Source organism: Hemitrygon akajei, unplaced genomic scaffold, assembly GCF_048418815.1.
Source record: "Hemitrygon akajei unplaced genomic scaffold, sHemAka1.3 Scf000039, whole genome shotgun sequence".
In the NCBI taxonomy this organism is placed as follows: Eukaryota; Metazoa; Chordata; class Chondrichthyes; order Myliobatiformes; family Dasyatidae; genus Hemitrygon; species Hemitrygon akajei.
The window spans coordinates 7,156,555-7,228,643 of record NW_027331925.1 but is presented as its reverse complement, the minus strand read 5'-3'; the positions used below and the strand labels follow the sequence as shown (position 1 = coordinate 7,228,643).

General features: G+C 44.0%; 1 protein-coding gene across 1 annotated transcript; it reads left to right on the top strand.

Annotated features, from left to right (window-relative positions):
• The first annotated feature begins 52,115 nt into the window (after positions 1–52,115).
• LOC140720281 (E3 ubiquitin-protein ligase TRIM39-like) lies at positions 52,116–70,467 on the top strand. The gene is made up of 4 exons (XM_073035150.1): positions 52,116–52,161; positions 53,871–53,893; positions 53,981–54,099; positions 69,752–70,467. Exons 1-4 carry the CDS (start codon positions 52,129–52,131, stop codon positions 70,330–70,332), a joined length of 756 nt encoding a protein of 251 aa, XP_072891251.1. The 5' UTR covers positions 52,116–52,128; the 3' UTR covers positions 70,333–70,467.
• Positions 70,468–72,089: the final 1,622 nt, after the last annotated feature.

The following is a 72,089-nucleotide window of genomic DNA, read 5'->3' as shown; positions in this document are numbered from 1 at the left end:
GTGAAAACTGCAGAAAGGTATCTTGGTGTAACTAGTGTTATGTGGGAAGCTGTGAATGAAGATCTGATTTGTGGGAGTTTCTGCATCCCAGTCTACTTGTGAATATATGTAATGGGATTGAAATATTGAAGTGAAATGCAAGAAGCCTGATTTTACATGGTCAACACTTTAAGCAGTTTATGTCTGATTTGTCAGATCTTTCCAATGTTATATCCGTTCAGGAAACCTGCACATTTTAATATTTTATTCCTATGCAGGATTATATTGTCGTTTGGCTTGACAGGTTAGTTGGTAGGGGGGTGGTGTTGTCAGTTTTATAAGGAAAGGGGCAGAGTATAGTGTTGTGAATGGGAATAAAATGTTTCATGAACTTGTAGAAATTCTTGATTCAACAGGGATGTGTGTAATTTTCTTTTGTGAAAATATTAATTTTCTGAATCGTATTTGGAGGTTTGGTCATCTACTTTTCTCATGGAAAATGGTTGTACTAGTTCCCATTGTAAAACCTGGATCTCCCCGTCTGATCCTCCTTCTTGTAGACCAATATCATTAAAGTCTCATTTATGTAAACTTGTGGAATGTATGGTAATCGAGTGTTTGAATTATATTTTCGATAAAAGAGGTAATTTCACATTTTATCAGAGGGGAATTTGGAACGGTAGAATAAGACCATAAGACAAAGGAGCAGAAGTCGGTCATTCGGCCCATCGAGTCTGCTCCGCCATTTTATCATGAGCTGATCCATTCTCCCATTTAGTCCCACTCCCCCACCTTCTCCCCATGACCTTTGATACCCTGGCTACTCAGATACCTAGCAATCTCTGCCTTACACGCTGTACATGCCTGTACACGCTGGAATTAAGGAGATTGAGAGGGGATCTGATTGAAACATATAAGATTATTAAGGGATTGGAAAAGATAGAGGCAGGAAATATGTTCCAGATGCTGGGAGAGTCCAGTACCAGAGGGCATGGTTTGAGAATAAGGGGTAGGTCATTTAGGACAGAGTTAAGGAAAAACTTCTTCTCCCAGAGAGTTGTGGGGGTCTGGAATGCACTGCCTCGGAAGGTAGTGGAGGCCAATTCTCTGGATGCTTTCAAGAAGGAGCTAGATAGGTGTCTTATGGATAGGGGAATCAAGGGATATGGGGACAAGGCAGGAACCGGTTATTGATAGGAATTGATCAGCCATGATCTCAAAATGGCCGTGCAGGCTCGAAGGGCCGAATGGTCTACTTCTGCACCTATTGTTTATTGTCTATTGTCTATTAAATAACATTGGAATCAGTCTGGGTTTGGAAGATCATATTAGGAAAGTACAGTTAAATAAAGATGTTGTAATAGCAATATTTTTATTATTGAAAAGGCAAATAATATTTATTGAAGGATGGACTTTTGATTAATATTTGGAAATGCAATTGAGAGGGCTATTGTACAATTTTTTCTGATTGTTTCTATTTGTACGTCTTGTAAAGGTATGGATGGGCAAGTATGACATTGAATTCATTTTTATATTTGGAAGATGATATTAGGAAAGCACAGTTAAATATAGATGTTGTGTTATGCCATCGGCCCCCTCCTTTGTGAGAATCTCAAGAACCCTAGTCAAGGGGGGGGGGTCAACTGACCCAAAAGAGGAAGAGACGTGCTGAATGGACGCAGAAAAATGGGAGAGAGAGAGAGAGACCACGTTCTCCCAAGAAGCAGAATAAAGGTGACATTGACTATTGTCTCATGGAGACCACGTGAAAAGCCCTCGGGCAAAGTGGGCTGGTTGAGAGAGAGATCGCATTACCTGCAACTTGATTGACACCTGCGATCCCGTGAAGAAGTATAAAAGAGTGTCTGGGGGGGGGGGGGGGGGAACCCTCAGACGCACCCAGGAGATGAAGGAAGCACGGTACCGATTCCCGTGGGAGCGGGAAGCCATTCTGAAGGAAGCCACGTGCGTTAGATTCCAACTTTTGAATCTGTGGCTAGAACCAACGAAAGACTGCTTTTAGCTAACAACGGGGAAGTCTGCTCCCCTGATTCCAAGGATTTTGCTCTGCCAAGACGACGGGCAAGTGTTTATCTTTTCCAAATCATCTCTTTCTCTCTACAACGTGAAAACCCCAGCGGTTCCCAAAAGGGAAAAGCCTGCAAACTTCTGAGTGACTCTTTATATTTCAATTCGACTCAGTATTACCCCTAGACAACTATAGAGCTTATTTCTGATTGATTATGATTACACCGGTGTTTTAGATTGAGTTTTGACGATGTATATGATCTGAATGTTTTGTATTAACCATACGCTTGTGCCCCTTTTTGAATAAAACGTTTGGAAATAGTAGCATCCGACTCAGCTGATCCCGCTATCTTTGCTGGTAAGTTACCTGGTTACGGGGTTACGTAACAGTTGTAACAGCAGTGTTTTCATTATTCAAAAGGCAGATGGTATTTATGGAAGGAAAGGATTTTTATGAAATTGTGGAAATGAGGATGGAGGGGCTATTATCTAACTTTGAGTTGTTTTAATTGAATGTTTTGTATCAAGTATGGGTGGGAAAGTTATATTCAGGTTGTTATGAGATAGAGACTGGGATCCCACAGGCAGTATTTATTATTTTATATTGTTATTAATAATATTTTTCTCTGAGATAGGTTTTTCATTCTGTAAATCCCTATATGCAAATGATGGAGGTTTATGGATTAGAGGTAGAAATTTCACTTTTATTGTATATAGGATGTTTTAACAATTAGTAAGGTCGAACAGTCGGCGAATAGATGGGATTTAAGCTTTCAGTAGCAAAAACACAAATTATGTGCTTTACAAACAGGATTAGCAGACCTGCACTTGATTGGAAATAATATGGTCAAACTCTTTAAAAGGTGTCAGTGGTAAGATTTCCAGGCATGTGGACGGATAATAAAAGCTGACATGGAAGCACCGGATCAGAAAATAATTGATAAATGTAAAGAAACTTTAAATACTCTTCATTATCTCTGTGAGTATTCTGGGGTGTTACATGAAAATATGTGTTGACCAATCTCGTTTGTTTAATTGGATCTGTTCTGGATTATGTTTGTGGTTTATAGATCACCTTCTTCTTCAACTTTATGATGTTTGGGTGTGATACATTTTGTGCTTTAAGATTGTGTTGTGGTTAAGTCAGGTGGTCCCCTGTTTCGGCTTTACTGGTTGAAATGGGACAATTGCCCTTGCAGGGACAGAGGTGGAAGTTGATGTTAACAAATTGGATTGAATATCCTGTGCTAAAGGGTGGTTGGGAACATCACAAGAAGAATGCTTTTAGTTTTGGGTGGCTGGGTTCTTATCTCGCTGGGAATATGGGTGTATTGGATGATACAGTATGTTCCACTGTAGCTTTCTCGGTAACCCCACTTTGATGTTTTTTCCAATGACTGTAGTTAATTTTAGGTTACACAACTGGATTCTGTTCTGCCTGAGAGTCTGTTGGTTCACGAGTATATTAATGAAAGTTATTATTATACGGTCAGCATTTTTACAGATGGATTAAAACATAATTTAACTGTGAATGTTGGTGTGTCTGTTTTCATTTTTTGTGTGCACCTGAGTTGCAGGTAATGATAAAGAAATCACTTACCAGCCATTGGTGGGTCTATGGAGCAGAATTCTTTGCCTTGATTTTAGGGTTACAGTGTGTGGAGGAAATTGGTCCTTGCAAACTTGTAATTTGTTCAGATTCTCTTTCGGTTTCGATGAGCCTTAAAACAGGACATTCTGGCAGTAGGTCAGATTGACTGTTGGAAACTCATCAAGCATTATTTCATATACAGAGTTCGATTCATATGTCTGCACCTTATGGGCCCTGCACATCGCACTGTTGAGGGAAATGATGAGGTTGACTGTTTAGCAACAAAACCTGTTAGAAGTTCAACTGTGGATATAGACATTCCACTTCGCAAATGAGAAGCTAAGGGTAGGGTTAAGAATTCAGGACTTATGGCAAGATCTGTAGGAAAATTGACATAAGGACTGACGCCTTTACAGAATACATAAACAAGTTGGGTTTATGGAAGAAGGGCTTAAAACAGGAAGGGAAGGAATGATATTGACACGACTTAGAATTGCCAACACTATGCTGAATTATGCCTTGTATCTAATTAGAAAACTTCATTCTGTGTCATAGGACCATAGAACCATAGAACATTACAGCACAGAACAGGCCCTTCAGCCCTCCATGTTGTGCCGACCCATATAATCCTTAAAAAATGTACTAAACCCTCACTACCCCATAATCCTCTAATTTTCTTTCATCCATGTGCCTGTCCAAGAGGTTCTTAAATACCCCTAATGTTTTAGCCTCCACCACCAACCCTGGCAAGTCATTCCAGGCGCTCAGAACCCTCTGTGTAAAAAAACTTACCCCTGAAGTCTCCCCTAAACTTCCATCCCTTAATTTTGTACCTATGCCCTCTGGTGTTTGCTATTGGTGCCCTGGGAAATAGGTACTGACTATCCACCCTATCTATGCCTCTCATACTCTTGTAGACCTCTATCAAGTCCCCTCTCATTCTTATACGCTCCAAAGAGAAAAGTCCCAGCTCTGCTAACCTTGCTTCATATAACTGTCGTGTACATTTTGTCATTATGAAACTTTTAAACACATACTATTTCAGTGTGAAGCAGATATGGGTGAAAAGAATTAAATGCGGTCTTCAGTACAATCTTTGAGGGGTTGGTAGTTTTCAGATAAAAACTTTATTAAGTTATAGGACTGACTTTAAATTAATTCACAGTATTGAACAGGCAAAGGCATATAATAATGGTAACATCCCAATTGTATAGGGATGTTACTCTAGGTATGATGGCTTAACAGAGGTGGCTGACAGATGTGGGAATAGCAGGAGAGACATGTCCCACCGAAGAAGTTCTCAAATGGCAGGGGTAGGAATCCGTCGCTGACAAGGGAAGTTAAGGACTGTGTTAAGCCTAAGGAAATGGCATATAAGGTAGCAAAGGTGAGTGGGATGTTGGATTATTGGAATGCTCTTAAAATCCAACAAAAGGCAATGAAAAAAGCCATAAGAATGGTCAAGACGAAATATGAGGGCAAACTGGCCAATAATATAAATTAGGATACTAAAAGCTTAGTTTTCAGTTACATGAAGAGTGAAAGGGAGATGAGAGTTGATACTGGACCACTGGAAAATGATGCTGGTGAAGTAGTAATGGGGGACAAAGAAATGGCAGATGAACTTAATGAACAATCTTCACTGTCTTTTCCAGTCAGCACCACCCCCATTTGTCCCATTTAACCTGTCTCAGTTCGGGTGGACTGTAGGACCCGGGGGAGTTCAGGACCCTATTCTATTCTGTTGTTGGACGAGATGAACGAGTTAAAATTAATGGATCGATAATTCTCATCTCATGATTATTTCACTCTCCGCATATTTACATTTACAGTGATCTTACTCCTGACGCCAGACCCAGGACCCAACCCGTTTACAGACCCGGAGCAGATTCTCAGCCACTGGTTTCCATCCCAGGTCACAAAGTAAGGATAAAGTTTCCCCGTGAAGCTGTGGAGATGGGACTTGGTCTCCGCATTGTAAAATGAAACTGTCCCGGACTCGTAACTGAGATAAACTCCCACCCTGCTGGGGATGGGACCGGCAGCGAGACGGGACTCAGGGGAGGTACGAACTTTCATCATGTCATAATTCTGAAGTAACACGTCATAATACCGCCCAATGATCCAGAATCCGGTCCCCGGACTCAGTCCGACCCCTCTCTTCCTCTCCACAGACCCTGCAGCGACTCCCAGACCCCAGTCCCGAATCCCCGTCACCTCCACCTCCCAGTAATGTCTCCCCGATGTGAATCCCTCCGATCCCAGCACACAAGCCCGATTTGTGAATCTCTTCCCGGTGTCAGGGAGCTCTCTCCGGGTCCGGGTACATCTCACACTCTTCCGATCCTCAGACACCTCGATCCACGGATTCGCCATTTCCACATCCAGGGTGACAGAGACTGCGGGGAGAAGCAGAGAATTAGTGAGTCCCCGGGGATTGGGGGGAGACTCAGGCAGCGCTTCCCCAGAGATTGGGGGAACACTCAGGCAAAGCGTCCCCAGGACCAGTGGAAAGCCCGTGGGCCTTCAGCGCAGTCGTGTTGCCGACAGGCAACCTTTCCCAGGGAAGTGGGTGGGCCACGAATATCTCTCCAATATCTTTCCGCTGGACGGAGAGCAGAGATTTCCCGATCAAACAGACACAAAATACTGGAGGAACCGAGCGGGTCAGGCAGCATGTGTGGAGAGAGATGGACAGTCTACGTTTCAGATCGACATCTTCCCACAAAAACAAAAATGAATAGGGGAGAGAGAGACAGCAGAAACAAGTGCAGGAAAGGGGTGGATTAAGATGTGAAGGGGTTGAGTGAATGGATTTAATCATGAGGTCACAGAGGCTCTTTGGCCCAACTTTGAGCTGGTCCCATTTGCCCATTATTCCTTTCCCCCTTTGTTATCCACGTCCCTGGCATGATGTATTTTAAAACATTGTCACTGTATCCAACTCTACAGTTGATCAAGAGCCCGGTGTACTATACCATGAATTTTAGTGTCACCCACAAACCTACTAACTGTGTCATCTACATTCTCATACAAATCATTAATATGAATGACAAACAACCCGGCCCCAGCACCGACCTCTGCAGGTCACAGGCCTCCAGTCCTCTGTGTTTAAGAGACACTTGGACAGACACTTCAACAGGCAAGACACAGAGGGAGACTGACCTAATGCCGGCCAATGGGATGAATGTAGATGGGTAAATAGATCAGCACAGAGGCGATGGGTCAAAGGGAACATTTCTATGCTGTACGCACCCCCGTGCTGATAATTCCAAACGGACAGTGACCCCTGACCTTTGACTCCTCAGTCAGGGGAAACATCCTCCCTGTATCCTGCCTGTTGACCCCTGAAAGAATTTTGTGTTTCCCTGAGATCTACTCCCATTCTTCGAAACTGGGAACAGAGAACATAGAACAGTACAGCACAGGAACAGGCCCTTCATTCAATGTTCACATTCATTTGTGAGTGTGAAGTGGGAAGTTGAAGGAAGTTGAAGTGGGAAGTAAAGGAGGTGATCATGGGAACCAGTGTGGGAGAGATGACTGGGTGATTGAACCAGAACCAGGTGGGGGAGGGTGAACTGTGTGTGTAGTGTTACGTATTCAGGCAACAATAAATATATGTGAGTTAGGCAAGGGTTTTTATAACAAATAACACGTTTATTAAACACTGAAAACAAACCCCCCAAAAGTAAACAAACACTAACGTAACTGGAAAACAGCTGCTGTGCGGCAGCTTAAACAGTTCTTAAAGCGATGCAGCTCAAACAGTTCTTAAAGCGATGTTGCAATAACAGTTCTTTAAAAGTGGTATGCCAAAAGTTCAAAATGCTCAGTCCATTTAAAAGGAGAGACTTTTTAAGGCGATTTAAATTCTCTTCCACGTCGTTTTTCTTCAATCTCCAAAGTCAATCTCTTCCCACGTAGAATTTTATGAAACGTAACGGTTTAAAGGCACTGACCTTTTCTTCCACACTGTCCTCAATCTTCTGCTATCCCGCAGAGATTAACACGAGAACAGTCAATGAAATCCTTCCGAATGAGGATCACACAAGGTCAAACCCATTCCACTGTCGAAATTCGATTCTCCTCGATCTTTAACTCCCGAACTTTTATCTTCACTCTCCACAGTAAAGAAACTGCTGGCAATGACCTTCTAAACTTTAGGCATTAGATAAAACTTCATTTTTCAACTAAACTGCATCATCACATTAAATCACGCAGTGGCATGAAGTCAACATGGCAAATCCAGCCACGAACTGCCCCACCTCAGAGGGAGGGGTCCTCCTCTTATACCCTGTAAAAAAAACCTGTCACATGATCTCTACTGGCGGGAAAATGACATCACTCCACCATCACAAGACCATTACCTCAAGTCCAGTATAGCTTCAACCCCAGTCACGTGACAAGGGTACCACTGTCACGTGTCACGGGTACGTAACAGTAGACATAACAAGAAGTTGGAGGGGAACAAAGATGGGGGATGGGTATTCCTTTGTCCCCTTTCCCACAACCCCTCATTAGGACACGGGATGGAAATGCACAGATCCTTAAGCAACACAGGTCCAGATGAAGGGTTTCAGCCCAATCCGTTGACTGTCTGCTCTTTTCCATAGATGCTTCCTGGCCTGCTGAGTTCCTCCAGCATTTTGTGTGTGTTAATCTAGTTTAAGTATACACAATTATTTGTCCTCCGCAGCTGCCTGCTGCAGATTCACTATTCTCTGGTGAAAGGAATTCCTCCTCATCTCTGTTCTAAATGAGCATCCTCCAGTCGGAGGCTGTGCCATCTGGTCCTCGACCCACCCACAGCCTCCAGACATCAACTCTCTCCAGACAGGAGACCAGGCAAGACCTTCATCAGGACCTGTGTAGCTTGGATTACCAGCATCTGCAGATTTTCATCCTCCAGTCGGAGGCTGTGCCATCTGGTCCTCGACCCACCCACATCCTCCAGACATCAACTCTCTCCAGACAGGAGACCAGGCAAGACCTTCATCAGGACTGTGTAGCTTGGATTACCAGCATCCGCAGATTTTCTCATGTGTGATCTTTAAAGCACAAGTTAATAGGTAAACTTCTTGATTAGTCAGAGTCTCAAAAGTTATGGGGAGGAGGCGGGAGAATAGGGTTGAGGGGGATAATAAATCAGCCATTCTTCTAAACTCCAGTGAGTACAGGCCCAGAACCAACAAATATGTCTCATATGTTAACTCTTTCATTCCCAGGATCATTCTTGTGAACCTCCTGGACCCTTTCCAATGCCAGCACATTTTTTCCGATATAAGGGACCCAAAACTGCTGACAATACTCTAAGTGTGGTCTGAACAATGCCTTATAAAACCTCAGCATTACATCCTTGCTCTTGTATTCTAATCCTCTCGAAATGAAAGCAAACATTGAGTTTGCCGATCTTACCACTGACACAAATTGCAAGTTAACCTTCAGGGAATCCCGCACAACGACACCCAAGTCCCTTTGCACTTCTGATTTTTGAATTTTCTCCCTGTTTACAAAATTGTCTATGCCTTTATTGCTTCTACCAAAGTGCATGCACGATTTCCCTACTCGATAATCCATCTATCACTTATTTGCCCATTTCCTGATCTGTCTCTGTCCTTCCCCAGATTCCGAGCTTCTGCAGCACTACTTGCCCCTTCACCTATCTTCATATCGTCTGCAAGCTTGGCCACAAATGTTAACATGCAAGGCCCAAACAAACTTGTTACGGAATATTACGACAGCATTTGTGCCTTTCAAATTAAATTAAGCCTGTGGGAGATGCAACTGTCCCGAAGCAACCCAGCTCATTTCCCCTCTTTGCAGTCTGTGTGTGTCGCTCATGGTAATAATGACAACACGGACAGCTATAAGGACAAAATATCACGGCTGGAAAGTAAGTTTCAGAATCATTTTCAAGTCTTCAGTCAGCTCGAGAAGGAATTCTCACTATTTTGCTCGGCGTTTGCCGTCACCGCAGCATCGGATGTGCCGGAGGAACTCCAAATGGAACTGATTGAAATTCAGTGTAACTCGGCTTTGAAATATAAATTTGAGACTGTGAGTCTGGACTCATTCTATCAATACCTCGGACCAATGTACCCCAAGATGACAGACATTGCCTCAAAGATCCTTTGCATGGTCGGGACAAGATATCTCTGTGAGCAGGCGTTCTCCATAATGAACATTAACAAATCCAAACTGCGCTCGCAGCTGACACACAAACATCTAAATGACATTATGAAAATCCGTACTGCCCAGAAACTGGTCCCTGATGTTGACAGGCTGGTTAAGACTAAGAGATGTCAGGTGTCTGGAAGCAGCAAGTGAAAAATGAGTGACACTGTTTGATGCTCTGCGACATGTAAGCAAAATGCATTATGAAATATTGAGTGTCACAATCTCAGGCAACGTAGCATCGTTTCTTCTCTCCCTCAGCACAACAATCATAAAAATAATGCTTGCTCGGCAATCTTCTTCATAAGAAACGGAACGTTTAAAGCAAAACACTTTGTAGTTATAGCAGAGACTGAGACACATGAGAGCAGGCTGAGAAAACGGAGGCAACGAAAGCTGCGTTCTCACGCGCCCAACTGATCCGGCCCGCATGAAGCTGCATTTTGCCCAATCTGGCCCGTGACCTAAAATGAGTTTGACACCCCTGATCTACTACATCCCCTTTATACTACTTGTAACTCCTCAAGGAATTCCAACAGGTTTGTCAGGCAAGATTTTCCCTTGAGAAAACCATACTGACTTTGTCCTATCTTGTCCTGTATCACGAAGTATTCCATATGGGCATACTTAACAATTGACTCCAACATCTTCGAAACCACAGAGGTGAAGCTAACTGGTCTATAATTTCCTTTCTGCTGCCTTCCTCCTTACTAAAAGAGTGCAGCGACAGTTGAAATTTTCAGGTCCTCTGACACGATGCCAGAGTCAAATGATTTTTGAAAGATCATTTCAAATGCCTCCAGAATGCCTATTGCTACCTCTTTCAGAACACTAGGGTGCAGTTCATCTGGTCCGGGTGACTTATGTACATTTAGGTCTTTCAGATTTTTGAGCACCTCCCTTGTAACAGTAACTGCACTCACTTCTCTTCCCTCGAACCCTTCAACACCGGGCACAGTGCTAGTGTTTTGCACGGTGAAGACTGGTGCAAAGTACTCATTTAGCTCATCTGCCATCTCTTTGTCCCCCGTTAATGTATATCCAGCCTCATTTTCTAGTGATCCTATTACCACTCTCATCTCTTTTATTTTATTTACCTACTTGGGAAAAATACTTCTACTATCCACTTTGATATTGTTTGCTAGCTTGGTTTCAAATTTCATTCTTCCCCTCCCACTGATTATTTTAGTTCCTCTCTGTAGGTATTTAAAGCTTCTGAATCCTCTGTCTTCCTACTAAATTTTGATTAGTTGTAGCCCCTCTCGTTTGCCTTTACAATAGCTTGTCTTCCCTTGTCTGCCACAGTTGTACTATTTTGCCATTTGATTATTTATTCATTTTTGGAATACATCGATCCTGCACCTTCCTCATTTTCCCAGAAACTGACACCATTTCTGCTCTGTTGTCATCATTGCCAGCATCTTCTTCCAGTTTGCTTTGGCCAGCTCCTCTTTCAGACCACTGTAATTTCCTTTACAACATCAGACTTTACTTTCTCCTTATCAGATTTCAAGTTGAACTCAGTCAGGTTGTGAGCACTGTCTCCTAAGGGTTATTTTACCTAATCACCTCTGGTTCAATACATAACAGCAGCAGGAGACAGGTAGGAGACAGGTGTAGCACTTGTCCCACTTGCAGGTGTCAGTGCCAGGAGTGAGAGGAGCGAGTGGATAAAGGAGTTACGTAGACTGCGATTCTGAGTGGGCTGGGTGTAGGGAGAGATGTGTTTGGTGGTAGAATCCGGCTGGAGATGGTGAAAGATGTCAGGGTAAGTTGGATATAGAGGCTCGTGTTGCGGTAGGTCGGACTTTGGAGATAAACTTGACGATGGGATCAGTATCGAATTCAGGTTGATTTTACCTTGTAGATTTTAACAGCTTCTTTAATCGGCATGAAGTGGTGCTCTCTGTGTTCCTGCGCATCTCTACAGATCACACAGACCAGTTTCTTGTCCATTTCACAAAACAGCTTCAGTTCTTCCTCATGTTCCTCGCAGTGACGTTTCCTTTCCTTCCCTTTCGGATTCAGGTTTATATTTCGAGCTTTTTCAGCCAGATTTGCTAAGGCCCGATTCACCCTGAGGGTGCAGTCAGCAAACACCACTCTACATTCCGGGCAGGAGTTTCTCTCCTCCCTTTCCCAACACCGTGTGATACAAGAGTGACAGAAGTTGTGTCCACACTCCAGTGACACCGGATCGGTGAAGAAATACAGACAGACGGAACAAATTTCCTCCTCGTTCCAACACTCAACCTGTCCTTTCGAAGCCATGTTAATTCCAGCACTTTCCTAATTCAGAATGCTTTCACTGTCGGGGAGCTGCTGATCCCCTGCACGCTGCAGTGTCGGGCACTGACCGTGGTTTTGCTGGATGTGTTCATTGGGGAAAAATGTGGCTATTTCCATATCAGGGTGGGATCAGAAAAATGTTAAACAGGTGGGAACAGTAAAGAAAACGTGGCCCTGGACTGCCTAAGCCCGGCTGTGAAAGGAGGAGGGTTGGGCTTGTGAAAAAAAAACAGTGCGACAGAAACGTCAACTGAATCTCCAAAGGCCTCACCCCTGGGATCAGAAGGACCACCCCGGGATCAGAAGGACCATCCCCTGGGATCAGAATGACCATCCCCTGGATGACGATTGAGGTCGTCTGGTGAAAAAAGAAGCCACAGGGCCCACCAACCCAGGCCCTGGATTGGGGTCTCTGGCAAGCTGCTGTTGGCGACCCGTAGGCGTGATGGGCTGAAGAGGAAGCAGAACAGAAATGAAGCCGGAGAGAAGAGCCTGGTTCAGTCTGAGGCAGGACTGAAAGGGACAAGTTCTGAAAAGAGAGGCCCAAGAGACTGCACATGCTGGAACCTGCAGTAAGAAACATGATCCTGGAAGAATTGTGGTGAGAAATGTACAGTCGCCCTTCCTGGTCAAGATCCTTCATCTGGAATGTCTCAACCCAAAGTGTCGATAGTCCACTTCCCCCCACAGATCGCTGCAGTTGCTGCCTGACCCGTTGGGTTCCTCCAGCGGTTTGTTTGTTTTTCATTTTTCTCGGGAAATAAACAACGAGAACATGAAATAACTGCAGCGGCTGCTGATGGATCTGAGGTGCTCTCACCGCAAAGGCAAACTTGTGCTTTAGAAAATAAGAAACAGGAGGATGCATCACCATTCGGAACATGCCTGACCTTTCACCTCAGCGCCACTTTCATGCAAAGTTCCCAACATCGCTGAGACACCAAATTTGCCTTTTCAATTCAGAAACCTTCTCTTCATTCCCTTCATTCCACAGACTGACTCTCTGTGAGAGAGACCAGACCTGTGCACAGTGTCCATTGTATGCTCTCACCAGGACTCCATATACCTTCAGAGGAGATCTTTATTCTTCTATTCAAACCTTCCTTCCCATTCAATGCTCTTCATTTAATATCGAACTCAAACAGTGAACAGACACAACACAGCCTCAGACATGAATTTAAAGGGCAGGTGTTGCAACAGTTTGAGCTTCATACCGGGGGCCACGGAGCAAGCAGGGTGTCACAAAGGGAGGAATGTGGGACTGTTGTATGTCTGAGCCCAGCTGTGTGTGTTTGTGTATCAGAATCAGGTTTAATATCACAAGCATATGTGTGAAATTTATTGTTTTGTGACAGCAGTACATTGCAATACATAGTAATAAAAAGTATAAATTGCAAGAAGTATGTACAACATTATATTTTAAAAGTAGTGCAAAAGAGAGGGAAAATACTGAGATAGTGTTCATGGGCTCATTGTCCATTCAGAAATCTTACAGCAGAGGGAAAAAAGCTGTACCTGAAACAATGAGTGGCTCTTTTGGACCCTGTATGTCCTCCTTGATGGTAGCAATTAGAGGAAGGCATGTCCTGGGTGATGGGGGTCCTTAATGATAGATGCCACCTTTTTGTGGCATCATCTTTTGAATGTGTCCTGGATGCTGTGGAGTCCAGTGCCCATGAAGGAGCTGGCTGAGTTTACAACTTTCTGCAGCATTTTCCAATCCTGTGCAGTGGCCTCTCCATACCGATATATCACCTTTCTCACTTTTCATTGTTTAAGGATGAGGTTGACAATCGGTGCGGTTGACGGAAATATATATACCACTGGAATAGACATGCCCAGGCATCATCCCCGATGAAGATGGCAGAGTTTGTAATGGAAACATCGGTTAAAGTTGACACCTGTACCCGGCTGGAAGCAGGAGAAGAATTTATTATACTGTTAATTATTTCATCATCATCGAAGTGAGTTCCTTTATCTTATTACAGAAGTGATAGATTTTTCGGAAGCGCTGACTTTTTTGCCTTACACTTCTTGCCATCGTTCTCAGCTCTTTGTTTAGTTTGCTGAGGATTTGTATGTTTGTTTGTACTCTAAGATAACCCGAAATTTTGAAATTAATGTCACTCGTTATTTTTAACTCCCGGGAGAACTCTAAGGATCAGAAATTAAACAGAGTTTCCACAGGAGAAGAAATCAGTCATGATGGGATGGCAGGCAGACTGGAAGAGCTGAATGTTCTAATTTTGCTCCTTTATCTCATGGCCCTTCGGTCTATCAACACGTGCAGCCGCATTTGAGGCTCCACGACGATGGGAGACCATAAGGTGCAGGAGCAGGATTCGGCCATTCGGCTTGTGACGGGCAGCGCTCGATCAACACACTCCTTACACACGCAAATATTGTCTTGTCGTTCTGTTGTCATTTGGCAGAATCTGTATGTTGTTTGTATACTGGATAATTATATTTATTTTGTAACATTATTGTAACTAAATTGTGGGGTGCCTCATAGTCTAATTTAGGTGCAGTCTAGAATAAACTTTCTAGGTCAGGGGTTTCAAACTCATTTTAGGTCACGGGCCGGATTGAGAAAAATGCAACTTCATGCGGGCCGGATCAGTTGTGCACGCGCGTGCTCCCACAGCTTTCGTTGCCTTCATTTTTTCAACCTGCTCTCATGTGTCTCAGTCTCTGCTATATCTAAAATTGTTTCACTTTACGAATTTCGTTTTTTGTGAAGCAGATTGCCTAGCAAGCATTCTTTTTATGATTGGTATTAACTTACAGTCGTAGATTACAAGAAAGTAGGCAACGAGAAAGAAAAGATGCTATTTCGGCTAAGATTGTTTTGGGAGCCATACCTTTTCCATTAATAAACCGTTTGAAATCAAGCATTAGCAAACACAAATGTAGACCTGACGTTGTCCCGTGCATCGATTTAATGTTCAATATTTCCTCGGTAACGCACAAATTGGAGTCCACTCCTCGGATGAAGATAGCCAGCTGTGCAGTGTCCGTCATATCAGCACTTTCATCCACAGCAAGCGAGTATGCAATAAAGTCTTTGCTTCTTTCAATCAACTGTGTTCTTAAATCAGTGGCTATCTCACAAACGCGATCAGCAACCGTATTTCTACTCAGGCTTACATTAGCCAACATCTGCTTTTTGTCTGGACACACAACGTCACACACCTTCATCATGCAGCTCCTCAGAAACTCTCCCTCGGTAAAGGGCCGGGCTGATTTAGCCATCTCTGCTGCCACAATAAACCTAGCCTTTTCAGCAGCCTCACTTTGTGTTTTGGCTTTTGTGAACATAGCCTGCTGTGACGCCAGACTTCTTTTCAACTCTTCTACCTTCTGGAGCTTCTGTTTCTTGTCCAGATGCTTGTATTTGTTGTAGTGTTTCATTTCATAGTGTCGTAAACCTGGTACCTGAATAAACTTAGCATTAGCCATATAATACGCCATAGGCGCTTCGATTACTGGGGCGAGCTTTAATAGTAATTAGATATTATCTCGCGGGCCAAAGATAATTCCATCCGGCCCGCGGGCCTTGAGTTTGACATATATGTTCTAGGTAATCAAAGATGGTCTGTCCTGCTGCCAAATAAATGGGGCTGGTCGCTCTTGCAAAAATGTGAGAGGCTATTTCAGATGTTTTTCCATTGAAGTGCCGAAGGGGAAGGTGAGGTGGGGAACATTCACTCAGGGGGTGGGAGTGTGGAACGGGCTGCCAGCGCAAGTGGTGGATGCGGCTTCGGTTTCCACATTTAAGAGTGATCTGCACAGGTAATGAGGGCTGGGATTTGGGGAGCGACGCATCCGGTCGATGGGTCGAGGCAGCACGGTAGTTTGGCGTCTGATAGGTGGGATGAATGGCCTGTTTTTGGTTCTATAATTCTATGTTCACGGTCAGTAGCGACTCTTTAACGGTGTGTCCCACATTTCTCTCCCTCACGCTGCTTTGGCCAGGGTAAAGCGGGTAGGAATCAGTGACCAACGATTCGGTGTGTTACGGCTATTTTTATTTGTTTGTATAAAATTTGTGTTTTTTTCATTTAAATATGGCTCGTGGCTCCTACATCACGATGGGAGGGTGTCTGCTGATGATCAGTCCTCCCCCCTAAGTGTGGCCAGTCTCACAGGTAACAACAATCGAGCTCATCATTCCAGAAGCTTCTGTCCACTGCGTCAACATATGGACACGGGCCCGGAAGAACCCTGAGGATCAGAAATCAAACAGAATGTGCACAGAAGAAGAAATCAGTCATGGTGGGATGGCAGGCAGACTCGATGGGCCTAATGTTCCCATTGTGATCCTTTCTATCATGGCCTTTCGCTCTATCAACCAGTGCAGCTGCTTTGAGGGAATCCTCCAACGTCCTCACATTCAGAAGTGTAGGAATCTGCCGAGGGAGATGGAGGGTTAATGTAGAACTGGCTCGTCTACGGTGAGGGATGTTTACAGCCTTTCCCCAACCGTTTCAGGTTCAAGTTCCAGTTTGCCGTGATTCAGCCGTACACCCGCATACTGGCTGAAACAAAACAATGCCCTGGGTAAATTTCCTACTCTCCCTCTCTAAAACCTCCACAACTTTCCTATCAGGAGGAGACTAGAACTGACACAAAACTCTCAGTGTTGTCTAACTAGATAGATAGATAGATAGATAGATAGAAGTCAGTAAAAATATGATATGCATCTAAAATCACCCTCTCAAAAAGCATTAATAATAGCTTTTAAAAAGTTCTTAAGTAGTTTACTTAAATACATTGAGTCCTAACCCCGGCACTTTAACCTATCTTACTCCTGGCGGTTGAATTGTAAAGCCAAATGGAATTGGGGAGTATTGATCTCTTCATCCTGTCTGAGGAGCATTGCATCGATAGCAACCTGTCGCTGAAACTGCTTCTCTGTCTCTGGATGGTGCTATGTAGAGGATGTTCAGGGTTTTCCATAATTGACCGTAGCCTACTCAGTGCCCTTCGCTCTGCTACCGATGTTATACTCTCCAGTACTTTGCCCACGACAGAGCCCGCCTTCCTTACCAGCTTATTAAGACGTGAGGCGTCCCTCTTCTTAATGCTGCCTCCCCAACACGCCACCACAAAGAAGAGGGCGCTCTCCACAACTGACCTATAGAACATCTTCAGCATCTCACTACAAACATTGAATGACGCCAACCTTCTAAGGAAGTACAGTCACATGGCCCTTGAGATTAATGTCCCGACTAATGAAGTCCAAAACTCCATACACATTCTTAAACACCCGACCAGCTACATTGTAAGGATGTGATGATGTGGGCAGCGGGGAGAATATCCCTCTAGGTTTGTCAACCTCCTCGTGGATACACGTCTTCATTATCCAGGTCCCCCAAGAGTCTTGATTGGGATCTTTCTCCTCATTAACCTCATTTTAATGTTTGAAGTTACCCGTATGTTCAGCTGGTGGGGTTATTACTGATGGACTGGGAGAGACAACACAGTGCCGCCCTGTCCTGAGGCTTTCTGAAGGGAATCTGCTGTTTGATCCTCAGACGGGCTCTGTTCAATGTTGGGATTCTGTGCCTCCCCCTCCCGGAGTGTTCTGCCCAACCCCCAACAGTGCTCGGCATTGTTTGACCAAACCTGTTTGTCTGCTTCGGCTGCAAGTCCTGACTGTTGCTAGGATACCGGCCTGTGTGTTTGCTTAGTCTGCTCGAGGTATGTAACATAGAAACACAGAAAACCTACAGCTCAATGCAAGCGCTTCGGCCCACAAAGCTGTTCCGAACATGTCCCTACCTTAGAACAAACTGGGCTTACCCATAGCCCTCTATTTTTCTAAGCTACATATACCCATCCAGGAGTCTCTTAAAATACCCTATTGTTTCCGCCTCCACCACTGCCGCCGGCAGCCCATTCCAAGCACTCACCACAATCTGCGTAAACAAATTTACCCCTGACATCTCCTCTGTACCTACTTCCAAGCATCTTAAAACTATGCCCTCTCGTGCTAGCCATTTCAGCCCTGGGGAAAAAAGCCTCTGACTCTCCACACGATAAATGACTCTCATTATCTTGTTACCTGCCCCGTAACTGGGTGTCTAACCAGCAGAGAAAGAAGAATTGGTTGGAGTCTGGTGGTAACAAACTAAAGGAGTTTATTAATAAAAATAAGCAAAGACCATATCAATAATGCAAATATACATATATAACAAGTTAGCAGTAACAAACCTAAAAGTGTAGGAATAATAATAATCAATAATAAACAAGCTCTGTCGATGTCTAGGGGTAAATAAATTGTCATAGAAATGTATAAAGTTCAGTTCATGAGTGCTGATGTAATTATGGTTGTTGTAGTGTAATCGTTGGAGAGAGAGAGAGAGCGAGCGAGATGTAACAGCTACAGTCAGGCAAACCTTCCTTTGCTTTCTTAATCCGCCGTATCGATGTGGTCATTCAGTTATGACCTCTCGGTCCTTCTGCTAGACCGTTCTTCTGTGGTGGACTCGTCACTCTGGCATGAGTGGACACACACACACAAGTCCCCACCGGCCCTGTTTTAACATTGTGAGCTTTACTGACCGACCTCCTGGTTCGGTCTCCGAAGCCCCCACCTTTCTTGTGGGTTCCAACACACAATCAGTGTCCACTGGCATGTCTGGAGGGTGTCTCTCCAGACCTGTCTTTTATCCCTACTCACGGGGACTCAGCTATCCATCACTCCTGAATGACTGTGTCCATCAAATAAGGGCACTCCTTCAGTCCGCTGAGGAATGTTTATGAGCAAACTATTGTCCTTGCAGCGAAACAGTAAATAATTCAAAAAGGAGTCACAATACGGTTAATCAGCAATTTCCCCCTCTCTCTTACCTGTCGCCGATGTTCTTGCTTGTTTTTCCATCTCTCTTTCTCATGGTCAGCATAGCAACAGTAATAGTTCATGTTTCTCGGGGGGGGGATGGTTAACTCTTCACCCCATTGTCCATCAGGTCTGTTCATCACCCATAACAATCTTGTACACCTCCATCAGGTCACCTCTCATCCTCTGTCGCTCCAAGGAGGAAAGGCCGTGTTCACTCAACCCTATTCTCATATGCAAAGCTCCCTTTTCATAAGGCATGCTCCCTTTTTAAAGGAGAACGAGAGAATCTGCAGATGCTGGAAGTCCAAGCGACACACACAAAATGCTGGGGGTACTCATCAGGCCAGGCAGCATCTATGGAAAAGAGTGCAGTCGACGTTTTGGGACTTCATTGGTGGATCAACTCCAGTAACACATTCAGTAACAGAAAGAGAAACAAGGAATGACACAACATTGTGGGAAGTCTATGAAATCACCATGCGAGAATGGCCAGCTCATAGGCAGCCCTATGTTTCCAGCGCTCTCAGTGAGATGAGACCAACTGTTGGTAAGTCAAAGAACGCTGATGTGCCTCGTGCCGTGTTTCCCTCTAAACTGTGCACCAGGGTGTTAGAAACTCTGCACGAAAGACAGCTGGATACAGTGAAGATGAAGAGTCTCGTCCGGAGTTACGTGTGTTGGCCAGGAATAGGAGATAGATTGCAGACTTGGACAAAAGCTGTTTGGGATGCCACGAAGTTCAAAATGCACCCTTACAGGCACCGTTACGCCTGTGGGAATGGCCGTCTTCATTGTGGATGGATGTGCATATTGACTTTGCTGGGCTTTTCATGGATTCCGTGTTTCTGGCTGCTGTGGATGCTCATTCGAAGTGGCAGAAGGTCATACCAATGAACTCGATCACTCTGCTCTGACAACTGCCTTCTCCACAAGTTGCTGATGGTGAACAAATTATGTGTGACAATGGACCAGAAGAGATGTCAGAAGAGTTTAGACTATTCATGCAGGAAAATGGCATCAGATATTTCAAATCAGCTCACCACCACACAGAAATGAATGGGTTTGTTGAAAGTTTTATCCAAACCTCCAAGCATTCGAACAAAACTATGGACAAGGAGGACATTTGTCTGAAGCACAAGGTGAACAGCTCTTTTCTTTTTAGTGCATTGGAACTCAGTCCATGCGATGGCAAATCAAACACCTGCAATGATGTTCATGAACAGGAGTCTGAGATCTTGCTGAGACATCCTGAAACCGGATCTACGGAGGAAGTGCAGTTGAGCCAGTTTCCAGCAGATTGGCACGGAACTTCGAGATTGGAGAAAAGGTCCTAGCAGGTGATTACCGAGAGGACCAGTGGATGCTGGAGACCCTGTATGGAGACGGCATGTGGACCAGATATTGGATACTCAGCTGAAAAACAAATCTGGGTCAACTGCATCCAACAAGACGGACACACTACAGACACTAGACTTACCTCACAATGATGATCATGTCACTAACAGCAATTTGACACCGGCAACCGAGAATGTTGGTGGTTACAGAAAGACTTAACGAAGTAACAGACTAGGTCCTGTTGGCTGAATAAAATGCTGATGCACAGGTCTAACAGCAAAGCCAGTTCTCTATGACAACAAGTGATACACACTATCATATCATCAGTGAAGTTCCTGAAACTTGGGTGTCGCCACTGCTCCAATCCATGTCTCTAATTCTAGACCTTGCCAGCAGTTTCCCTTCACATTAGCATCTTTTTTTTAAACACTGCAACACAGAACAGGCCATTTAGCCGGTCTGGACCTTGCCGAGCTATTACTCTGCCTGCTCCCACCGATCTGTACTGAACTCTCCCACACATGTAGTCATCCAAAACTCTCGTCAATGTTGAACTTCTGCTGGCAGCTCATTCCACACACCCACCACACTCTCAGTGAGGATGTTCCCTTAAAATTTTCACCTTTCGCCCTTAACCGATCATCTCCACATGTAGTTCACCCAAGCTAACTGGAAAATTTTAGCCACCCTATCTATACCCTTGTAAAATATACACACCTATCAAATCACCTCTCCTTCGAACTGAAATTAACCCATTCAATTTTTCCCTATAACCAAGAGCTTCTGGTGTCAGTAACATCTTCGTAAACATCGTATTGAATTCCTTGAGGGTGTGATAAAGTGTATTGATGAAGTTAGAGCAGTGGATGTGGTGTATATGGATATTAACAAGGCATCAGTTCCTCATGGTAAGCTCATTCAGAGTCAGGAGGCACGGGATGTGTGGATACGGAATTGTCTTCTCCATAGAAGGTAGAGGGTGGTTCAGATAGAGGGGATTCTGCCTGGAGGTCAGTGACATGCGGTGTTCTGCAAGGATCTGCACTGGGATGTATGGATACGGAATTGTCTTCTCCATAGAAGGTAGAGGGTGGTTCAGATAGAGGGTATTCTGCCTGCAGGTCAGTGACATGTGGTGTTCTGCAGGGATCCGCGCTGGGAAGTGTGGATACCGAATTGTCTTCTCCATGGAAGGTAGAGGGTGGTTCAGTTAGAGGGTATTCTGCCTGGAGGTCAGTGATATGTGGTGCTCTGCAGGGATCCGCTCTAGGATGTGCGGATACGGAATTGTCTTCTCCATGGAAGGTAGAGGGTGGTTCAGTTAGAGGGGATTCTGCCTGGAGGTCAGTGACATGTGGTGTTCTGCAGGAATCCGCACTGGGATGTGTGGATACGGAATTGTCTTCTTCATGGAAGGTAGAGGGTGGTTCAGATAGAGAGTATTCTGCCTGCAGGTCAGTGACATGTGGTGTTCTGCAGGGATATGAGCTTGACCTTTACTCTTTCCTATTTATATAACAGTGTAATACACAAAAAATGCTAGAGGAACTCATCAGATCAGGTAGCATCTCTGGAGATGAATAATGAGTTACTGGTTCAGGTCGGGACCCTTCTTGCAGAGTAGAAAGGAAAGGGGCAGAAGGGAGAATAAGGGCGGTGTGGGAGTGGAAGGAGTTCAAGGGGGCAGGTGATAGATGAGGGGAAAGGTGAGTGGTTGGGGGAAAGGATGTGAAGTTGGAAACTGGGAGGTGATAGGGAGAAGAGATAAACAGCTGAAGAAGGAACCTGATGGAAGAGGAGTGTGGACCGTGGGAAAATGATAAGGAGGAGAGGTACCAGATAAAGTTGCCGGAGATGTGGTGAGATGAGAGGGGAGCCAACATGGAGAATGGGGGGGGGGGGGGTGAGAAATTCTTGGAAGTTGGGAAATCTGTGTCCATGCTGTAAGGTCGGTAGGCAGCCAGGGTATGATGTTACTCCTCCAACCTGAGAGTAATCTCATTGTGGCGGTAGGAAAGGCTATGGACAGGCATGTTGGAATGGGAATGGAAGTGGAATTACAATGAGCAGCCAACAGGAGGTGCTTTTCATAAGATCATATGACGTAGGAGAAGAATTAGGCCATTCAACCCATCGAGTCTGTTCCACTATCACTGCATGGCTGACTCCGGATCCCAAACAACTCCATATCTTTTCGCCATATGCTTTGACGTCCAGAGCAGACAGGAAACTGTCAACTTCCACTTTAAATCTACCCACGGACTTGACCTCCAGCACATTCCACAGATCCATTATTCTCTGGCTAAAAAATACCCTCAGTTTTGAGGCTCTGTCATGTAGTTCCCCCAACACAGGAAAAATTCTTTCAACATCGACCTTATTTAGTTTTTCAAACACTCGGTAGTTTTCAATGACCGCCCCCCCCCTCCCCCCGCATTCACCTAAATTCCAGGGAGTACAGGCCCAAATGCCAAACGCTCCTCATACGTTAACTTCTTCGTTCCCGGAATTATCCTCGTGAACACGGAATCACCCGGAAAGAAGAAAAGTAGTTCCCTCTAGTGGTCAGATCTGGTCATTGCAGAGGGGACGGGGAACAGTTGGTCAAACTCACAAGCGAAGTGTTACCTCATCTGGGTGCACTGTTTAGGACCTAGAATATTGGTATGTGAGGAGGTGAATGGGCAGGTGTAGCAATTGTTGAGACGCAACGTAGATTATAAGCAGACACTGGACAAACTTGTATTCTCTGGAGCTATGGAGGTTGAAGGAAGATTTAACAAATGTTTATAAGATTACAGAGTCACAGACAGAATAGACAATTGGTTTTGTTGTTCCAAGATTGAAATATCACAGACTGGGCGGCAAGCATTTAGCTGAGATGGTTTAAGTTGAAAGGAGGTGTGCGGGGCAATTTTTGGTTGACACACTGTGGTGGGTGCATGAAATGCCGTTCCAGGAGTGATACTGGAGGCAAATATGGCAGGTGGGATCAAGAGGCTCTTAAATAGGTAGATGAATGTGCAGGGAATGGACAATTGGGGACATTATATTGGCAGATAGCAAATTTGGCTGATTGCATCTGTTCTTTTGAAACCGTGATCATCATTCAAACGCTTTTAGCAATAAATCAAACCAACAATCCTTTCTTAGCAGTTCTAGGTAAATTTATTATCAAACCACATACTTCATGGAGAATCAATTTCTTGTTGCTGCTTATACTGTATGAAAAAAACACAACCAAATTTATTAAAACTATACAAGAAAAGACAAAGATAGAGAAACAACTGATGTGCAGTGAAAATAAAGGGTGCAAATAAAACAAAAATGACGATAACATTGAGTTGTAGAGGCTGTCATTTGAGGAATCAGTTGAGATTTGATGGTGATGTGCAAAGGGAGTTAGGATTAAATGTCTGAAAGTCTAAAATTGCAAATGTCACTCCATGCTTCAAGAAGGGAAGGAGTGAGTAGCTGAGCTCAGAGGTTGGGAAGATGTCGGAGTCGATTAGTAAGGATGAGGGTTCGGGGTACTTGGAGCCAAATAAGAAAATAGGCCAGAGTCTGCAGAGTTCCCTGAAGAGAAACCCTTGCCTGATGAATCAGTTTGACTTCATTGAGGACTTTAAAAAGCATGACAGGAAAAGTGGTCGGTATTGTGCACTTGGATTCTCAGAACCTTTGACAAGGTGAGGCTGCTGAAGAAAATAAGAGTGAAGGGTATTTCAGGAATGATAGTAGCATGGATAAAAGCTAAAATCTTGAAAATAAGGTCACACGTTATGTCTGACTCCCTATAGAACAGTAGGATGAGAAATTGAAGAGAGATCCGACAGGAGAAGAAATCAATCATGACGGAACGACAGGACAGATTCGATGGGCCGAATGGCCTAATCCTTTGTAATATGATCTTTTGTCTACCAACTTGACCAGCTACTTTGAGGGATCTCTGACCATAGACCATAATATATAGGAGCAGAACTTGGCCACTCGGTTTGTGACAGAGAGCGTTCGGTAAACACACTCCTTACACACTCGCCGTTCTGCTGTCGTTCGGCTGAATGTACTCAATTCAATGTGTTCATAAAAGGGTTTTAAACAGAGGGGATACGCTCGGGTTGGCTTTGTGGTGCGTTTCCCAACATACACGGTGGAATATTTAATGTCTCTGGCGATGGGGACGGGTAAATGTGTAAATGTCGTTTGTATACTGGATACAGACAGATAATTCTGTTTATACAAGAGCTCTTGCATAAAAGTGAGAAGCGATTTCAGACATTTTTTGTCGAAATGCTCAACGGGAAGGTGAGATGGGGAAACTTCACTCGGGTAGTAAGAGTGTGGAACAAGCTGCCAGCGCAAGTGGTGGAAACGGGTTTGATTTCAACATTTAAGATTAATTTGGATATGTACATGTATAAGAGGGGTACCGGGTCGATGGGTCTAGACAGCATGGTAGTTCGGCACCAGTTAGATGGGCCGAATGTTCTGTTTCGGTTCTATGATTCTATGTTCACCAGGGTCAGCAGCGGCTCTCTAACAGTGGATCCCGCATTTCTGCCCTCTCACGGTAATTTTCCCCAGGTAAAGCGGATATGAACCAGTAACCGACAGGCAGCAGCCATTCAGATATATTTTTATTTGTTTTTTACTGTGTGTTTTTGTCATTTAAACATGTTGTGTGGTTCCTACATCACGATGGTAGGATGTCTGCTGATGATCAGCCTTCCACCCTGAGTGTGGCCAGTCTCACAGGTAACAACAATCCAGCTCATCATTCCGGAAGATTTTATCCACAGAGTAACCATCGGGGCCCGGTTTTGTATAGAATCCTCAAATATCTTCACATTCAGAAGTGTAGGAATCTGCCGCCGGAAGAGGAGGGATAATGTAGAGCTGGCTGGTCCACAGTGAGGGATGTTTACATTCCAGCAGCCTTTCCCCAACCGTTTCAAGTTCAAGTTCCAATTATCGTGATTCAGCCGTACACCAGCACACAGAGAAAACTAAACAAGCCCTGGTAAATTTTCTATGCCTCTCGAAAGACATCCACGTCTTTCCTATCAGGAGGAGTCGAGACCCGACACAAAATTCTCAGTGTTGTCTAACTAGACTTTTGGAGAGCTGCAACGTGGTTCTTGAGATAAATGCCACGACTGATGGCCAACACACTATAAGCATTCTGAAACACACCACCAGCTTCATGGTAAGAATGTGACGATGCGGCAGCGGGGAAATATCCCCCTTGTTTGTGACCTCCTGGTGGATAAACCGTATCCCTTCACCCTGCCACTTTGAATTGGCTCACGTCTTCATTGTCCAGGCACCGCACATGTCTTTATTAGATAGATAGATAGATAGATAGATAGATAGATAGATAGATACTTTATTCATCCCCATGGGGAAATTCAACATTTTTTCCAATGTCCCATACACTTGTTGTAGCAAAAAACTCATTACATACAATACTTAACTCAGTAATAATATGATATGCATCTAAATCACTAACTCAAAAAGCATTAATAATAGCTTTAAAAAAAAGTTCTTAAGTCCTGGCAGTTGAATTGTAAAGCCTAATGGCATTGGGGAGTAAAACCCACCTCGTTAAACCCATTTTAATGTTTAAAGTTACGTGTATGCTCAGTATGGGGTTATTACTCGTGGACTGGGAGAGCCCCCACAGTTACACACTGTCAAGGAAATCTGCTTTTCGCCCCTCAGACGGGCTCTGTGTAAACATGATTCTGTGCCTCCCCTCCCCCCCCCCCGGAGTGTTCTGCCCAACCCCCAACAGTCCTCGGCATTGTTTTACCAAACCTGTTTGTCTGCCTCGGCTGCAAGTCCTTACTGTTGCTGGGATACCGGCCTGTGTGTTTGTTTATTCCGCTCAATGTATGCAAGGGGTTCGGGTTTAGAAATACAATTGGATCGGGTGTTGGTGAGGCGGAATCTTAATATTGATTTTGTTTCAGGACCCCCTGTGTCAGAAAGTGAACAGTACATTAAACACGCTCCAACAGAGATTCATTCTTTACAAACAAAAAAAAGTAAAACAATCTGCTCCAGATTCGTTGGACGTTTAGAAGAATGTTTTCCGATTTTACCGAGCGGTACAAAATCCCACTGGGACGTGAGTGTGAGTAGACGGAGAGATTCAGGGGCAGAATAGACACAGTGTGGTGAACTACATATACCTGTCTGGACACGCCCCCCTGCTGACTGCTCCTGTGGCTCCTCCCACAGACCCCGGTATAAAGGCGATTGAGGCCTGAGCCCGGCCCTCAGTCTCCTGGATGTAGTATGGTGTTCAATTACTGCTTGTTCTTTCTTCCAGTCAACAAAAGCCAATATCTCGCCTCATGTCTTGGAGAGTTATTGATGGTGCATCACACAATGGAAGACAAATAAAGACTTCTCCTTATCTCTTCCCCTGAGGTCAATCTCACATGACGGTATCTGTGGTTTTCATAGCATGGTCCTGTTATGGCCCAATGGCAGCATCCTGGGCTGACTCCCAGAAGCTTACAGAGTTCCCAAGACTGTAATCCCTGTTTCCGAGTCTGCCTCTGACATTCCCAAGTTTTTGACCTATGATGATCCCAGGACTATTCCAACTATTGTCACAAAACTGAACCTGAGGAACCCTTCTGACTGAATTCACATTCATAAAGGGGATGAGTGGAAGACAGCTTTTAATACCCCGACAGGTCAGAATGAATATTTATGACTAACTATCGCAGATGTGAGGTGTTGTATTCCTGGACGACATCCTGTCATGTTTACTAAAGCAATCTAATGAAGAGAAAGTGAAGAGAAAGGGGTGGATACAGCCCAGTCCATCACAGACAAACCCGTCCACACCATTGTATACATTCCCACGGAACACTGACAAAAGACACCCACTATTCAGGACATGCCCTCTTCTCGTCACTACATCTGGGAGAGGGATACTGGGCCCTTATGGTGCGACACCACCAGGTTCAGGACCAGTTGTTCCCCTACAACCATCAGGCTCCTGAACCACTGTGGCTAACTTAAATCACCAACAAATCTCAACTCGTTCCACAACCTACAGACTCACATTCAAGGAGTTTACAATTCAATTTCATCGTCATATATTTTTTTATTTGCAAATTTATTTTCCCTGCACGTTGGTTGTTTCTCCATCTTTGACTCTCCCTGCGTAGTGTTTATTAAATTCTGTTGTGTTTATTTTTCTTCTAAGCAGCTACAAGAAATGGAATCTCCCCATGAGGTATGTGGTAATGTATGCGGGTTTTGATAATAACTTTGCTTGGAACTGTCAAGAAAGTATGTAGGTTTGATTTATTGTTATGAGGGTGTGGATGGTGATGAAGATTTCACAAGAACTGATATAATCAGCCGGATTTGCTGTATCCAGTCCCCGGGTGGAACAACATTCCGATCAACATCGAACACTGAGCAATGCAGACCAGAAACATATCATTAAAGTATCATTTAATGCCCCACTAAACTAATGCCATCTGCTGATATAATACCCTCACTTGTCCATTCCCTGCTCATTCAAACACCTATTTAAAAGGGACTTTATCGCCTCTGTCATACTTGCCTCGAGTATCAGCCCTGGAAGGGCATTTCATGCACCCACCAAAATATGTGAACAAAAACTTGCCCGGCATATTTCCATTCAGATTAACTCCCCTCAGTGTAAATGCATGCCTGCTAGTCTGTCATATTTCAGTCCTGGGACAACTACGCCAGTTGTCTATTCTATAACTCTGTGATCGTACAAAGATTTGTTAAATCTCCCTTCAGCCTCCACAACTCCAGAGAAAACAACATGTTTGGCCAAACTCTGCTTATAATCAACGTCAGATCTCAGCAAGTGCTACAAATGCCTATTCACCTACTCACATACCAATATTCAAGGTCAGAAACAGTACCCCCAGGAGAGGTGACCCTTCACCTGTGAGATTGATGGGGACATGGACTCTTTCCAGTCTCCTCCGTAGTGACCAGACCTGAATATTTTTGTTCAGTAATTTTGCTATATTCACCATGGCCTATGATTCCGGGTTCACGGGGATGATTAAGGGATATACGTATGAGGAGCGTTTGGCAGCTGGAATTTAGAAGAATTCAGGGTATCTCACTGAAACGTACCGAATGTTGAAACGTGGTGGATGCGGAGAGATGTTTCCTGTGGTGGGGGTATCCCGAACTAAAGGGCTGAGCTTCAAAATTGAGGGGAGACCGTTTAGAACAGAGGGAAGGAAGATTTGTTTCTTTTCAGTCAAAGTAACGAATCTGTGGAATGTGGTGGAGATCAAGTCCATGGGTACATTTCAAGCGGAAATTGATATTTCCAGACTAGTCAGGACCTCAAAGGATATGACAAGCAAGCAGGCGTATTTTAGTTGGTTGGGATTTGGGATCAGCCATGAAGGACTGGCGGAGCAGCCTCGATGGGCTGAATGGCCTAACGCTGCTCCTATGTCATGCGGTCTGATGGACAGCATCTCCTGTTGGCTACCCATTGTAATTCCACACCCCATTCCCATTCCAACATGCCTGTCCATGGCCGACCCTTCTGCCACAACGACCCTACTCCCCGGTTGGAGGAGCAACATCATACTCCGGCTGCCTACATTACAGCATGAATATTGATTTCCCCAACTTACAGAAAATTCTCCCCTCCTCCAGTTTGGCTTTCCTTTCGCCTCCTGTCTTCTCCTCACATCTCCAACACCTTCCTCAGATATCTCTCCTCCTTACGTTTCTGCAATTGTCTGCACTCCTCTCCTCTCAGATTCCTTCTTCAGATGTTTATCTCTTCACCTTATCAACTCCCATCTTCTTACTTCATTTCTCTTCCTTCACCCATTTATCTATTACCTGTCTGCTTGTATTCCTTCCCCTCCTAAACCATTCTCATTCTCCCTTCTGCCTCCTTCCTTTCCAGTCCACAAGAATGGTCTCGACCTGAACCGTAGATTTATTATTCATCTCCATAGATGCTGCCTGATCTGATGAGTTCCTTCAACATTTTGTGTGCATTTGACTGTTATAAAATCGCAAAGAACAATTGTTCTGCTCAGATCCCTGCAGAACACCACATGTCCCTGACCTCTAGGCAAAATACCCTCTATATGCACCTACCTTCTGCCTTCTATAAGTTAATTCTGGGAGACAGGCCAATTCTGTATCCACACAGCCTTGTCTCCCTGTATCCCATGCCTCCTGACTCTCTGAATACACCTATCCACTGCTCTAACTTCAATACACTTTGTCACATCCTCAAAAAATTCAACATTAGAGATGATAGATTAAGGGTGAAATGTGAAAAATTTAAAGGAACTTTTTCACTGGGAGTGTGGTGTGTGTGGAATGTGTGCTGCCAGAGGAAGATCAATTTCAACATTGATGAGAGGTTTGGATGACTACATGTGTAACAAGGGTATGGGCCAGTACAGGTCGGTGGGACCAGGCAAAATAATAGTTCAGTAAGGACTAGACGGGCTGAACGGCCTTTTTGTGCTGTAGTGCTCAAATAAGTAGTACTAGAGTAATTTTAAAGTGTAAGTAACAGTATATTGGAACAGTGACGACACCCAAGTTTCAGGAACTTCACTAATGACGTTATGGTGTACACCAGTTGTTGTCATAGAGAACTTGTTGTACTGTTAGACCTGTGCATAAACATTTTATTCAATCATCAGGACCTAGACTATTATTTCATGAATTCTTTCTGTTATGAAAATTGAGCTCTACTGGTAATTTTGTCAAATGGGAATGTAAAAGCTGTACCAACTTCATGCTCAGGTACATCAGCTTTCACTGTTGTCCTGCTGTGCTAAGGTCTGCATGAGGGTCCATTCCCATTCCCATAGTAATTCACAAGCTTCCTGTTTTCCACCAACACCATTCCTTACAGTGTCAGCAATTCCAGTTCCCCGCGCCTGTACCTCAAGTAATTCATTTCCAGAATCAATTAGATCACTAGACCATAAGACACAGGAGCAGAATTAGGTCATTTGCTCCATCACCTCCGCTCGGCTATTCCATCATGGCTGATTTATTAGCCCTCTCAGCCACATCCTCCTGCCTTCTGCCCATAATTTTCACACATTGACCAATCAAGAAACTATCAACCTTTGCCTTAAATACACCGAGTGATGAGGCCTCTGCCGCCGTCTGTAAAATGAAATTTTATAGGTTCACCACACTCTTCATAAATTACTCCCCATTTTCATTCAAAGGGAATGTCCCTCTATTCTGAACCCGTGTCCTCTGGTCGTAGGCTGTAACACTACAAACGTCCACTCTACATTGACTTTAGGCCATTTAATTATTCAGTAGGTTTCAATTAGCACCCCTCATTCTTCTAAATTCCAGTGAATACAGGCCCAGTGTGCTCAGACACTCTTCATATAAGTCCTTCATCTGAATCAGTATTGTGAACCTTTATTGAACCCTCTCCATCGTTTCCTATATTATGTGTTTAAAACTACCTACAATTGTGCACTGATTCCTACTTCACTAATCTATCTAATTTCTTCTGCTGTAACCCTGTTTACTCAACACGACCTGCACCCCACGCCCCCTTCCTGCTCTCGTATTGTCTGCAAACTTGGCCACCAATCCATCACTCAAATCATTGAGATGTAATATGAAAATAAACAACCCCAATACAGACCCATGTGGCAGTGAACCAGGAAGGGCTCCCACTATTCCCACTCTTTGTCTGTTGCCAGTCAGCCAATACTTTATCCATGCTGGTATCGTTCCTGTAATACCCTGCACTCTTACCTTGTTTAGCAGCCTCACCTTGTCAAATCCCTTCTGAGAACCCAAATACACAACATCCACAGATACTACTTTGTCCACCTTGCTTGTTGTTGGCTCAACGAATTCCGATAGATAAGTCCGGCAGAAATTTCCCTTACTCAAACTGTGCAGCTATTGGCCAATTGTATAATGAGCCTCCAAGTACCCCAAAACCTTTTCCTTATTAATCGACTCCAACACCTTCCCAACCACTGAGCTCAGGCTATTGGCTAAATCACTTCTTGAGGAGTGGAGTGATATTTGCGATTATAGACTTTCAGACTTTTGATCAACTCCCAACTCCATTTGCACATCTGATTCATCAATTTGTTCCACGTTCTGATATTCAGGGACAGCCTACAGTCATGTTTACTTCAGGAACCTGGTGAAGAGAATGTGATGGAGCAAATGACCTAATTCTGCTCCTGTGTCTTATGGTCTAGTGATCTAATTGATTCTGGAAATGAATTACTTGAGGTACAGGCGCGGGGAACTGGAATTGCTGACACTGTAAGGAATGGTGTTGGTGGAAAACAGGAAGCTTGTGAAGTACTATGGGAATGGGAACGGACCCTCATGCAGACCTTAGCACAGCAGGACAACAGTGAAAGCTGATGTACCTGAGCATGAAGTTGGTACAGCTTTTACATTCCCATTTGACAAAATTACCAGTAGAGCTCAATTTTCATAACAGAAAGAATTCATGAAATAATAGTCTAGGTCCTGATGATTGAATAAAATGTTTATGCACAGGTCTAACAGTCCATCACAGGCAAACTTCTCCACATCATTGAATACATTCAGATGGACCACTGCCTCAAGAAAGCAGCATCCATCATCAAGGACGCCCAGCATTCAGGATATGCCCTCTTCTCACCACTACATCTGGAGACTTCTTGGTCTCCACGACCAGATTCAGGACCAGTTGTTATCTTACAGCCGTCAGGCTCCTGAAGCAGTGTGGATAATTTAAATCACCAACAAATCTCAACTGATTCCACAACCGACAGACTCACTTTCACAGAGTCTACAACTGATTCCACAAACGACAGACCCACTTTCAGAGTCTACAACTGATTCCAAAACCAACAGACTCATTTTCACAGAGTCTACAACTGATTCCACTACCTACATACTCACTTTCACAGAGTCTACAACTGAATCCACAACGGACAGACTCACTTTCACAGAGTCTACAACTGATTCCACAACCGACAAACTCACTTTCATAGAGTCTACAACTGATTCCACAACCTACAGACTCACTTTCACAGAGTCTACAACTGATTCCACAACAGACAGACTCACTTTCACAGTCTACAACTGATTCCACAACCTACAGACTCACTTTCACAGAGTCCACAACTGATTCCACAACCGACAGACTCACTTTCACAGAGTCTACAACTGATTCCCCAACCTACAGACTCACTTTCACAGAGTCTACAACTGATTCCACAACAGACAGACTCACTTTCACAGAGTCTACAACTGATTCCACAACCGACAGACTCACTTTCACAGAGTCTACAACTGATTCCACAACCGACAGACTCACTTTCACAGAGTCTACAACTGATTCCACAACCTACAGACTCACTTTCTCGATGTAGTCTCATTATTTTTATTTGCATCTTTTATTTTCCCTGCACATTGATTGTTTTGTCCGTCTCTGTCTCTTCCTGCGTCGTTTTTCATACATTCCATGAGCTTTGATTTGTTTTGTGCAGAATCCTCCAATATCTTCACATTCAGAAGTGTAGGAATCTGCCGCGGGAGAAGGAGGGTTAATGTAGAGCTGGCTGGTCTACAGTGAGGGATGTTTACATTCCAGCAGCCTTTCCCCGACCGCTTCAAGTGATTCATCACGCAGCTAAAACTAAAGAATAATTGTATATGCACCCACTCGAAAAACTGCCACGTCTGTCCATTCAGGATGAGGCCCGGACTGACACAAAATTCTCAGTGTTCCCTACCTAGACTTTTAGAGACCTGCAACGTAGTTCAGCCCCGACTAATGAAGGCCAGAATACCATCCGCTTTCTTCAACCCCCTACCAGCTTCGTTATAAGAACGTGATGATGCGTGCAGGGGGAAAATACCACTCTAGGTTTGCCGATCTCCTAGTGGACATACCGCCTCCCTTGACCCTGCCACTTGGATTTGGACACCTCTTTATTGTCCAGATCCGCCACTTGTCTTTATTGGATTCTTCCTCCTCGTTAAATCCATTTTAAAGTTTAAAATTATCAGTGGTGGGGTTATTAGTTATGGACTGGGAGAGACTGCACTGTTTCGCCCTGTCCTGTCGCTTTCTCAAGGGAATCTGCTGTTCGCCCCTCAGACGGGCTGCGTTTAAAGTTAGGATTCTGTGCTTCACCCTCCCGGAGTGTTCTGCCCAACCCCCAACTGTCCTCGACATTGTTTTACCAAACCTGCTTGTCTGCCTCGGCTGCAAGTCCTTACTGTTGCTAGGATACCAGCCTGTGTGTTTGTTTAGTCCGGCATTTTAATATTGATTATGGCTCAGTACCCACTGTACATGAAATGAATAACATTAAACACGCTCCAATGGAGATTCATTCTTTATAAACAAAAACAACTAAAACAACTAGCTCCAGATTCGTTAGTCGTCCAGAAGAAGGTTTTGCCGATTTTACCGAGCGGTACAAAATCCCACTGGGACGTGAGTGTGAGTAGACGGAGTGATTCAGGAGCAGAAAGAGACAACGTGGAAATATCCCCGTGTCCAATTGATAGCGGGTGCTGTCAATAATCCTCAAGTTCATTTTGAAGTATAATTTTGTACTTTCTCCCCGACACACCGTGTGGGTTTCCTCCGGTTGCTCTGGTTTCCTCCCACAGTCCAAAGACCTACTGGTTGTTGGATGTAGTTCCGTGACGGTCCCTAAGATCCCACATCCCTGGCCATTTATAGACTCCAGACCGACAGGTATTTTTTTTACGATCTGCGGTTGACCCGACCAGTAGGAGTACCAGTCTCTGAGTTAGACCATCACCTGAGTACCAGCGCTCTTGACGGGAGACCACTTGTGTCAGGACACGTTTGTCACGTCTCTGAGGTCCTGTGCTTCCTGACAGATTTCACTTTATCTATTCCCTTGGGGTCCGCTTCTGCTGAGGGTTTCTGTGGTTTTCAGAGCATGGCCCCGTTATGGTCCTGGGAAACTTCCTGGGATCATCATAGGTCAGAAACATGGGAATGGCTCTGTCCTGGGCCGATTCCCAGAAGCTCACGGAGTTCCCGAGACTGTAACCCCTGTTTCCGTTCCTGCCTCTGACATTCCCAAGTTTTCGACCTATGACGATCCCAAGAGGTTTCCCAGGAGTATTCCGACCTCCTCGGGGTTTCCAGTAAACAGATTGCAAACGCACACACCGCCCCATCGGCGCTATGTTTGTGTCATGAAGTTATTTTAGGGACCTGCCCAGCGCATGGAAGACTCCTTCTCTCCCTCAGGACCCGAAATGCTGGTCAAGGACAAGTATATTCAAGAGGCTCTTTCCGCAGGGTTTTTCAGATCCTGCACTTCCCTAGCGGGAGCAGGGTTCTTTGTGTGATCAGAAAGATGGGCGTCTGACACCTTGCATCGATTATAGTGGCTTTAACAAAAATAACAGTGTGAATCACTCCCACTTGTCAATAATTAACACAGTGTTTGAATCACTGCAAGGGGCAACTATTCTCGTAAAACTGAACGTGAGGAATGCCTCTAACCGATAGAGGTGTACAAGATAATGGCAATCATTGATCGTGGGGTTAGTCCTGAAATGGCTAGCACGAGAGGGCATAGATTTAAGCTGCTTGGAAGTAGGTACAGAGGAGATGTCAGGGGTAAGTTTGTTTACGCAGATTGTGGTGAGTGCTTGGAATGGGCTGCCGGCGGCAGTGGTGAAGGCGGAAACAATAGGGTATTTTAAGAAACTCCTGGATGGGTATATGGAGCTTAGAAAAATAAAATGCTATGGGTAAGCCTAGTTTCTTCTAAGGTAGGGACTTACTCGGTACAGCTTTGTGGGCCGAAGCGCTTGTATTGAGCTGTAGGCTTTCTGTGTTTCTCTGTTACATACCTCGAGCAGACTAAGCAAACACACAGGCCGGTATCCCAGCAACAGTCAGGACTTGCAGCCGAAGCAGACAAACAGGTTTGGTAAAGCAATGCCGAGGACTGTTGGGGGTTGGGCAGAACACTCCGGGAGGGTGAGGCACAGAATCCCAACTTTAAACGGAGCCCGGCTGAGGGCCAAAAAGCAGATTCCCTTGAGAAAGCCTCAAAGCAGGGCAAAACTCTGTTGTCTCTCCCAGTCCATCAGTAATAACTCCACCAGCTGAACATACAGGTAACTTAAAACTTTAAAATGGGGTTAACGAGGAGAAAGATCCCAATAAAGACACTTGGGGGACCTGGATAATGAAGACGTGGGCCATCTCAAAGTTTGGATAGTGAAGGGATACGGTGTATCCACGAGGAGGTTGACAAACCTAGAGGGATAACCCCGTTTCTGTCCTTAGCCAAGTATCCACTTCATCTGCACCGTCCGCACGATCCTGCCACCCGTTCTGGGTTCTTCGTCAGGACCCAAACTCCATCTCCTCACTACCGGTTCTCTGTGCACACTCTCGCTTTTCCCCAGTCCCTTTAAAGAGTCAATTGCGCTCCATATTCATCAGAATTTATGTCACCCGGGGCCAGGTCTGACACAGCAAATTGAGATTAGTTAACTTAAAGGAGTGGGCAGGCTTTTGTCTGAGACAGTTTAGAAAAGTCTGCACTGCCATCTGGACATACTGATCTATCCAGGGGTTTGCCGGCATTTGACTCTCACGTATCCTTAAAACGAGCTATAAAGTACGCAAGGGATTCTCCTTTTTTCTGTAGTTATCGGGTAAATTCACCAAAATCCGCATGCAGTCGGGCTGTCATTCAAATGGGTTCCCTTACCTCAGCGACCCACCGTGCCATGGCTTGTATTACATCAGCCCCTCTGGTGGCTCCCGGTCACCTTCGGGCGTCTGCCTGGGAAAGGGGAACCCACTCCCGGTCCCTATCCGAGAGGTTCCATATATAACCCTGAGGAGTGCAGACAAGTCCCCGGGCAGGATCTGGAAAGGGGAACCCACTCCCTGTCCCTGCCCGAGAGGTTCCATATATAACCCTGAGGAGTGGCACAAGTCCCCGGGCAGTGTCTGGAAAGGGGAACCCACTCCCTGTCCCTGTCCAAGAGGTTACATATATAACCCTGAGGAGTGGCCCAAGTCCCCGGGCAGGGTCTGGAAAGGGGAACCCACTCCCTGTCCCTGTCCGATAGGTTCCATATAAAACCCTGAGGAGTGGCACAAGTCCTCGGGCAAGGTCTGGAAAGGGGAACCCACTCCCTGTCCCTGCCCGAGAGGTTCCATATATATCCCTGAGGAATGGCACAAGACCCCGGGCAGGGTATGGAAAGGGGAACCCACTCCCTGTCCCTGCCCAAGAGGTTCCATATATAACCCTGAGGAGTGGCACAAGTCCCCGGGCAGGGTCTGGAAAGTGGAACCCACTCCCTGTCCCTGCCTGAGAGGTTCCATATATAACCCTGAGGAGTGGCACAAGTCCCCGGGCAGGGTCTGGAAAGGGGAATCCACTCCCTGTCCCTATCCGAGAGGTTCCATATATAACCCTGAGGAGTGGCACAAGTCCCCGGACAGGGTCTGGAGAGGGGAACCCACTCCCTGTCCCTGTCCGAGAGGTTCCATATATAACACTGAGACGTGGCACGTCCCCGGGCAGGGTCTGGAAAGGGGAACCCACTCCCTGTCCCTGTCTGAGAGGTTCCATTTATAACCCTAAGGAGTGGCACCAGTCCCCGGGCAGGGTCTGGAAAGGGGAACCCACTCCCTGTCCCTGCACGAGAGGTTCCATATATAACTCTGAGGAGTGCAGACAAGACCCCGGGCAGGGTCTGGAAAGGGGAACCCACTCCCTGTCCCTGCCCGAGTGGTTCCATATATAACCCTGAGGAGTGGCACAAGTCCCTGGGCAGGGTCTGGAAAGGGGAACCCACTCCCTGTCCCAGTCTGAGAGGTTCTATATATAACCATGTGGAGTGCAGGCAAGACTCCAGGCAGGGTCCGGAGAGTTTGGCAAGTCTGTGTGAGCCAATTATGGAATGCCATTGGTTTTTCTAGCAGGTCAGAAGCCTCACTAAACATACTCCACATCTCACTGGGGTCCAGGGCTTTGAAATTGGAATATCTCCCACAATTATTCAGGGAAACATTCTGAAATTTCCCCGATAGATATATCTGCTGCCTCAGATCTTATTTCCTTTGATTTTGTTATCTGCCGTGTCTGTCCCCGGCTAACAGGTGTTAATTCGGGAAGCCATTCCGTCCCGGCCCCTCCGGGCGTGGATACAACAGCCGATGCAGAGGGAGCATCGACAGGTGGTTATCGAGGCCGCTATTGGACGTCTGCAGCTACTTCAATGACCTCTGAGGGGTCTCCATTTGATCACACAGGGGAGGGGAGCAGAAGGAGCTGGCAACTGTGGCCACCAGAAATATTGGTGCATATTGGACCAATAGCATAAGTAGGAAAGGTGCAGTTCGCAATAGATATGTTAGGGACTGAAGTAGAACAGTAAAACGCAGGACCTCAAGCGTAGTGATCCCTCGATTCTGCCTGAGCCACGTGCCAATGAAGGTCAGATCAGGATGATTGACAGATGACAGTGTGGCTGTGAAACTGGTGCGGAGGGGCAGGGTCCGGGATCATTAGTGAACATAGGACCTGTACAACAGGGACTGTTTACACCTGAACTTGGGGGGGGTGGGGTAATTACGAAGAAAGCACGGCAGTGCCTCTCCTTCCTTTGAAGTTTGCAAAGCTGCAGCATGACATCGAAAACTTTGAGAAACATCTACAGATGTGCGGTGGAGAGTGGGTTGTGAGCTCTAAATGTTCACCACCTGCTGGGTAAATTGTTTTGTTCTGATCTGAATCGTCGTCCCATGACTGTGACCCCAGTTACTGGAAACAGTCCTGAATCGAACTGGGAAGCCTCAGATTCTCTGTTTCACTGTTTGAAACATTTGGACGGACGGACGGACGGACGCACGCACGCACGCACGCACGCACGCACGCACACACACACACACACACACACATACACACACACACACACACACACACACACACACACACACACCTGGGTGAACTGCCTCAATGACTATCCCCCAGTGGCGCTCACATCTACTGTGATGAAGAGCTTTGATGGGTTGCTTATGACTAGAATCTACTCCTGTCGGTGCATGGACCTGGACCCACTGTAATTTGCTGATCGCCACAATATATCTACAGCAGATGCAATCTCACTGGCTCTCCACTCAGCCTTAGATCACCTGGACAATAGCAATACACAAGTCAGGCTGCTGATTACAGCTCAGCGTTCAACACAATCAGACCCTCAATTGTAATCAACAAGCTCCAAAACCTGGGCCTCTGTACCTCCTTCTGCAACTGGATCCTCACCAGGAGACCACAGTCTGTGTGAATCAGAAATAACATCTCCTCCTTGCTGACAATCAACACTACACACCTCAATGATGCGTGCTCAGCCCACTGCTCTACTCTCTCTACACCATGTCTGTGTGTCTAGGCTCATCTATAAACTTGCTGATGACACAACTATTGTTGCTGGAATTTCAGACGGTGACGAGGAGGAGTACAGGAGTGAGATAGATCAGCAAGTTGAGTGGTGTCGCAGCAACAACCTTGCACTCAACATCATGAATACAAAGGAATTGATTGTGGATTCAGGAAGGGGAAGTCGAGGGAACACACACCAGTCCTCATCGTGGGATCAGAAGTGAAAAGGGTGAGCAGTTTCCATTTCCTGCCTGTCAACATCTCTGAGGAACTATCCTGGGCCCAACATATTGATGCAGTTACAATGAAGTCACGATATCGGCTATATTTCATTCGGAGATTGAGGGGAATCGGTCTGTCACTGAAGACACTTGCAAATTTCTACAGATGTACTGTGGAGAGCATTCGAACTGGTTGCATCACTGCCTGGTGTGGAGAGGCCATTGCACAGGATTAGAAAATGCTGCAGAAAGTTGTAAACTCAGCCAGCTCCTTCATGGGCACTGGACTGCACAGCATCCAGGACACATTCAAAAGATGATGCCACAAAAAGGTGACATCCATCATTAAGGCTTCTCATTGCTGCCACCAAGGAGGATGTACAGGACACTGAAGACACACTCACTGGTTCAGGAACAGCTTCTTCCCCACTGTCAGATTTCTGAATAGACAAAGAACCCATGAACACCCCCTCAGTATTTTCCTTCTCTTTTTGCACTACATTCTAAATATAATTTTACACATACTAATTGTAGTCTGTAGTTTTTATTACTAAATATTGCAATGTACTGCAGACACAAGGGAACAAATTTCACCACATTTCAGCTGATAAACACTTCCTCAGGATTTGCCTTCTCTTTTTGCAAGACATTTGAAGTATAATTTTATAAATACTTACTGTAATTTGTGGTTTTTATTCCTAGATATTGCAATGTACTGCTGACAAATTTCACCACATATGCCTGTGATATTAAACCTGATTCTGATACACAAACACACATAGCTGGGCCCAGACACACAACACTCCCACATTCCTCCCTTTGTGACACCCTGCTTGCTCCGTGGCCCCCGGTATGAAGCTCAAACTGTTGCAACACCTGTCCTTTAAATTCATGGCTGAGGCTGTGTTGTGTCTGTTCACTGTTTGAGTTTGATATTAAATGAAGAGCATTGAATGGGAAGGAAGGTTTGAATACAAGAATAAAGATCTCCTCTGAAGGTATATGGGGTCCTGGTGAGAGCGTACATGGAACACTGTGCACAGGTCTGGTCTCCGTCCTGGAGTCAGCCTGTGGGATGAAGGGAATGAAGAGATTTCCCGGATTGATTTAGGAGGTGAGATAGTGCCTTCGTAGAGACTACCTGACCGGGCCTGTCTCAAAATTAGAGAAATAAAAGGCCGTCTGACTGAGACAGACAGAGTCTCACAGGGTGTTGACAGGGTAGAGGCAGGAATGATGTTTCCTTTGGCTGTGGTGAGGAACCGGGGTCACAGAATCCGAGTTCACCTCAGCACGACTGAGATGAGGAGAAATTTCCTCATCCAGAGGGCAGCGAATCTTTGCAATTTACTCCACAAGGTTTCTGAATTCGAAGGACAAATTTTGGGGCTCTGCGATGCTGGGAACGTTGCGCGAAAGTGGCGCTGAGGTCAAAGATCAGGCATGTTCTGAGTGAAAGGCGGAACAGAGGCAAAGGGCCGAATGGCCTGCTCCAGTTTCCTTTTTCTAAAGTCCGAGTTTACCTTTGCGCCTGGTTCTCCCTTGACCTTCAGCCTGTCCTTTTGCACAGGGGAGCGCTCACAGCGCCGGAGTTCCATCGGCAGCCGCTGCGGGCCAGCTCCCGTATCCCAGCAGCAGGAGACAGGACTGGGAGGAAACTCCGGACAATAGGCTCCGATCCACGGCGGGGAAAGACCGGGTACCCTCTATGAGGCTGAAACATCTCACGGAATCTCCACCCGAATCTTCACCTCCGCCCTCGGAAGGGTTCAAAACTCTGGCCGCTGTTGCAGCCTTTACCCGGGGAGCTGCTCCCAATCTCGGGTCTCTCATCGGGTCCACTCGTTCCCGATTCACACTTCGGTCCGCCCAGCGTCCCGCCCACTGACACCCCTCAGCCAATGGAGGCAAGCGTCTCCCAGTGGTGTTTTCTGATTGGCTTTGAGTGTATCCGAGGGCGGGCTGCTGCCGGGAGCTGGAGATGTCAGTCACTGTTTGCTCTCAGAATCAAAGCAAGTTCCCCGATGCTCAAAGTTCAAAGTAAATTTTATTTTTATTTTTTAATTTTTTAAAATTTTTTATTGAACACAAACAAAAACAGAAACACTAAACATATGCTAACAAAGCCAGGGAATCACACAAAAGCAGCAACAGATATATAACTATTAACTTTAAATATACTGTTACGAATGTGCCACAGGTCTGAGGGGCCGAAGGGTATGGGGTAACCCCCTCCTTTGTGAGAATCGCAAGATCACTATTAAGTCAGTTCAGGGGACACAGGAAATGAGAGAAGGACATGCAGAATCCACAAAAGGGTTGAAATGTGTCCTGGCCTCCGAAAGGCGGACCCATTGATACCGGCTATTGTCTCTTGGAGACGGACTTGTGTATTGCATCCTGCACGATGCATCGCAGCAAACCCCCCCCCCCCCAGGCAATGAACCGACGGGGAGGTTGGTGGAGGGATGGCATCATCCCAACCTGATCGACATCTGCGACCCTGTGAGTCAGGATAAAAACAGGGTCTGGGGGAACAGCCCCTCAGACGCACCAGAAGAAACGCTAGCGATCCCGTAATAGCGAAAGCCGGTGGAAGGCCATGTGCGTCCGCTTCCATTTGCCCCGGAATCGGTGGCCTTTGCCACGGGGAAAACGGTTTTTAGCTAACAACGGGGAACTCAACTCCCAACGACTCTCGAAGGATTGATATCATAAAAAGAGTCGGCAAGTTTTTCTCTAAATCTCTCTCCCCCCAACGGCTGCAGCCTGTATGAACTGAACGAACTATATATTTCCTTCGGATAATTCATTATCCCCTAGACAACGATACAGCTTATTTCTTATTGATTATTATTATACCCGCACCTTTAGATTTAGTATTGACGACGTATAGTATCTGTATATTTGCATTGATATTATTTTTGCGTCTTTTTACTAATAAATACTGTTTAAAAATAGTATCATCAGACTTCAACGGACCTCTATCTTTGCTAGTAAGTGACCCAGTTAAGGGGTACGAAACAATACAAACAGAGATAACCCAAAACGTTGACAGATTTGTACAGTCTTTACAGCTTTCTGTTTATGGGAAGCTTTCAGAGTATAAACATATAGTTTGAAGTCTGATGTAAAAAATATAAATGAAGTTTTCTTATTGCTGTGATTGCATTTATGGATATAAAATTTGCTGTAAATTAACAAAATATTTATGATAAAGAAATGATCCCTATGAGATTTGGTATTATTAGAAAACCAAATAAGACATTTTCAAAACAAAAAGTTAAATCCACGTTAACATATTGATCTATAAATTGACAAACATCAACACAAAATGTTTTAACACATTCACAATCCCAAAAAAGATGAAATAAATACTCTGGATATAAACCAGAAAAAGAACAGTTAGTTTCAATATCAGAATTAATCCTTGTCAAATAAACACTGTTTGGATAATATCTATGTATAATTTTAAATAAGCCCCAAATACTCCTCCACCTCAGATTCCCCAAGCGACTATTCCAAAAACTAACAGAGTACATATAAGTCGCCACATACAACTCCTACAAACATACAGAGCAAAGCTACAGAACGGTAACTATGTCTGGATCACTGAAAGATCAACCAGAGTGTAGAAGTCAACAAACTTCGCCAATGCAAATAAACAACGAGAACATGAAATAACCGCAGCGGCTGCCAATAGATGTCCGGTGCACTCAGCGCTCCCTGTTCAATCTGACAGGACAAGAAACAGTGAGGCGCAAAGGTAAACTCGTGTTTCAGAAAATAAGAAATAGAGAAGGTGTGGCCATTCGGCCCCTTGCGCCTCTTCTGCCCTTCACTCAGAACATGCTTGACTTTTGACCTCAGCACCACTTTCCATCACTGCTGAGCCCCAGGATATGTCTATTCAATTTAGAAATCTTGTGGAGTTAATTGCAATGATTCACTGCACTCTGGGTGAGGAAATTTCTCCTCATCTCAGCACCTGCTGAGTTGTCCACGGATTCTGAGTCTGTGACCGCTGGTTCCACACCTTATGGGAAACATCATTCCAGCCCTTCCGCTGTAAATATCCTGTGAGATTGTATTTCTCTAATTCTGAGACAGGAATGTGATCTGTCTCAGTCAAACCACCTCTTATTTCACTCATTTTGAGACAGTCCCAGTACAATGATTTGTTGTGGGAGCATCTCTATGGACAGCAGGTGAGTGCAGTTATCCTGTGTTGCTCCACAGCCTGATGGTTGAGGGCTAGTAACTGTTCCTGACCCTGGTGGGGCGAGTCCTGAGGCTCTTGTACCTTCTACCTGATTGCAGCAGTGAGAAAAGAGACTGCCTGTGTGGTGAGCCTGATCACAGCCGCCAGTATCACCGTCCCCTCTGGCCTGCCCTATCCGAGACCAAAGGGGATTGTGGAGAGTAAATGTGGTACTCTGTCGAGTATCACTGTGCTCCGTCCCCTCTGGCCTGCCCTATCCGGGACCAAAGGGATTGTGGAGAGTAAATGTGGTACTCTGTCGAGTATCACTGTGATCTGTCCCCTCTGGCCTGCCCTCTCTGGGACCAAAGGGATTGTGGAGAGTAAATGTGGTACTCTGTCAATTATTACTGTGATCCGTCCCCTCTGGCCTCCCCTATCCGGGACCAAAGGGATTGTGGAGAGTAAATGTGCTACTCTGTCAATTATTACTGTGATCCATCCCCTCTGGCCTGCTCTGTCCGGGACCAAAGGGATTGTGGACAGTAAATGTGGTACTCTGTCGAGTATTACTGTGATCCGTCCCCTCTGACCTGCCCTCTCTGGAACCAAAGGGATTGTGGAGAGTAAATGTGTTACTCTGTCGAGTATTACTGTGATCCGTCCCCTCTGGCCTGCCCTATTCGGGACCAAACGGATTGTGGAGAGTACATATGTTACTCTGTCGAGAATTACTGTGATCCGGGCTCTCTTCCTGCCCCTTATTATTCTTGTCTGTGATTGCAGTGCGACAATCTCTGGCCCAATGTCCCCTCTTTCTACAAACCCCGTTTCTGTCCTTAGCCAAGTATCCACTTCATCTGCACCGTCCGCACGATCCTGCCACCCGTTCTGGGTTCTTCGTCAGGACCCAAACTCCATCTCCTCACTACCGGTTCTCTGTGCACACTCTCGCTTTTCCCCAGTCCCTTTAAAGAGTCAATTGCGCTCCATATTCATCAGAATTTATGTCACCCGGGGCCAGGTCTGACACAGCAAATTGAGATTAGTTAACTTAAAGGAGTGGGCAGGCTTTTGTCTGAGACAGTTTAGAAAAGTCTGCACTGCCATCTGGACATACTGATCTATCCAGGGGTTTGCCGGCATTTGACTCTCACCTATCCTTAAAACGAGCTATAAAGTACGCAAGGGATTCTCCTTTTTTCTGTAGTTATCGGGTAAATTCACCAAAATCCGCATGCAGTCGGGCTGTCATTCAAATGGGTTCCCTTTCCTCAGTGACATCAGCCCCTCTGGTGGCTCCCGGTCACCTTCGGGCGTCTGCCTGGGAAAGGGGAACCCACTCCCGGTCCCTGCCCGAGATGTTCCATATATATCCTTGAGGAGTAGCACAAGTACCCGGGCAGGGTCTGGAAAGGGGAACCCACTCCGTGTCCCTGCCCGAGAGGTTCCATATATAACCCTGAGGAGTAGCACAAGTCCCCGGGCAGGGTCTGGAAAGGGGAACCCACTCCCTGTCCCTGCCCGAGAGGTTCCATATATAATCCTGAGGAGTAGCACAAGTCCCCGGGCAGGGTCTGGAAAGGGGAACCTACTCCCTGTCCCTGTCCGAGAGGTTCCATATATAACCCTGAGGAGTAGCACAAATCCCCGGGCAGGGTCTGGAAAGGAGAACCCACTCCCTGTCCCTGCCCGAGAGGTTCAATATATAACCCTGAGGAGTAGCACAAGTCCCCGGGCAGGGTCTGGAAAGGGGAACCCACTCCCTGTCCCTGTCCGAGAGGTTCCATATATAATCCTGAGGAGTAGCACAAGTCCCCGGGCAGGGTCTGGAAAGGGGAACCCACTCCCTGTCCCTGCCCGAGAGGTTCCATATATAACCCTGAGGAGTGGCACAAGTCCCCGGGCAGGGTCTGGAAAGGGGAACCCACTCCCTGTCCCTGCCCGAGAGGTTCCATATATAACCCTGAGGAGTGGCACAAGTCCCCGGGCAGGGTCTGGAAAGGGGAACCCACTCCCTGTCCCTGTCCGAGAGGTTCCATATATAACCCTGAGGAGTAGCACAAGTCCCCGGTCAGGGTCTGGAAAGGGGAACCCACTCCCTGTCCCTCCCCGAGAGGTTCTATATATAACCCTGAGGAGTGGCACGTCCCCGGGCAGGGTATGGAAAGGAGATCCCACTCCCTTTTTCAATGAAATCAGGTAAAGCCCCTGGTCCGGACGGTTATACTGCTGAATTTTTAAAATCGTTTTCTTCTATACTCGCTCCTTGGCTTTGTAAATTTTTTAAAGATGCGTTAACTGTAGTTAAATAACCACAATCTTTTTATGATGCCTCCATTTCTCCAATTCTTAAAAAAGATAAAGACCCCTCTGAATGTGCATCCTATCGGCCAATATCCTTGCTGAATATGGATTCTAAGATTTTTACCAAAATTTTGGCCACTAGATTAGAAAATGTGAACCTCAAATTATCTCTGATGATCAGACCGGATTTATTAAAAACTGTTATTCATCTTTTAACATTAGAAAATTTATTAATACAATTTATACTTCTTCATCTGAAATACCAGAATGTCATTTCCTTAGATGCTGAAAAAGCGTTCGATAGAGTTGAATGGCTATATTTATTTAATACGTTGCAGAATTTTAATTTTAGCTTGAAATTTTTATCATGGATTAAATTAATGTATTATAAAACTTTGCCTTCGGTTCTGACCAATAATCAAAGATCTCCTTTTTTTCAGTTGTCCCGTGGTACGAGGCAAGGCTGCCCTTTAAGTCCTCTATTATTTGACATTGCTTTGGAACCTTTAGCCGTTGCCATTCCTGAATCACCTAATATTTTTGGTATTACCCGTGGGTAAGGGACTTACATGTTATCATTATATGCTGATAATTTGTTACTATACATGTCTGACCCTGAGAGATCTAATCCTGCTATTTCATCCTTGCTTGCTCAGTTTAGTAGCTTTTCTGGCTACAAACTGAATTTTAATAAGAGTGAATTATTTCCATTAAATATGCAAGTTCCTATTTATAAACACCTACCATTTAAAGTTGTCACAGATCATTTTACTTATTTGGGTATTAAAATTACCAAGAAACATAAGGGTTTATTTAAAGTTAGTTTTTTACGTTTAATTGAACGAATCAAGCAACTTGTTACCAGGTGGTCCCCATTATCTCTGTCATTGGTTGGTCGAATTAATACTACCAAGATGATAGTATTACCCAATTTTTTATATTTATTCCAAGCATTACCAATTTTTATAACTAAATCTTTTATTGATATTATTGACTCCAAAATATCCTTGTATGTGTGGCAGAATAAAAATCCTAGATTGAGTAGAAAATATTTACAGAAGCCTAAGAAGGAAGGTGGTTTTGCTTTGCCAAACCTGAGATTTTACTATTGGGCAGTTAATATTCAATATTTAATATTTTGGACACAAGAATCGGTCATAGTACCTTGCCCACAATGGGGATATTTGGAGTGTAAATCTGTACAAGACTTCTCATTGTTTTCTATTTTAGGATCTTCACTCCCTTTTGCTTTATCTAAACTGAATAAACAAAAAACTGATCCTATAGTTAAACATACATAAAGAATATGGTTTCAATTTCGTAAATTCTTTGGCTTGAATAATCAAGCCCTATTATATCTAACTTCTTTTTCCAGCCCTCTTTTATGGACCAAGCCTTTGTGTTATGGAAAACAAAAGGTATAACATGTTTTTGTGATCTATTTTTAGATAACAGTTTTATGTCCTTTGAACAGCTATCCAGCCTAAAACTCATTTTTTTAGATACTTGCAAGTTAGGAATTTCTTGAATGTTAGTATTTTCTGACATTATGTCCAATGAACATTACAGAAAAAATTCTAGCTCTGAATCCTTGCCAGAAGGGTTAAGTAGCTATCATTTATCATATGATCAGGAAAATACAGCCAGGAGAATCAGAAATAATTCAGAAGGAATGGGAAAAAGAACTTCACTGTCTTATACCCACAGAGCAGTGGGAGAAAATTTTACAATTAATCAATTCTTCTTCTACTTGTGCTAAACATGCCTAATACAATTTAAGGTTGTTCATAGGGCTCACATGTCCAAGGATAAACTCGCTCGATTTTATTCTTATGTTAATCCAACCTGCGACAGATGTCATTCTGAAGTCGCTTCATTGACCCACATGTTATGGTCTTGCCCCTGTTTGCAAAATTTTTGGAAAGATATTTTTGGTATTATTTCAACAGTTCTGAATATCAAATTGCAACCGCATCCTATTACTGCAATTTTCGGTTTACCAATGGTGGATAATAGTCGTTTATCCCCCCTCAGCCCGGCGGATGATTGCATTTGTTACATTAATGGCTAGAAGATCTATCCTATTGAATTGGAAAGAAAATAATCCTCCAAATATATTTCAGTGGTTTTCTCAAACTATTTCTTGTTCGAGTTTAGAAAAAATTACAAGTGTTGTCTATGTCCCTTCAGTTAAATATGAAGAAACTTGGAGACCATTTATTCAACATTTTCATATAAACTAAATTGACTTTTCCTAAACGTTAGTTTTATTGTCCTTAATTATATGGATGGAGGTGCGGAGTTATTGACGCTACTGTGTATAATTGATATAATGCAATGGCCCATGTCGGTTAGGATTTTTTTCATTTTTTTGGGGGGGAGGGTTTCTTATTTTCTCCATTTTTTGTAACCACTATGAGTTTGGGAGGTTATTATCATCTATTTGTATTTATACCTTAACCTATTAATTATGTACTCTCAAGCTCTTTGTATTCATGTTTCATTTATGTTTGTTTAAAATCAATAAAAAGATTTAAAAAGAAAGGACTATTCTGAGGAAAGGGTGGAATAGGCGCAACGGGCCGAGTGGCCAGGCACGCTCCTGTTACTTATTTTCTGAAGCACGAGTTTACCTTTGCACCTTGTTCTCCCTTGGTTTTCAGCCGTTCGGATTGCACAGGGGAGCGGTGAGAGCTCCGGAGATCCATCGGCAGCCGCTGCGGGGCAGCTCCCGTCTCCCAGCAGGAAGGGACAGGTTTGGGAGACAACTCCAGACAACAGGCCCCGATCCACGGCGGGGAAAGGCCGGGCGCCCTCCGTGTAGCTGAAACATCTCACGGAATCTCCGCCAGTCTCTTCAGCTCTGCCTTCGAAAGGATTCACGACCCGCCGGTGGTGCAGCCGAAACCCGACGCGCAGCTCCCGGTCTCCGGCCTCACTCGGTCCCGGTTCCAAACTCCGGCCCGGCCGGGCGCTCAGCATCCCGCCCACTGACACCCCTCAGCCAAATGGAGCATCCTTCTCCCAACGGTGGTCCCTGATTGGCTGTGAGTGTGCGAGGACGGGCTGCTGCTGGGAGCTGGAGATGTCAGTCACAGTTTTTTCTCAGAATCAAAGGAAGTTCCCCGAAACTCAAATTTCAAAGTAAATTTTATTATCAGAGTACAGATAAGTCACCAGATACAATCCCGAGAGGCATTTTCCTGCGGACATACTTAGAAAAAGTATAGAATAGTAACCATAACAGAAGCAGGCAGTGAAAGATCAGCCAGAGTGCTGAAGGTAACAAACTGTGCAAATGAAAATATGGAGAAACAGCGATAAATAACAAGAGCATGAAATAACCGCAGCGGCTGCTGATGGATCTCCGGAGCTCTCACCGCTCCCCTGTGCAATCCGACAGGCTGAAGGCCAAGGGAGAACAAGGCGCAAAGGTCAACTCGTGATTTAGAAAATAAGAAACAGGAGCGGGCGTTGCCATTCGGCCCGTTGCGCTGTTCTGCCCCTCACTCAGAACATGGCTGATCATTAACCCCAGCGCCACTTTCCTGAAACGTTCCCATCATCGCCCAGCCCCTAAATATGTCCGTTTAATTTAGAAAACTTGTGGAGAAAACTCCAAATATTTACCGCACTGTGTTGGGGAAATTTCTCCTCATCTCAGTCCTGCTGAGGTGATCTCGGATTTTGAGTCTGTGATCCCTGGTTCCACTGCCCAGCCAGGAGAAACATCATTCCTGCCCCTACCCTGTAAATACCCTGTGAGACTGTGTCTGTCTCAATCAGGAAGCTTCTCCATGTGAACCTTGTGTTAATGAAACTGGTGACAGTTCTTTCAGACCAGCAGCTTTGACCACAAGGACATCAGACAGTGGTCAGCACGGAATGTCCTCTAGTTACTGCAGGAGAAGGACTGGATGGACACAGTGGAGAGGTTCCCTGAGCAGATAGCCCAGACCATCTGGCAGAATGTCTCATCACCAGATCTCACCAACAGGCACCGACCTCGCCTGTCTGGCGACGAGAGGGTCCCTCCCAGTCTGATCCTTGCTGCATGCCCGGAGATCACTCCCATAGCGCGCTGCCCCGAGATTACTGCAGTGGGACGAGACGGTCACTCACCTCTTTGCGGACTGTGGGCTGGCGAAGATCTGTGTAGAAAGATGCAACGGCCTGTGCCACAGCAGCTGCGTGACAGAAGGCTCACTGATCCTCGGGCTGTTCCCAGGACGCGCAGGAAAACGGACAGCGAATGCTGCTGGAAGATCATCAGCTCGGGGAAAGACGCCCGAAACTTTTTGGCCTGCCATCACATCGAGATGTCCGGAGAGCTGCGGTTCCCAACCTGGGGTCCACGGTTACTGGTATTGGTCTTTGGCATAGAAAATGTTTGGGAACCCCTGTCGTACAGGAATGCTGCCGACTGTCACATTCCAGACTACAGGGACACCATTGGAACTACAGGGATCCTCTACACTGGACAGGGAGAGACCGGGTTGGCTGAGGAAACCTCACAGTTATTGTAGTAGTGAACCACCCCAGGGGGGACACATGGCTTCTCCTTTAAGCGCAGGCCTTCAATCGTCTTCCAGGTGTCGCACTGGGCTTTTTAGAGATGGGTTGGTAGCCATACCGTCAACCCTCCTCCGCTCGTAGCCGGGCTTAGACAGTCCATGGCCACGTTTTCTTATCTGTTGCCCGTTTAATGTGTTTTTGATCCCACACTCAACATAGAAATGGCCAGAATTTCCACTGAACACTTCCAGCAAAACCATGTTCATTCCCTGAGTCTGCAGCGCGCGTAGTGGACAGTCGTGGTACTGCAGGGGATCAGCAGATCCCGGAACGCGAAAGCATTCTGAATCAGGAAGTGCTGGGAGTTAACATGGCTTCGAAAGGACCGGTCGAGAGTTTGAGCGAGGAGGTAATTTGTCCCGTCTGCCTGGATTTATTCACTGATCCGGTTATACTGGAATGCGGACACAACTTCTGCCGCTCTTGTATCACACAGTATTGGGAAAGGGAGGAGAGAAACTCCTGCCCGGAATGTAGAGAGGTGTTTGCTGACCGCACCCTCAGGGTGAATCGGGCCTTAGCAAATCTGGCTGAAAAATTTCGAAATCTAAGCCTGAATCCGAAAGGGAAGGAAAGTAAACGTCACTGCGAGGAACATGAGGAAGAACTGAAGCTGTTTTGTGAAACGGACAAGACACTGATCTGTCTGGTCTGTGCAGTGGCGGAGGAACACAGAGAGCACCGCTTCAAGCCGATTAAAGAAGCTGTTAAAATCTACAAGGTAAAACTAACGTTAGTTTAATACTTAACACATTTCCTTTCTCCTACATAGCATCACACGAGCCTCCATAACCAACACATCACTCTTTGCAACTTCCGCCATTTCCAACGGGATTCTAGCATCTCTCCGTCCCACAGCCCACCTCCGCACCCCGAACTCTCCGCTCTCTATACGGATCGCGCTCTACGTACTGTATCGCCCTTATCCACTCGCTCCTACCCACTGATCTCCCTCCTGGCACTGACACCTGCAAGCGGGACAAGTGCTACACCTGACTACTAACCTCCTCCCTCGTCACCATTCAGGACCGCAAACAGCCCAGTTCCTCCCGGTTCTTCCATGGTCGATTGTCCTCTCGTATTAGATTCCCTCTTCTCCAGCCCTTTACCTCTTCAACCTGTCCCCTCTCAGCTTCTCACTTCATCACCCTCCCCCACGCTCCCCCTCACGTTGTCTCACCTGTCAGCTGGTTCTCATCCCCAGCCTTTTTATTCTGGCTTCTGTCCCATTCCTTCCCAGTCCTAATGAAGGGTCTCATTCCGAAACACCGACTGTTTATTTCCCCTTAATAGATGCTGCCTGACTCACTGAGTTCCTCTGGCATTTTGTGTGATAATCGGGTTTGATCACCTGTTTCTTTTGATGCATCTTTGTTTCTATTTCCTTCACTCTCTGACTTCCAGGATCAGCTAAAATCTTCCTTAGACTCTCTCACAAAAAAGAAATCAAACTTCCAGGAAAAGGAGCAGCAACAGAAAGAGAAGATTTCCGGAGTTCTGGTGAGGCTTCCTGAGCGGAATTTCTGATATTACTGTCGAGTTTTGCTCCATTTAATGCAGAATAGCCGAGTATCGCAGCTCCTGTGACCTGGGTTCGATCCTGACCTCTGTTGCTGTCTGTGTGAAGTTTGCCTGCTCTCCCTGTGTCCATGACAGTTTCAGACACATTCCAAGGACATGCTGGATGAATGTTTAATTACAATTAACCCTGTGAAGGTGGAGGAGAGTGATGTGAATCAGCTGGGAGTTAATGGGTCACAGAGGGAGAATAAGTTTCAGGAAAATGTGAGGGAAAGGGGTTGACGGGAATGTCTCAGAAGTAGTATGGACCCCAATGGACCGAATGGTCACCTTCATGTCATCAGGAAATACAACACAGCAATGCAGTAAACTAATCTTCACCTTTCATTCGACAGAAACAGTCACACAGCGTTCAGACCCACATCACATCCCAGTTTGCTGAACTGCACCAGATTATCACTGAGAAAGAGCAGAGTTTACTCAGGGATCTCAGGGAAGAAGAGAAGAGGATTCTCAACCCAATGGAGAAAAATCTTCTTAAGATTCAAGTGAATATGAGGATTATTCAGGAGGAAATCTCAAAGTTAAAAGAACAGATGGATCAGAAAGACGGTGTGACATTTCTCAAGGTGAGGGATTACATTTCAATTTACTTCTGACAAATTGAACTAAATGAAGTGGTATATTTGAACTAAACAAAGCACAGCGGCCAATTCTACCAAATCAATTGCCGCTGCTGGTGTCCTCACACAGAGTGTTCTCCTTGCATGATGAACCTCCAATCACTCCGCTAATGATATTCTAAAATGTTGGAGACAGATATTCGATCCTTTATCAGCAACATACAATATTTAAGCGATGATATTTCGGCATAATTAATCATAAATTAAACTGCAATGAATCGGTCAACAAAAGATATGGCATCTGCCAGTCCCAGGATCAAAACAGCCCAGAACAAAGTACGAATACGTAACTTATTCCCTTCACTTTTACGATGTCCCCACTCACGTGACTGGTTATCGTAATAAACACATAACACAGAATACAATGCAGACAGAAAACAGACGTGTTGCTCCTACACACAGCATTTACAAATGGCAGTAAACTGTTTTTCACCAGACAATTGATGCAACTATTCAGGGTTGTTGTTGTCCCAAAACTGGACTTACACAACTTCTGTACATCCCAGGACAGAATGTAATCTTTTCTGAAATGATTTACTCTGATCATAACACAGAGTTGCTGATTGTGTCCTTAAATACCGCATTAAATATCCTTTAATACTCCCATTAACACCCAGTTCCAGTCACAGGCTGTGAGTGTGTCTGGTGCGGTGGGTGTGAGGGTCTCTTTGTCAATCAGTGAGAACAAAGAATGTGACCCACACATCAGACTTATCCATATCCGGTTTCCATCAGATTACAGAAACTTTCACAGTCTGTACTTTTTTGAATTAGTTTACATGGGATGGTGTCCCGTTCTCCATCATGAGCAGGCCATTTGGTCCATCTTATATCAATTTTCCCTCTGCCACAAGCCTCCTGTCACCTACTCACCGCACCCAGCAACAATGCCCCGGACACCCTGGTCCCTCACGTGTTTATCCAGCCTCCCCATTACATTCAATCTCTGCTGTTCCATTTCAACCACTCCTGCGGCATTGAGTTCCACATCCTCTTCACTAAATTTCTTGTGGGGTTTATTAAAACCTCCTGGCATTTTATCTTTGACTGAAGGTCTCCCCATAAATAGAAACATAGAAACAAAGAAAACCTACAGCACAATACAGTCTCTTTGGCCCACAATGCTGTGTCGAACATCTACTGACTTTAGAAATTACCTCGAGTTCCCCATAGCTCTCTATTTTTCTAAGCTCCATGTACCTGTGTAGGAGTCTTGTGAAAGACCCTGTCGCATCCACCTCCACCTTCATTGCTGGCAGCTCATTCCACCCATTCCAAAACACTTACCCCGGACATCTCCTCTATACTACTTCCAAGCGCCTGTGTCCTCTCGAGTTCACCATAAATGAAATACTTTTTCCACCTTCGCGCAAGCAAATCCATCACTAATCTTAAATTGTTCCATTTTATCATTCTGACATCTTATCCAGATATAATGCACAGCTTGTCCTGTCTTTCCTGTCAGTTCCATCTTCTCAGTAATGGTCTAATTTTGAGAAATATTCCCTGTAATTTTCCCCGTGGTTCTGTATTGCTGGTGTGTGTTTGTGACAGTGGGAGTGGGAATTTTCAACACCTTGTAATGATTTGGATGAAATTCAGGATGTGGACATTAAGTCCAAGTCTAATCAGATTTGTGCTTTTATTTATTTCAGGAGGAAGCTCATCGGAACAGGAGGTAGGACATGCTCTTTACTGAAACCCTGTATGGATTTGTAAAATACTTCAAAATTCCAGTTTATCACCAGCAGTTTAATATTTACAGAATCAGTGACGATGTCCAGGAATTGTCAGTGACCGATGAGGCCCTACCGGTTGAAAAATTCGATTGCTTCTATTTGTTGAATACAGTGCTGACAGAAACACTTGATGCCATTAACCGAGGTAAAACTTATAAAGATTCATTTTTCCTTGTTCATGGAACACAATTAATTTATAAGCTGAAGCAAGGATTGGCTGTCATAATGGACTGAAGGGGAACTGAAGCTTATTTCACATCAGCCCTACTAACTGGGAGGCATCACTGTCACATGGTCAGCTGGAGATGTCAGACCCCTGAACACACCAGCACAGGGTCACAATACAACCAATACACGGGACTGGCAGATGAACCACTGTGTCCTGATTGCAGACACATTGCACTAACACGCCAAGACATGAATTTGAATCCTACCACAGGAGCTGGGAATTTAATACTGATGATAATATTGTAGGGAATAAAAGCAGGTATCAGTGTGGTGACAGGGATTGTCAGGAAAATACACAAGTCCTTCATGTGCCCTGTGAGTGCAGACTCTGACTGACACAGGTCTTCCCCCTTCCGGATCAGCATCTCTCACTCTTGTTAGAGGCAGAAGAGGGGAGCAGTAGTGACAGGGGACTCAATTGTCAGGAGACAGACAGGAGAATGTATGGACGTGAATTGGACACCCGAATGGTATGTTGCCTCCTAGGTGCCAAGGTCAGGGATGTCTCAGATCGTGTCTGCAGCATTTAGAGAGGGAGGGAAAACAGCCAGATAACTTGTTGCATTTTGGGACCAATTACATAGGAAGTAAAAACAAAGAGATCCTGAAAAGAATCTGGCTAGCTTGGTAGAAAGCTCAGAAGCAGCACCCCCAGGGTTGTAATTTCTGGATTGCTGCCTGTGTCACGTGCTGGTGAGGGTAGAAACAGGATAATTTGACAGATAAACATGGCTGAGAAGATGGTGCTGGGGACAGGGATTCAGGCTCTTGGATCATTGGGATCTGTTCTGGTGGAGGGATGACCTGCTCAAAAGGGATGGGTTGCACCTGGACCCGAGGGAGAACAATATTCTCACATAGAGGTTTAATAGAGCTGTAGGGGAGGGTCTGAACTAATTTGGTGGGGGGGGGGGGTCGGGAACTGGAGCGAAGAGATAGGACTGATGGTAAAAATGCAAAGATTGCGTGCAGTCAGACTGTCAGATAGGGCGGACAGATGCGAGGAGAAAATTACAGCCAGCAGGGTGAGTATCAGTGCATTAGGGATGCAGAATTAAAAAGGGTAGCAGATACAGTACACAAAGTGTTATATCTCAATGCATGGAGTATGAGAAATAAGGTGGATGATCTTGTTGCACTATTACCGATTGTCAGGTATGATGTTGTGGCCATCACGGAAACGTGGCTGAAGGATGGTTGTAGTTGGGAGCTGAATGTTCAAGGTTACACAATGTATCGGAGGAAGGAAGGAAGGCCGATGGGGTGGTGTGGCTCTGCTGGTAAATCAGCAGCAAGATGTGACATAGGATTGGAAGATGTTGAATCCTTGTGGGTTGAGGTAAGGAACTACAAAAGTAAAAATGACACTGACAGCAGTCATATACAGGCCTCCCAACAGTCAGTGGGTTGAGGCCCACAGATTACAACTGGAAATAGAAAAGGCTGATAAAAAGGACAATGTTATGATAATCATGGGAGATTTCAACATGCAGGTCAATTGGGAAAATCAGGTTAGTAAAGGATCTCAAGAGAGTGAGTTTGTTGAATGCAATATGATGGCTTTCTAGAGCAGTTTGTCGTTGAGCCTACTCGGGGAACAGCTCTACTGGATTGGGTGTTATGTATTGAACCAGAGGTGAGTAGCTAAAAGAAACCTTAGGAAGCAGTGCTCACAACATGACTGAGTTCAACTTGAAATCTGATAAGGAGACAGTAAAGTCTGACATTGTAGTATTTCAGAGAAGTAAAAGAAATTACAGTGGTCTGAGAGAGGAGTTGACCAAAGCAAATTGGAAGGAGATGCTGGCAGGGATGAGAGCAGAACAGAAATGGTGTCAGTTTCTGGGAAAATGAGGAAAGTGAAGGATAGATGTATTCCAAAAATAAATAAATACTCAAATGGCAAAATAGTAAAACCGTGGCTGACAAGGGAAGACCAGTTAATGTAAAGGCAAAAGCAAGGGCATACAACAAAACAAAAATTAGCAGGAAGACGGAGGATTGGGAAGCTTTTAAATATCTACAGAGAGGAACTGAAAGAATGATTGGGATGAAAAAAATAAACAAGAAATTGATTTGAATTCAATTGACTTTATTACTTACATCCTTCATATAAATGAGGATTAAAAATCTTTGTTACATCTCCGTCTAAATGTGCAATGTGCAATTGATAGTAATTTATGATGAATAATATGTACAACAGGCTGGTTAATATAACATAGAAATTCAGTTGTGTCATTTACATGAGTTAATCAGTCTGATGGCCTGGTTGAAGAAGCTGTCCCAGAGCCTGTTGCTCCTAGCTTTTAATCTGTGGTTTAGAATAGCATTCAATCCAAGAGCAGGGATGTGATGCTGAGGCTTTATAAGGCACTGGTGAAGCCTCACCTTGAGTATTGTGAACAATTTTTCTAAGAAAAGATGTGCTGGCATTGCAGAAGGTTCATTTCATAAGGATGATTCCAGGAATGAAAGGGTTATCATACGAGGAACGTTTGATAGCTCTGTGTCTGTACTCGCTGTAATTTAGAAAGATGAGGAGGGGATCTTATTGAAAACTTTCGAATGTTGAAAGGCCCAGACAGAGTAGATGTGGAAAGGATGTTTCCCATGGCGGTGGAGTTTAGGACAAGAGTGCACTACCTCAAGATAGAGGGGCGTCTATTTTAAACAGATGCGAAGAAATATGAGCCAGCGGCTGTTGAATTTGTGGAACGTTGTTGTGTGTATTTAAGGCAGAGCTTGATAGGTTCTAGATTGGACACAGCATCAAATGTTACGGGGAGAAGGCCAGGTAAAGGGGCTGAGGAGGGAAAATAAGGATCAGCCATGATTGAATGGTGGAGCAGACTCGATAGGCAAATGGCCTAATTCTGCTCCTATGTCTTATGGTTATCAGACCACTACATTGAAGCATTGAGAGAATGAGCTCAGACACACCAACAAGCATTGACATGGGTCAAGATTTCATCTCGGGAGAAGCACACACAGCATAACCGGCCTGGCAAAGCTCCCTCACCCACATACACAGGAAGGATTGGCCTTCAATGTACATTGAAGGAGCCTCAGCAATGTACATTGTTATTTCCCTCAGTAACCTGGAAACCAATCTCTTCAGAGACAGTCATTTATTCATTTAAACAACTCAATCAAGTGTGACACACGGCCACAGAAATAGGCACAAATTTCCATTTAGGATTGAAATCTGCCATCCTTACCCAGTCTGTCTGTTCTGTGGCATTGCTCTGCCCTCTGACGTGACGTCACATCAACACTTCACAGACAGACTCCGGGGTGAGATTACTCAGGAGGATGATCTGGGAGGGTTTAACAGATGTTGAACGCACGGCCCACTTCATCAATCTGCAAGACTAAGATGTCTTCTTGAGCATGGCCCATTTGTGTGTGTTTGCTCCCCCCACCATCCCTCTAACCATTTCCCATCTGTGTACCTGCCCAAATTTATTTTAAAATAGTTTATTGTTACCTGTTTCTACAGCGTCCGAGGGCAAATTCCATTTACCAACCTCCCTCTCTATGAGAATGTTACCCGATAGACCACTCAGAAAAATTTCCCGTCTCAGTTTCAATCCGAGGCCTCTGGTTCTGTACTCCCATTTCTTGTAAAAAGAAACGTTATTTAAGCTCCTTATGAATTAATTACCTTGATAAGGGGTCATACCTGAACATCCTACACTACAGCTGAATAGCCCAAGCTTATCCACTCTCTGCTTTTAACCCAAGCCCCCAGTCCTTTAACATCCTCCTGAAGCCTCCTGTCCAGTGTAATGACATCCTCCCCATATTCGGGAACCGGAAATGCAGACAATGCTCCAAGTGTGGTCTACCATCGACATCAAAGGCCTTGCTGAATTTCATGTGGACAGTGTGGAATAGGTTGATGAATACAGGACTGAAGGTGTTTTTTAGATTGGGACAAGAAGGGCGGTGTGGGAGCTAAATTCTGAAGGAATGTAGTTTTTAAAAAAACTTTGCGTACAAGAACGACGAGACTGCGCAGGACAGCGCGGAGAGTTTAAAAAGATGACCACCCTATACAGCGGGCAGCGGAGTGGGTGGCAGCAGAGTGTAGGGCTTTGGTTCAACGGGCTCAGGCGGTAACGGGAAGAGCCGAGAGTGAGGCTTTTTCTTTTTCTCTTTTTCTCCCCTTGGCAAATCGGCCCGGACGGACGGGGGAAAAGCAGGGCACATTAGCTAACAGTTTAAAAAGTTCGTGTGCTTGGCGAAGTAAGTGTGTGAGTAGACCTATCTTTCTTTGTTTCATTCCTGTAGAATTAGGTAGCATGTCTGCAGGGTTAGTGCTTTGTTCAGGGTGTCAGATGTGGGAATCCTGGGAGACCTCCAGCCTCCCTGATAGCCACATCTTCGCCAGGCGAACCGAGATGCAGCTCCTCGGAGACCGTGTTAGGGATCTGGAGCTGCAGCTTGATGACCTACTGCTTATTAGAGAAAATGAAGAGGTGATAGACAGGAGCTACAGGGAGGTAGTCATCCCTAGGCTACAGGGGTCAGAAAACTGGGTGACTGTCAGGCGAGGGAAGGGAAATGCCCGGATAGTGGAGAGCACCCCTGTGGCTGCCCCCCTCAGCAACAAGTATATCGTTTCGGATGCTGTTGAGGGGGATGACCTGACAGGGGACGGCCACGGTGACCGGGTCTCTGGCACTGAGCCTGGCGCTGTTGTGCAGGAGGGAAGGAGGGGAAGAGGAATCCGATAGTCATAGGGGATTCCATAGTCAGGGGAACAGACAGGAGATTCTGTGAGCCTGGTAGAGATACCCGCATGGTGTGCTGCCTCCCAGGTGCCAGGGTACGGGATGTCTCGGATCGGGTCCAGAATATTCTGAAGGGAGAGGGCGAGCAGCCAGCTGTCTTGGTACATGTTGGTACCAATGACATAGAGAGGAAAAGGGAGAAGGTCCTGAAGAGAGATTTCTGGAAGGAAGCTGAGAAGCAGGACCTCCAGGGTAATAATCTCAGGATTGCTACCTGTGCCACGTGCTAGCGAGGGCAAGAATAGTAGGATCAGGCTGATGAATGCGTGGCTGAGAGACTGGTGAAGGGGGCAGGGCTTCAGATTCTTGGATCATTGGGATCTCTTTAGGGGGAAGTATTAACTGTTCAAAAAGGACGGGTTACACCTTAACCATAGCGGGAATGTTTAATAGAGCTGTTAGGGAGGGTTTAAACTAATTTGGCAGGGGGATGGTAAACCGGAATGATAGAATGGAGGAGGGGGAAAACAGAAATAAATCTAAGATAGTGAGCAGTAAAGATGTCAGGAAGGACAGGCACGTGATAGGGCAAATTTGCAGCCACTGGGATGAGTTGCAGTGCAATCAAAACAAAAAGTACCAAATACTGGACTTAAGGTGTTATACTTAAATACACACAGCATAAGGAATAAGGTGGATGATCTTGTCGTACAGCTACAGATTGGCAGGTATAACTTTGTGGCCATCACTGAGACGTGGCTAAAGGATGCATGTCTCTGAGAGCTGAACGTCCAAGGATACACGGTGTATTGGAAGGATAGGCAAGTAGGCAGAGGGGGTGGCATGGAAATGATATTAAATCATTAGAAAGAGGTGACATAGGATGAAAGGTGCTGAATCTTTCTGGGTTGAGCTAAGAAATAACAGGAGTAAAAGGACCCTGATGGCTGTTATCTACAGGCCTCCTAACAGCTGCACTGAGGTGGACTACAAATTACAACAGGAAATAGAAAGGTTTTGCCAGAAGGGCTGTGTTATGATAATTGTGGGGGATTTTAACATGCAAGTGGATTGGGAAAATCAGGTCGACACTGGATCTCAAGACAGAGAATTTGTAGAATGACTACGAGATGGTTTTTCAGAACAGCTTGTTGTTGAGCCCACCAGATCAGAGCTACTGGATTGGATATTGTGTAATGACCCAGAGGTGATTAGAGAGATTGAGGTGAAGGAACCGTTAGGAGGCAGTGATCGTAACATAATTGAGTTCACTGTGAAATTTGGGAAAGAGAAGCCGAAATCCGATGTGTCGGTATTTCAGTGGAGTAAAGGAAATTACAGTGGCACGAGAGAGGAACTGGCCAAATTTGACTGGAAAGGGACACTAGCGGGAGGACGGCAGAGCAGCAGTGGCTGGAGTTTATGCGAGAAGTGAGGAATGTGCAACACAGATATATTCCAAAGAAGAAGAAATTTTCGAATGGAAAAAGATGCAACCGTGGCTGACAAGAGAAGTGAAAGCCAAAGTAAAAGCAAAGGAGAGGGCATTCAAGGAAGCAAAAATTAGTGGGAAGACAGAGGATTGGGAAGTTTTTAAAAGCTTACAAAAGGAAACTAAGAAGGCCATTAAGAGGGAAAAGATGAACTATGAAAGCAAGCTAGCGAATAATATCAAATAAGATACTAAAAGCTTTTTCAAGTATATAAAGAATAAAAAACGGGTGAGAGTGGATATAGGACCGATAGAAAATGATGCTGGAGAAATTGTAATGGGAGATAAGGAGATGGCTGAGGAACTGAATGAATATTTGCATCAGTCCTCACTGAGGAAGATATCAGCAGTACACCGGACACTCAAGGGTGTCAGGGAAGAGAAGTGTGAGCAGTCACAATTACGACAGAGAAAGTACTCAGGAAGCTGAATAGTCTAAGGGTAGATAAATCTCCAGGACCAGATGGAATACACCCTTGTGTTTTGAAGGAAGTAGCTGTGGAGATTGCGGAGGCATTAGCAATGATCTTTCAAAAGTCAATAGACTCTGGCATGGTTCCGGAGGAGTGGAAGATTGTAAATGCCACTCTGGTATTTAAGAAAGGGGCAAGGAAGCAAAAAGTAAATTATAGACCTGTTAGCTTGACATCGGTGGTTGGGAAGTTGTTGGAGTCAATTGTCAAGGATGAGGTTACCGAGTACCTGGAGGCATATGACAAGATAGGCAGAACTCAGTATGGTTTCCTTAAAGGAAAATCCTGCCTGACAAACCCATTGAAATTTTTTGAGGAGATTACAAGTAGGCTAGACAAGGGAGATGCAGTGGATGTTGTGTATTTGGATTTTCAGAAGGCCTTTGACCAGGTGCCACACATGAGGCTGCTAAACAAGATAAGAGCCCATGGAATTACTGGAAAGTTACATATGTGGATAGAGGGTTGGCTGATTGACAGGAAACAGAGAGTGGGAATAAAGGATCCCATTCTGGTTGGCTGCTGGTTACCAGTGGTGTTCCACAGGGGTACGTGTTGGGGCCGCTTCTTTTTACGTTGTACATCAACGATTTGGATTATGGAATAGATGGCATTGTGGCTAAGTTTGCTGACGATACAAAGATAGGTGGAGGGGACGGTAGTGCTGAGGGAACAGGGAGTCTGCAGAAAGATGGCTAGATTAGGAGAATGGTCAAAGAAGTGGCAAATGAAATACAATGTTGAAAAGTGTACGGTCATGCACGTTGTTAGAAGAAATAAACGGGCAGACTATTATTTAAATGGAGAGAGAATTCAAAGTTCTGAGGTGCAATGGGAGTTGGGAGTGCTCGTGCAGGATACCCTTAAGGTTAACCTCCAGGTTGAGTCGGTGGTGAAGAAGATGAATGCAATGTTGGCATTCATTTCTAGAGGAATAGAATATAAAAGCAGGGATGTGATGTTGAGGCTCTATAAGGCACTGGTAAGACCTCACTTGGAATATTGTGTGCAGTTTTGGGCTCCTTATTTAAGAAAGGATGTTCTGACATTGGAGAGGGTTCAGAGAAGATTCACTAGAATGATTCCTGGAATGAGAGGGTTAAGATATGTGGAACATTTGACCGCTCTTGGACTGTACTCCTTGGAGTTTAGAAGAAGGAGGGGGAACCTCACAGAAACATGCCGAATGTTAAAAGGCATGGACAGAGTGGATGTGGCAAAGTTGTTTCCCATGGTGGGGGAGTCTAGTACGAGAGAGCATGTCTGAAGGATTGAAGGGCGCCCATTCAGAACGGAGATGCGAAGAAAGTTTTTTTAGCCAGAGGGTGGTGAATCTGTGAATTTCTTGCGCAGTGGAAGCCAAGTCATTGGGTGTATTTAAGACAGAGATTGATAGGTATGTGAGTAGCCAGGACATCAACGGTCATGGTGAGAAGGTGGGGGAGTGGGAATAAATGGGAGAATGGATCAGCTCATGATTAAATGGTGGAGCAGATTCGAAGGGCCGAATGGCCGGCTTCTGCTGTTTTGTCTTATGGTCTTATTTGAATGCACCAGTAGACGTAATAAGGATCTTGTAGCACAGGTAGAGTTTGGCAGGTACAAACTTAAGCAGGTACAACTTTGGTCAAAGGAATAAAGACATAGACAATTCTGTAAACAGGGCGAAATTCAAAAATCAGAGGTGCAAAGGGACATGGGTGTCCTTGTGCAGGATTCCCTGAAGGTTAACTTGCAGTTTGTGTCAGTGGTAAAACTGGCAAACTCAATGTTTGCTTTCATTTCGAGAGGATTAGAGTACAAGACCAAGGAAGTAATTCTGAGGTTTTAATAAGGCATTGGTCAGACCACACTTGGAGTATTGTGAGCAGTTTTGGGTCCCTTCTATCGGAAAACATGTACTGGCATTGGAGGGGGTCCAGAAGATTCACAAAAATAATTCCGGGAATGGAAGAGTTAACATATGAGGAGTGTTTGATGTTTCTGGGCCTGTACTCACCGGAGTTTAGAAGAATGGCTGATTTATTATCCCTCTCAACCCTATTCTCCCGCCTCCTCCCCATAACTTTTGAGAATCTGACTAATCAAGAAGTTTACTTATTAACTTCTGCTTTAATAATCAAACAGGAGAAAATCTGTAGATGCTGGTAATCCAAGCTACAAAGGTCCTGATGAAGGGTCTTGCCAGATCTCTCTGACACCTGTCTAGAGAGAGTTGATGTTGGGAGGATGTGGGTGGGTCGAGAACGGTAAGCACAACCTCCGACTATAGGGATGTCCATTTAGGACAGAGATGAGGAGGAATTCCTTTATCCACAGGATAGTGAATCTGCCACAGGCAACTGTGGAGGCCAAATAATTGAGTATATTTAAAGCGGAGTAACACACACAAATTGTTTGGGGGTGGGGGGGGGGACGTCACGTGATGACGTGGGATCGAGACGCGGATATCCAGCTCTCCCGTAAAAGAAACTAATAAATTAATGTTTAAGTGAAGAAAAGTTAGTAAATATTTCCTAAAAACTACGTCTAAACTACTCAGGATTTTCCTTAGATATGTCTCCTAAACAGACAAAGAAGAAAACTATTACTTTGAAGATAGTACAAGTTAAGCCGGCCACCATGAAGAAGCCTCGGACTCAAGTGCTTCTCAATCCGGCGATACAGAACAGAAACCCCCGCAGCATCAATAGTCTCCAAGAAGGAACAACAGGAACTACGCGTGCGCGCAGGAAAGACCATGCGCAAACATGAGCACATGAACTACAAGTCCCAGCTACCATTGGAAGCGGAAGTGACAATGAACCCGCGGTGGATTCGGATTCTCTGGAACATACAGATGAAGATGAGGAGGTAAAAGAAGAACAACAGGAAGAGATTGGAGGTGGAAGATATTCTGGACACATAAGAGTTCCTTCTTTGGTGATTAAAAAAATTAAAAATAATACAAGAAGATATTAAAAATATGAAGGCTATGTTTGATAAAATGGTGAAAAAACAGGAGAAAATGGACAAGAAAGTTAAAAACCTGGAAGAAATAACGGGAGACACTATTGAGAGAGTGAAGAAAATGGAAGATAATACTCCTGCCTGGATATCAGAATGAAAACGACTGTTGGAAAAAATAGACGTGCTTGAAAATTTTAGTAGACAAAATAATATTAAAATTGTTGGTCTTAAAAGAAGAGATAGAGGGAGAGGATCCAATAAAATTTTTTGAAAAATGGATCCCGGAAAATTTGGAAATGGAAGAGGGAACCCAGTTGATTGAAATCGAAAGGGTCCACAGAGCTTTAAGATCAAAACCCACGACCAATCTTGTTAAAATGCTTAAGATATCAAGATAAAGAAAAGATCCTGAAGGCGGCTGCCCAATATGACAGAAAGAAAAATGAGCCATTGATGATAGAAGGGAAAGCAGTTCTTTTCTATCCTGATATAAGTTATGACCTTTTGAAGAGAAAGAAGAAATTTAAGCCAGCGAAAAATGTTTTATGGGAAAAGGGTTATAAATTTATATTGCGCCACCCAGCAACACTGATAATTCTTTTGGATGACGGAAAAAGAATTTTTTTTACTGATCATCGGGATGCAGAGGAGTTTGCACAAGAACTCCCAAATATTCACTAGTCACAGTAAAGATTTAAAAGTGAAACAGTTTAAAGATGAAGACAGGGACACTGAAGTGAGTTGATGGACATTAAGGACAGAAGAATATTTAAATATACTTTTAATTATATGATACAGGGGGCGAAAGGTAAAAATTTGAGAAATATTAATCGAGAGTAGTGATATTATTTTTTCTTATATATACTTTTTTCGTGTTACGGGGGAGCTGGGGGAACTTCGGATCGATCGCTACGGGATTCACCTGTGTAATCATGGCGTTTGCCATGACCCGCACAACGGAGGGGGGGTAATGTTGTGTTTTTTTTTCATTCACAAAATTAGCAGGGGTTTTATTTTTCTTTTATCTTTCTTTCTTTGCCTGGATGATCGGAGGGGAGACACATAGCAACATGGAGAATTTTAAAATAATTCCCCAAGGTACTATGAGAGTTGAAATATTATGTATTATTATAGACTGAAGTAACCACGTTAAACATAATGACTAATTTACTGATTTTTTAAAGTTTTAATGTTAATGGGCTTAATGGACCGGTGAAAAGAAAAAGAATTTTAACTTACATTAAGAAAATGAAAATAGATATAGCTTTTATACAAGAAACACCTTTAACAGAGATAGAACATCAGAAATTAAAGTGAGATTGGATCGGAAATGTTATAGCAGCTTCATTTAATCCAAAAGCGATTTTTGAATTTTGGTCAACAAAACTTTACCAATTAAAACACAAACTGTATTAATTGATTCTGCGGGAAGATATGTAATTATACATTGTCAAATCTTTTCAGAACTATGGACTCTTGTGAATATTTATGCACCAAATGAAAACGATGTAAAATTTATACAGGAGGCTTTTTTGAATTTGGCTGACGCACAGGATAAAATATTAATAGGTGGAGAATTTAACATTTGTCTAGACCCAGTTTTAGATAGATCAACAAAGGTTGTTACTAAACCAAAAGCAACAAAATTAACTTTATCATTGATGACAGATTTAAATTTGATTGATAAATGGAGAAGAATTAACCCAAGAGAAAGAGATTATTCACTTTATTCAACTAGACATAAAACTTATTCAAGGATAGATTTTTTCTTACTATCAGCGAATATTCAAGATAGAGTGAAAAATATGGAATATAAAGCAAGAATATTGTCAGATCATTCCCTATTGATAATGACAATGATACTGATGGATAAGGAGAAATCGATTTACAGATGGAGATTTAATTAAATATTATTAAAACGTCAAGATTTTTGTGATTTTATAAAAAACAGATTCAAGTTTTTTTAGATACAAACTCACATTCAGTTGACGATAAATTTATATTATGGGAAGCGATGTAGGCATATTTGAGAGGCCAGGTAATAAGTTATACTTCTAAAATTAAGAAGGAATATATGGTAGAAATAGATCAATTGGAAAAAGAGATTACAAAATTAGAAAAAGAATCTCAAAGATATATGACAGAAGAAAAACAAAGACAACTTGTTAATAAGAAACTACAATATAATACACTTCAGACATACCGAACAGAAAAAAGCAATTATGAGAACTAAACAGAGATATTATGAACTAGGTGAAAGATCACACAAGATTCTGGCTTGGCAGTTAAAAACAGACCAGGCTTCCAAAACGATAAATGCAATTAGAACGAGTGTAAATAAAATTATTTATAAACCTTTATAAACTTTTAAATTTTTTATTCTGAATTGTATCAATCAGAATCACAATATGATATTGTTGAGATAGAAAGGTTTTTATCACAAATAACTCTCCCAAAATTAAATTTGGAAGAACAGAAGGGATTAGATGTGCCTTTTACATTAAAAGAGGTCGAAGAAGCTCTAGGATCACTTCAGAGTAATAAATCTCCAGGAGAAGATGGTTTTCCGCCTGAATTTTACAAAAAGTTTAAAGATTTATTAATTCCTCCTTTTATGGAGCTAATACACCAAGCGGAAAGAACGCATAAACTTCAAGAATCTTTTTCGACAGCTGTTTTAATAGTATTGCCAAAAAAAGACAGAGATCTTTTAAAACCAACATCATATAGACCTATTTCTTTGTTGAACACGGATTATAAAATAATAGCAAAGATTTTATCTAACAGATTATCTAAATACTTACCAAAATTAATACACATGGACCAAACAGGATTTATTAAAAATAGACAATCGGCAGATAATGTAACTCGGTTACTTAGCATAATTTATTTGGCACAAAAGAGGGAAGAAATGAGTGTAGCAGTTGCTTTGGATGCAGAAAAAGCACTTGATAGATTGGAATGGGATTTTTTATCTAAGGTATTGGAAAAATATGGATTAGGAGTATCTTTTATAAAATGGATTAAAACCTTAAATACTAACCCCAAAGCTAAAGTGGTGACAAATGGCCAAATTTCAACATAATTTTAGTTAACATGGTCAACTAGACAAGGTTGTCCATTATCACCTGCTTTATTTGTGTTGGCGATAGAACCATTAGCTGAATTAATTAGAACTGACTCAGATATTATGGGTTTCAGAGTTAATCTGGAGGAATATAAGATTAACTTATTTGCTGATGATGTTCTGATTTATCTAACTAACCCATTACATTCTTTGCGTAAATTATCTTCTAGAATGGAAGAATATGGGAAAATATCAGGGTACAAAATAAATTGGGATAAAAGTGAAATTCTACCACTTACTAAAGGAGATTACAGTCAATGTCGATTAATAACTCTATTTAGATGGCCAATAAATAGTGTAAAATATTTAGATATAAGAGTTGATAATGATATAAAGAATTTATATAAATTAAATTATTTGCCATTATTGACAAAAATTCAAGAGGATCTTGATAAATGGATGATGTTACCAATAACATTAATAGGTAGAGTCAATGCTGTAAAAATGAATATATTCCCGAGATTACAATATTTATTCCAAACATTACCAATAGAATTTTCACAGAAATTTTTTAAAGAGTTAAATAAATGTGTGAGGTAATTCCTTTGGAAAGGTAAGTTGTCAAGAATATCGTTGGAAAAATTGACATGGAAATTTGACCTAGGAGGGTTACAATTACCAAATTTTAAGAATTATTACAAAGCAAATCAACTTACATTTATTGCATCTTTTCTTGATGAAGATAAACCAGCATGGATTCGAATAGAATCAGATAAAATAGGAGAAAATATACCAGAAGATTTTATATATATAGGGAATCTCCTATACTAAAACATTTGATTGATTTATGGAATAAGATAAATGTTGATGATGAGATAAATAAATCTTTATTAGCAAAGAGACCTTTAATTCAAAATAAATTTATCCCTATTACAATGTATAATCAACTTTTATATAACTGGTTTCACAAAGGGATTAGATATATAGGAGACTGTTTTGAAGGAGGTATATTAATGTCATTTGACCAATTAAGGAATAAATATAAAATATCAAATAACACTCTTTTCTGTTATTTCCAATTAAGGACTTATTTAAGAGGTAAACTGGGTCAAACAATGTTATTGCTGAAACCTAATGAAATAGCAACTTTAATTCATAAAGGAAATATTTAGAAAATTATTTCTGGTATGTATAATTTGATTCAAAAACAGGCAATTAAACAAGGAATTCATAAGTCAAGACAAAAATGAGAAACTGATTTGCATATTAAAATTGATGAAACAAGTTGGTCAAGATTATGTCTTGACAGTATGACAAATACAATAAATGTTCGACTAAGATTAGTACTATATAACGTTTTACATCAAATATATATTACACCACAAAAAATAAATAGATTAAACTCAAATTTATCTGATCAATGTTTTCGATGTAATCAAGAAATTGGTAATTTTTTACACTCTACTTGGTCTTGTTCTAAAATTCAACCTTTTTGGACAAATTTAAGAGTTTTACTGGAACAAATTATTGGAATACAACTTCCACACAATCCAATATTGTTTTTACTAGGCGATATTGAAGGGATAAAATAAAAATCCAAATTGAATAAACATCAGAAAAAATTCATAAAAATTGCATTTGCAGTAGCCAAAAAGGCTATTGCAGTTACTTGGAAATCGGATTCATACTTAAGTATAGATCGTCGGAAGAATGAAATTTTTAGCTGCATTCCACTTGAAAAAAATTACTTATAATTTAAGAGATAAATATGAAATATTTCTGAAAATTTGGCGCCCTTATTTACAAAAAATAGGATTAAATATATAGGTGCTCCGAAGATAAAATTATTGGTTATCTGCAGAAATAAATAAATATACATATTAAAGCTATTATGAACTCCATGGAGCATGTGGGGATCTTCCGATATCCAGGCATTCTTTCTTTCTTTCTTTATTTTTTCTTCTTTTTTTTCTATCGGGATGTTGGGGGGAGGGGGAAGGTGTTTTTTTTTATTTCTGTAACCTATTTGAAAATTCAATTAAAAAAAAATTGTTCGGGTAACAGCAGGCCGGGAAGTTTCTATGGAAAAGAGTAAACAGTCGACTGTTCAGACTGAAACACTTCATCAGTACCTGTGTTGCTTAAGGGTCCCTGAAAATTCATCCCCTGTCCTAATGAGGGGCTGTGGGGGATGGGGTTGTGGGAAAGGGACAAAGTCATCCTCATCTGCCATCTTTGCCCCCTCTAGCTTCTCATTACGTCCACACACACAGTTCACCCACAGGCTTTCCAGCCCTCTCCCTCCTGGTTCAATCTGCCATTCATCTCTCCCCTACTGGTTCCCATTATCACCTCCTTTACTGTCTCGAACCTCCACACTGCCCCACTTCACACTCACAAATGAATGTGAACATTGAATGACGGGCCTGTTCCTGTGCTGTACTGCTCTATGTTCTCTGTTCGCAGTTTCGAAGAATGAGAGGAGATCTCAGGGAAACATGAAATTCTTTCAGGGGTCAACAGGCAGGAGTGAGCGAGGATGTTTCCCCTGTCCAGCGGTAAACTCTTGAGGAAAGATTAGTTGTCCATCCGCTTTGGGCGGGTCAAACCACGGGAAAGGTTCTTATCAGTGGCCTTGCCCCCGATCCCCGGGGCCGCGCCGCCGGAGTCTCCCCCCGATCCCCGGGGCCCCGCCGCCCGAGTCTCCCCACGATCCCCGGGGCCGCGCCGCCCGAGTCTCCCCCCGATCCCCGGGGCCCCGCCGCCCGAGTCCCCCCCCGATCCCCGGGGCCGCGCCGCACGAGTCTCCCCCCGATCCCCGGGGCTCTCTAATTCTCTGCTTCTCCCCCCAGTCTCTGTCACCCTGGATGTGGAAACGGCGAGTCCGTATCTCGAGGTGTCTGAGGATCGGAAGAGTGTGAGATGGACCCGGACCGGGGTCTGGAGGAATCTCCCTGACACCGGGAAGAGATTCACACACTGGGCTTGTGTGCTGGGATCGGAGGGATTCACATCGGGGAGACATTACTGGGAGGTGGAGGTGACGGCGAATCGGGTCTGGTTTCTGGGAGTCGCCGCAGAGTCTGGGGAGAGGGAGGGAGGGGTCAGTCTGAGACCAGAGACCGGATTCTGGGTCATCGGGCGAGTTGGTGACGTGTTATATCGGGTTGATGATGTGTTACATCGGGATTATGACGTGTTCCGTGTCCCCCCCTCCTCCGAGTCCCGTCTCCCTGCCGGTCCCATCCCCGGGAGGGTGGGAGTTTATCTCAGTTACGAGTCCGGGACAGTTTCATTTTACAACGCGGAGACCAAGTCCCATCTCCACACCTTCACTGGGAATAAATTCACGGGGAAACTTTATCCTTTCGTCGCGAACTGGGATGAAAACCAATGGCTGAGAATCTGTTCCGGTTCCGCTCCGGGTCTGTAAACGGTCGGGTCCCGGGACCGGCGTCAAGAGTAAAGTCCCTGTAAATATAAATGTGCGGAGAGTGCAGCTAAATACGTGGCTAAGGAGATGGTGCAGGAGGGAGGGCTTCATGTTTCTGGCCAATTGGGCTTTGTTCCCGGGAAGGTGGGGCCTGTTCCGAAGGGACGGTTTGCCCCTTAACTGGAGGGGGACTAACATCCTTGCGGGTAGATTTGCTAGTGCTGCTCGGGGTGGGCGGGGGGGGGAGGGGGTTAAGCTAGATTTGCAGTGGGAGGGGAACCAGAGTGTTAGAGCAAATAGTGAGGTGGAGGAGGATAAAGGTCATGCGAGGACAGCATGTATAGACATAAATCAAAGGTTTGTACTTTAGATAGATAGATAGATAGATAGATTAGGTTGTAAATTAATTTTCAGAACTTTAGAAATTGTGGAAAACAAAGATTTCTAAAAAGATTTTAATGTAGAACATGACCAGAACATATGTGAAAAAGTGGCTACTTCAGTTTTACACCTATTGCAATAATTGTCTATGTTAGGAAATATTTTGGATTGTCTCTCCTTTGTTAAATAGTAACAGTGAACAATTTTAAATTGAATTAAACACTGATTGGCACATATCAAAGAAGAATTGACCATCTTCATTAACAAAGGTCATATTAAGTTCTCTTTCCCAATCTTGTTTAATTTTTAGTGATTAAGGGGATCTGTTTTTCTTTTTGCAGATTTATTTATTTTTATTTTCATTTATTTTGTGATGGTCGATTGATGACTTTTGAAGAGTTAATTAGCAAATATTCTCTCTCTCATACACACTTTCTGCAATATCTTCAGGTTAGACATTTTTTACAAAAATAATTATCTAAGTTTACATATATTAATCTGAATTGTTGGATACTGTTTTGAATAAGAATCATTTAGTAAGAGGTTACATTGGTAGAATATATAATTTATTTTTAATACATTAATACAAAAAGATAACCTCTCACCTAAGGTTTATACATGATAGAAATATTCGTTGTTTCAGACATGATAGAGTGGGAGGGATGAAAGAGGGAGGAGGGGCATTACTAGTCAGGGAAAATATCACAGCTGCGTGTAGACAGGACAGACCGGAGGGCTTGTCTACAGAGGTCATATGGGTGGAGCTGAGGAACGGGAAGGGTGTGACCACACTAATAGGAGTGTATTATAGACCGCCCAATAGTCAGAGAGAATTGGAGGAGCAAACCTATATAAAGGTAGTAGACCGAGGTAAGAAACAGAAAGTTGTAATAGTAGGGGATTTTAACTTCCCTCATATTGACTGGGACTCCCAAACTGTAATAGGGCTAGATGGCTTGGAGTTTGTGAAATGTTTTCAGGAAAGTTTTCTAAATCAATATATGGAGGTACCTACGAGAGAGGATGCAATACTTGATCTCCTGTTAGGAAACCAGACAGTCAGGTGACAGAAGTATTTGTAGGCGAACATTTTGGGTCCAGTGACCATAACGTAATTAGTTTCAAGTTAATTATGGATAAGGATAGGCCTGGTCCTCGAGTTGAGGTTCTAAATAGCAGAAGGGCTAATTTTGTGGAAATGAAAAAAAATCTAGGAAGAGTGGATTGGGATAAGTTTTTTTTTCCTGACAAGGATGTGTTCAGTAAGTGGAAGGCCTCCACATGTGAAATTTTGAGGGTGCAGAGTTTGCATTTTCCTGCCAGGATTAAAGACAAAGTTAACAGGCATAGAGAACCTTGGTTTTCAACGGATATTG

What these genes read in the sequence shown, in the direction of transcription:
- LOC140720281 (XM_073035150.1), top strand. Translation starts at nt 52,129, where the DNA reads ATGGATCAGAAAGACGGTGTGACATTTCTCAAG. An exon ending in ACGGTGTGACATTTCTCAAG is followed by an intron (nt 52,162 to 53,870) that starts GTGAGGGATTAC and finishes TATTTATTTCAG; the next exon opens with GAGGAAGCTCATCGGAACAG. An exon ending in ACTTGATGCCATTAACCGAG is followed by an intron (nt 54,100 to 69,751) that starts GTAAAACTTATA and finishes TTCTCCCCCCAG; the next exon opens with TCTCTGTCACCCTGGATGTG.